Source organism: Zootoca vivipara, chromosome Z1, assembly GCF_965207765.1.
Source record: "Zootoca vivipara chromosome Z1, rZooViv2.hap1.1, whole genome shotgun sequence".
In the NCBI taxonomy this organism is placed as follows: Eukaryota; Metazoa; Chordata; class Lepidosauria; order Squamata; family Lacertidae; genus Zootoca; species Zootoca vivipara.
In genome coordinates, this window is record NC_142583.1 from 66469740 (window position 1) to 66541828 (window position 72089).

The 72089-nt window shown below is 45.5% G+C and overlaps 1 protein-coding gene across 1 annotated transcript; it reads left to right on the plus strand.

Moving 5' to 3' along the window:
* The first annotated feature begins 9945 nt into the window (after positions 1-9945).
* On the plus strand, positions 9946-55821 carry NPFFR2 (neuropeptide FF receptor 2). Its single transcript, XM_035103082.3, has 4 exons — positions 9946-10226; positions 44758-45102; positions 46235-46334; positions 49288-55821. The coding sequence occupies exons 2-4, from the start codon at positions 44775-44777 to the stop codon at positions 50132-50134; spliced, it is 1275 nt and encodes a 424-aa protein (XP_034958973.2). The 5' UTR covers positions 9946-10226; positions 44758-44774; the 3' UTR covers positions 50135-55821.
* Positions 55822-72089: the final 16268 nt, after the last annotated feature.

Genomic DNA, 72089 nt, shown 5'->3' on the forward strand with positions numbered 1-72089 from the left:
TAGAAGTACCCAAAGCTATGCAAATACCAAGGGTTTCGTTAGCACAAAATGGATAACGGACAAGCATATTCATAGCAAAATGAGAATGTCGCGAGATATCCTGTGCAACATATATGGCATCGTATTTGTTTAAGAAACCAGTCTTCTTTACTGTTGGCACAAATCAGGCGAATCAGCAACACATCCCCGCCAATTGATGCTGTGGTCCAAACATTTGTGGACCTCTCTTGTTCACTCCATGCGAGGAGGTGCTGCTTTTGGGGAGGGCTGGCTCTGCTTACACGCCCCCCCCCCCAGCTGTGCATAACAAATTATTCTACTCACCTACAGGATATACAATAGATCAACTGATGGCAAAGTGCACCCTAATGCGAGCAATTTATTTTTCTGTTTGTAGAAAGCTGCAGCCTAGATATGTACCTGATAATTAATTTGTGATGGAAATGAAAGCCCCAGCTGTTCAAGATACAGAATACAAATGCCAGTGGCTTGGAATAGTGCCGTGCTGAAATTTTCTTCCCTACCCACCCATTTAATTAATGATAAAAGAAACCGCTTTTAAGAAATATCAAAGGTCTGTGTCGCACTTACCTGACTTTCAAGATAGCTAAGGGATTTTGTGAGTGGTTTCCTCCCCCCCCCTGTCATTCTGCAGATCAACTTTCTGGTGGCTTGCATTCTGATAGATCATAGAATCATAGAGTTGGAAGAGACCACAAGGGCCATCCAGTCCAACCCCCTGCCAAGCAGGAAACACCACCAAAGCATTCTTGACATATGGCTCTCAAGCCTCTGCTTAAAGACCTCCAAAGAAGGAGACTCCACCACACTTCTTGGCAGCAAATTTCACTGTTGAACAGCTCTTACTGTCAGGAAGTTCTTCCTAATGTTTAGGTGGAATCTTCTTTCTTGTAGTTTGAATCCATTGCTCCGTGTCCGCTTCTCTGGAGCAGCAGAAAACAACCTTTTACCCTCCTCTATATGACATCCTTTTATATATTTGAACATGGCTATCATATCACCCCTTAACCTTCTCTTCTCCAGGCTAAACATACCCAGCTCCCTAAGCCATTCCTCATAAGGCATCGTTTCCAGGGCTTTGACCATTTTGGTTGCCCTCTTCTGGACACGTTCCAGATAGATCGATAGATCGATAATCTTTATTATCATTGTCCCATACAGAACAACGAAATTGAAAAAACTCTACATCAGACATTCAAAACCAACAAACCTGCTATCCCATCCTGATTAGCCCCCCACATACTCTGGCACCCAATAATTAAATAAAATACACTCCCATTAGACTACCTTACACTGCATTTAAACCAAAATCACATTTGGATAGAAATTGTTTCTCAGACGGCTAGTCCAGGGCCGTCTTAAACATATCGGGCGGCCTGGCGCCGTGGTGCGAAGATCGCTCTGGCGCCCCACCCGCCCCGTTTCCCACCGCGGCTGTCTGGCGGGCACAGTGCATGGCGCCCCCCTGGCGGCCCGGCGGCCAGCCCCACCCAGCCTTGCCTTAGAGCCGGCCCTGGGCTAGTCCTAGCCTTCATAACCCTGTACCTTCTTCCAGAAGGCAGACGCTGAAAGAGATCATTTCCGGGGGTGCGCACTATCCTGCGCTATCTCTGCAGCTTTCTTATGGCACCTGGAAGCATAGATTTGATCCAAGGTGGAAAGAGTGCGCCCAATTATTCTCTCTGCAGTCTACGCTGCCTGAAAACCACACGATGTCCTCCGTTGGGATGTCCTGCAAGTGCAAGATGTTGGGGAGACTGTGTACCATGCTCCTGGTAGGTCCTTGTTGTTTTTTAAGTGAAGTCTTTTCGATTGGGAAAAAGTCAGTGCAGGAAGACCTTAAAAAAAGAAAGAAAAGATATCCCCTTTTTAGAAAAACAAATCAGCAAATGCACCCATCTCGGGAGCTTGGTAGCCAGCTTGCCAGGCTTCCTACGTTTCAATTCAGCAAGATGCACATCCATGGTATCAAAATGGCTGATGTCTTTCAGAGCATCTGTGTAGCACTACAAATCCTTCTGATGCTTTCAGTTACAGCTGCCAGAGGTGCATGTAGCATCTCTCCCCTCCCCCCCAATAACTTCTATTTGGTTTTACAAGTGTAGAGTTATAACAATACAAAATGCATATCCATATTTAAAGATTTCTCCAAATCTCTAGACTTCCCACCTTCCCCTCCATGGGTCCTATTATAAACATTTTCAACTGCATATTATTTCATCATCCAAATGTTATGTCTCTCCATCTTTTCCATGGTATCTTCTGTGGGAATGTTCAGGAATGTGGATGAGGAGATACTGTTTAATATATCCTATCCTAGCTTGTGTTAACAAGCTCCAAACTTAGCAGAGTTACATTCCCCTTTAACGCACAGCAGAAACGGTTGCTCAGGCTTGTTAAAGCCTCTAGAATAATATATATATATTCCTGGTATTTCCCCTTTATCCCTATTAAAAGAAAATACACGACACAATGCTCTTTAAAAGTAAAAATAGTTTACTCACGAGACATCCTGAGTTAACAGCACAATCTCAGAAAGGCAGGCTAGCTTAGATAAATGTATTTACAGGTAGAGTCCATGCCTTATGGGCCATGGATCCCTTTTGTTCTCTCTAGGCTGGAAGCCTTGAGGGAACATTCCTCACTAGAGATGTTGCTTCTCTGAAGTCGAAATCCAAAGAGAGAGAAATGGCTGCTGGCCAGTGAATTTACCTGGCAGCTTACCCATCTCATTTGCATGTAGAGGAAGTCCATCCCAGATCAATAACAGGAAACTGACCTGGTCAGGTGTTCCTCTATGTGGTCACTCTAGGAAATGTTGTGACTTGACTGCACCTGGTTTACATCCACACATCTTCTACATTACAAGTGTTATTGTAATCACCCTAATGTTTTCATCTGCTTACAGTGGTCTCTCAAGTAAGTTATAAATTTCCCCCATTCTTTATTGAAGTTTTGGTCTTCTTGGTTCCTGAGCTTTCTGGTCAGTTTTGCCATTTTGGGATAGTCCAACAGCTTAGTTTACCATTCTTCTCCGGTAGGGACTTTGTCTCCTTTCCATCTCTGGGCTAGTAACATCCATGCAGCTGTCGTTGCATACATGAAAAGCTCCTTTGGGATCTCGGTACCTACAATTCCTAATTAAAAAAGCTTCTGGTTTTTTAACAAAAGTTATTTTAAACATTTATTATTATTATTATTAATATTATTATTAATACCCCACTCATCTGGCTGGGTATCCCCAGCCACTCCCCTAGCATTGATTTCACAAGAGGGTATTTGGAATTCTGAATCCAGAAGGAGAGGGAAATTATTTATATATGGAGAACTTTGGAAGCATCTTTATGAGCTACTACTGTAATTCACTGTTGGCTTTTGCTTTCTTCTGTGCCCAGAGTAAAGGTTGACATTCAAAGACAAGTAATTATCAGCAAAGCACACGCAGCCATGTCAACTGTAGAGTCAGTAACTGCCGCAAGCTGCAGGATTCAGCTGTTCCATTCAACTAATCTTACCGCAGAGTTTCTTTCCTCATTTCCCAGCTGCTTCCCTAAGCCCTGAATGCAAGAGAGGGCTATCATTGTGCCAAATCATTATTTGAACGGAGGAATGGAATGTGAACCATTTCTTTGAGGCTTTGCATAATATAATAATAATCTAGCTATTCCATTGACAACCTCAACTTCTTTCATGCTGGAGTTAAAAACTGCCCAACAGATGGCCTGTCGCAAAGGTCGGCAAATTACTTCCATTTCAAGCAGATCCTTTGACTACAAAGCCCCTTCTTTTTTTACAGTGAAACAGCAAATTATTATATAAAGCCACTGATAGGATACATTCATGTCCATACAAGCCTGACTGAAGTGCAGGGATGTGCATGCCTTTGATATTTTCCAAAGACAAATCTGATCTTTTGAAAAAAGGGATAGCTCCCTTGGGGGACAACATTTGGGTGGCAGCCCTGTAAGGCAGATTTTTAACCTCTGTGCTATGACCCCTACCCACCCACCCCCATCTCCCGCTGCTCCTCAAAGGCTGTGTGTTCTGAATATTTAGGATAGCGTTGTGCCTAGTTCTCCCCTTCAGTTTGTGCAGAAGGGGCTTCCATTTTTGTGCATCATTCCCAGGGGACTTCAGAATTCCTGCAAGGGTAGTGGGGTACTGAGCACCCAGGAAGGCTGCAGAGTGCAGACCGCTGTGAGTTAATGTGAAAAAACGAATGGGGGGGGGGGAAAGACACTCACAAACACCCCATGGCCACCCCAAAGGTAAACTAAGTACAACAAAACTCCGACACCCCACCTATAAGAATTTCACTGAAAATTACTTTCCCAATTGATCATTTTCAAATGCAATTTCTTTTCTTGTTAACTGATGGGGAGTTGTAAAATAAATATGGGAGAAAATGTGTGGCACAGCAATTATTTAGGATACCGTGTTTATTACTGTTGTTTTTGTCCATGGAGTTTTCTTCGTAGGGATACTGGAGTGGCTTGCCGGTTCCTGCTCCAGGTGGATCACGTTTAGTCAAAACTCTCCACTATGACCTGTCCGTCTTGGGTAGCCCTGCATGGCATAGCTCCTTAGCTGCAAAGTATCCCGTTTTTCGTGGGAAACCTCCGGTTTTTAATCCGTTTCCTGCTGTTCTCCCGAATGGAGAAAAATCCCGGAAATCCCCCGGATTTCCTACCTGCCAGGGAGCCTCCATTTTGGGTGCTGCTCTGCCCATGTGTAGGCACCGGAAATAGGGCAGAGCAGCACTGGAAGTCACTTCTACGCATGCCCACTGGCCATCTTGCTGGTGGTCGCATGGTGGCAGCCATCTTGGTGGTGGCTGCATGGCAGCATCCGCCATGTGGCCACCACCAAGATGGCCGCCGGGCATGCGTAGAAGCGACTTCCGGTGCCGCTCTGCCCTATTTCCGGTGCCCACGCATGGGCAGAGCGGCCCCAGAAGTTGCTCTGGTGCCACGCTGCTGCTGATCCTGCATTTTTCAGCGGGAGACTTGGCAGGTATGCATAGCTCATACGGTAGCTTCTCTGAGTTATTCAAGCCCCTTCGCCACGACAAGGCATGACAGTTTATTAACTGCTTTTAACTCTCTCTCTCTCTCTGCTTTGACAATCTGTTTTAAAAGATCTTGTCCTGACCTGCGCTGTGCTGTTTTAAGACTTTTTCTTATTTCATATTTTGTGTAGCGTTTTTTATTATTTCAAGCTGATTTGCTCCATAAGGTGCCTTGCTGGTTTTCAAAGCCAAATGCCTCAGATGATTGGCAACTTTTCAACTGCCCTCTTTTCAACTCGCCTTTTTAAAACTTCATTGAGCACAAAGACAATTGATTCTGAGACTTGGTGTGTGCCTACAGCAGTGTTTGTCTGTCTGTCTGTCTGTCTGTCTGTCTGTCTGTCTGCGCCTGGTAAATTTTGGTTTAAGGCAAAGATTGCTGTATGATTAATTTGAGTTCACATGCAGTCCCTCAATCCCTGGATGCCCCGGGGGGGGGGGGGGAGGATCATTGTCAGTGTGCTAGAAGACAAAGTACAGGGAATTGATTGCATTGGTATGGATAAGTGCTGATTAAACACAAAGCACAGGGTAGAGGAGAGAGAGAACTTTAAACTCCCCAAATGGCAGCACTGGAAATTCATTGAAGGCTATAGAATGGGAGGATGTGAATGAGACAAGCATTCATAATCAAGTTACAGGTAGGTAGCCGTGTTGGTCTGACGTAGTCGAAACAAAAAATAATTATGATAAAATCATTCCAGTAGCACCTTAGAGACCAACTAAGTTTGTCATAGGTATGAGCTTTCGTGCGCATGCACACTTCTTCAGATACGAAGGTGCTACTGGAAGGAATTCATAATAATAATAATAATAATAATAATAATAATAATAATAATAATTTATTATTTATACCCCGCCCATCTGGCTGGGTTTCCCCAGCCACTCTGGGCGGCTTCCAACAGAAAAATAAAACACAATAATCTATTAAACATTAAAAGCCTCCCTGAACAGGGCTGCCTTCAGATGTCTTCTAAAAGTCTGGTAGTTGTTTTCCTCTTTGACATCTGTTGGGAGGGCGTTCCACAGGGCAGGCGCCACCACCGAGAAGGCCACAATCAAGTTATGGAGCATTAAGGCAGGCATCCCCAAACTTCAGCCCTCCAGATGTTTTGGCCTACAACTCCCATGATCCCTAGCTAACAGGACCAGTGGTCAGGGATGATGGGAATTGTAATCCAAAACATCACCTTTAAATGAGCCTTTATAGGAAAGGCAAGTAAGAGACAGCATGGCGGAAGTGGGAGGAAATCTGCATGGCATGGAGGAAGTGGTTAGAGAAAAGTTTGTCTCCCTCTCCCGTAACTCCAGAACTCGTGGACATCCAATGAGGCCGAATGATGGAAGAATCAGGACAGGCAAAAAAGGGACTTCTCCACACAGTGCACAGTTAAACTATGGCACTCGCTCCCAAAGTGAAGGCCACCAAGCAGGGTGGCTTTAAAAGACCTTGCCATGATAGCTAGGCTCTGCCTCCACAGTCAGAGGCAGCAATGCTTCTGAATACCAGTTGCTGGAAACCAGAGGAAGGGAGAGGGCTTCTGTGCTGGGGGCCTTCTTGAAGGTTTCCCATGGGAATCTGGTTGAGAACAGAATGCTGGACTAGATGGGCCATTGGCCTGATCCAGTAGGCTCTTCATATTTTCTGATGAAAGCCATTTGGTCCTCTTTTTCTGGTGCAAACTTGCTTACATTAATAGCTGAGCTCTCCCAGAGTTGAATTTAGCAAAGCAATTTCCCTTCTGGCTGCACAATATTTATTTATGCATAGCATTTATGAATCGCTTCCCGCAATGTATCTGAAAGCGATGAACAGCACAACGACTTGTATAATTAAAAACAGCTGCATATAAAACAATTTTAAATGACAGCAAAGTTATATAAAGAAAAGCAGTTTAAAACAACGACACATACATAAAAGCAATTCAGATCGGGGACAGAAAGCAACCAGGATAAAGGTTTTAGAAGGATTGCTAAACTGAGGCAGTATGAATTGTTTTGGACCCTGTCACACCCTCAACGAGGGATGTAATGGGCTCTGACTCCCTCTTACACCATGTGAGAGCCTCCATATTGCCCCCCCCTCCAGCAACAATCCTCTAAATCAGGGGTCAGCAACCTTTTTCAGCAGGGGGCCGTCAGACCATGTGGTGGGCTGGACTATATTTTGAAGGGGGGAAAATGAACGAATTCCTATGCCCCACAAATAACCCAGAGATGCATTTTAAATAAAAGGACACATTCTACTCATGTAAAAACACACTGATTCCTGGACCGTCTGCAGGCCGGATTGAGAAGGTAAATGGACTGCATCCGGCCCCCGGGCCTAAGGTTGCCTACCTCTGCTCTAAATCTACTCTCCTCTTCTTTACCACCCACTTACCTGGTGGGAATAAGGGACCCAAGTGGCGCTGTGGGCTAAACCACTGAGCCTAGGGCTTGCTGATCAGAAGGTCGGCGGTTCAAATCCCTGCAACGGGGTGAGCTCCCGTTGCTTGCTCCCAGTTCCTGCCAACCTAGCAGTTCGAAAGCACATCAAAATGCAAGTAGATAATAGATAAATAGGTATCGCTACAGCGGGAAGGTAAACGGCGTTTCCATGTGCTGCTCTGGTTTGCCAGAAGCGGCTTAGTCATGCTGGCCACATGACCTGGAAGCTATACGCCGGCTCCCTCGGCCAATAATGCGAGATGAGCGCGCAACCCTTGAGTCGGAAAGCAGCCTCCTTGGGGAAAAGTACATTTCTCAGGCCACTGCAGCACCAGACAGGTAAGTGGTTGGGCTTGGAGTATCACTGAGACAGAAGGATGGTGTTTGGAAGTAGGCAGCAAGACGCAAGGGTCCTCTGGGCAGAGCGAGTGGTGGGGAAAAGAAATAATGTATGACTTGCTGGAGGCCTTCTAGTGTAACCTTCTAGTGAGAACCAGTGTGGTGTAGTGCTTAGCGTGCTGGGCTAGGATGTAGGAGACCCTGGTTCAAATACCTACTTGGACATGAAGCTCACTGGGTAGTCCTGGGCCAGTCACTGCCTCTCAGCCTAACCTACCTCACAGGGTTGTTGTGCGGTGTAAATGAGGAGGGCAAGACACACGTATGCCACCTTGCACACCTTGGAGTAAAAGGTGGGATCTAAATGCAACAAAAACAAACATCCAGATCAGTGCAGGATAGCCAAAGCTACAGCACTTCCCAACAAATGATTGCCCAGCCTTTGTTTGCAGACCTTCGGTGAGGGGGTCTTCTCTGGCTCACATAAATATGATCCAGAGAAGAATAATAAGGCTCAGGTTTTAAACTATGGCTCAGAGGGGCCGGTTGCTTTTGCCAGAGGTCTGAACTGACTGTTTCCAGAGAAGGCTTTAGAAATCTTGTCAATGACTGCATTGGATAAATCGGAGGGTTAAGAGGTTGCCCAGCCCTGATATATATTGATGGTGTTGGTGAGAAATGTAGGAATTCAACAAGTGAAGGTTCCCATTGTATGAAAAATCAGCACCTGGTAAAGCAACGTCTCTATGTCTGCAGAGACACAAGATTAATCTTGGATCCAGAAAATACAGTACACAATCCTCTGTGTTTCTTAAGGCTGCAGCCATAAACACACATTGAAAAGAGTCTGCCTTTCCATGGGATTTACTTCTGAGTCAAATGGTTAGGATGGGCGTGTAATAGTGTGATGTTATGCATGGTTAAAAGGTAAAGGTAAAGGGACCCCTGACCATTAGGTCCAGTCGTGACCGACTCTGGGGTTGCGCGCTCATCTCGCATTATTGGCCAAGGGAGCCGGCGTATAGCTTCCAGGTCATGTGGCCAGCATGACAAAGCCGCTTCTGGCAAACCAGAGCAACACATGGAAACGCCGTTTACCTTCCCGCTGTAGCGGTTCCTATTTATCTACTTGCACTTTGAGGTGCTTTCGAACTGCTAGGTTGGCAGGAGCTGGGACCAAGCAACGGGAGCTCACCCCGTCACAGGGAATCGAACCGCCGACCTTCTGATCAGCAAGCCCTAGGCTCAGTGGTTTAACCACAGCGCCACCTGGGTCCCTAATGCATGGTTACTCCGAAGCAAATCCCACTAAGTTCCATAGGGCTCACCCCTTATTCGCAGTGTATAGAATTCAACAACCAGCAACCCACCTATCCTACTGAATTTTGCAGGGCCTACTTCTGAGTAAACACAGGCAGGGTTGCATGCACCAACCCAATCTTGTGTGATGTTAACCCATTATGCTTAGCTATGCATAGGGCCGGGTTTTAACAAAGCTATGCATATCTACTCATAAGAAATCACTTTTTACTCCTAGGTAACTGGGTACAGGATTGCAGCCTAAGTCGACAGAGCCTAGGCAACTGAAGGAACACCGGCAGGCAGGCTGCTTACGCTTCCTTTGATCCAACTGAATTAAACCCAGTGAGATTTACGTCCGAGTAAGCATGTACACTGTACAGGATTGGGTTGCGCTCGGCAGCGCGAATCCTGCGCGATCCACAACTGATCACACAGGTGTCAAACGTTTTCTCTCTTTCCTCATAGCCAAGCGGCTGGTTAGTCTTTTCAAGTTGGTTCGAGGGTCTCTCGCTTTTGGATCAAGAACGCGCGCCACTCCATCCCCCTCCGACGCAATGCAAGCGAGGCGCGTATTTGGAGACGCGGCAGCGGACCCGGGCGCTCAGATCAAGATGCCTCCGCCTCTCTTCTCCTTCGCCTTTCCCCGATGATCAGGGTAATAGGAGGGCGGGGGCAGTGCTTCTCCTCTCCTCCTCCTGGCGTGCCTCTTCGGCTGGGGGAGGATCCGGACTCCACCCAGACCCGCCCCCCTCACAGGATGCTAAAAAATGCCACCGAAAGTGGGCAGAACGCAGAGCGCACAGCCGTCGCGCCGCCGCCTCCTGGTCGCTTGCAGCAGGAGGAGCCGCGGGGAGCACAGAGAGAGACGCGCCTTCGACTAAACCGCGCTCCTTTGGCCAGGGGCAAGGAGGCCACGAGAGGCTCCGAGGTCCGGACATGGGACACGTGGAACATGAACCGCCGGAGGGCGGCGGATCTTGGTGGAACTGCGCGTCCGCGAGGGGGAACTTGGAGGACTTCTGCCTACATGGCGTCCCGCTTCCGTGGGGAGCTTTGCCTTAACCCGGTGAGTGGGTCTAAAGAAGGGTGGTAAGTTGAGCGGTTCTCCTTTTCCGGGGTGGTGCTGGGAGAACAAACCGTTTGGAGTTGTCGGTCTATTGGATTGGGAATTCGGGGTTCTGGGCTGGGTGGAGGGAGAAGATCAGGAACCAGCTCAGACCATATTTTCTCATGCCGTTCTTGAGTTCTAAAAACGGAGAGGTCCCGGAGCTGAAAATTCCCTATAACGCTTATCTAAACGTTTCCCCTTGTCCCAGCTCCCGCATCATAGAATTGCAGAGTTGGACGGGACCACGGGGGTCCTGTTGTCCAACTCCCTGCAATGCAAGAATCTATTGCCCAGCTTGTGGCTTGTGCTGTACCGACTGAGCTATCCCAGACGTCTGTTGTGAATGGCTGTGGCTAGCGGGAAGGGAATTCTGTGCATGCACCAAAGCATTACTGTTGCTGTTTTTTTTTATTTCCAGAGACTCTGTGCTGAGAGGTCGGGCACTGAGGATGGGGTTGTTCTATTTCATTTCAAGCATTCACACTATCCCAAACACTCTACACCTCTTAAGCGCTTACAAAATAAAAAATAAAAAATCTCAATGGGGATAGTCAAAACATGATAAAACAACAATGAAATTAGATAAAATAACAGCCTTTCCCCCTAACATACTAGATAAACCCTGGCTTGCTTTGACAGCCTTACCTTCTGTTTACTCGGCAGTAAGCCACACCTAGTACTCTAGGAGTTACCAACTTTCAGATCAAGATTGATGAGATTATCATTCCCCTATGTTTTGAGGGCATACGGGGAATCCCCTTTTGAAGTACAGGGAGGATACAATGGCTGTACAGCGGTCAATAAATTTGTGTGCTCAAAAGAACACAGAGGAAATAAACCTGACTCTGTGGAGGGAGGTCTTACAGGAGGCAAGAAGGTGTCAGATGCTGATTGAGGTTTTGAACCAGGGCTGGCTCTAAGGCAAGCCCGGGTGGCGCAGGGCGCTGGGCCGCCAGGGGGGCACCACACGGCTGCGCCTGCTGCAGCGGTGCTGCGCCCGCCTGCCCGCCACAGTGAGAAACAGGTTGGGGCGCGGGAGCAATCATCGCACCACGGCACCCGATATGCTTAAGACGGCCCTGTTTTGAACACTTCCAATACAGCCTCGGGCAGTGGTTCCCAATTAGCTAACTACAGCAGATGCCATGTTTTGCAAAAGCCAAGCCATGGGCCCCTCTGTTGAAAATTCTGGTAGCTATATGATCGTTTTTGTTTTGTGAATGGTGCTGCGGACCCCTAGGGGTCTGTGGACCACCAGTTGGGAACTGCTGGGCTAGAGGATGAAGGAGAGCCTTTGCAAGGCTAGGATTCATGAGCTGGTGAAACCTCATAGTTCAGGGGTGGCCAACTCCCGAGAGACTGCGATCTACTCACAGAGTTAAAAAACTGGCAGTGATCTACCCCCTTTTTTGGGGTTCAGGTCAAAGTTGTTGAGTTTTTTCATGGACATGCCTGTCATACTAGTTCACCGGGTTTAACCTGCTGTGTTCAATGGGACAAAACTGCTTCTGACAAAAAAGGGCTCCTGCTTAAGTAGCATGAGGACCAGGAGGTGGACTTCCATACTCTGTATGGATGAGCACTTTTCTCCAACGACCCCATTTTACTTGGATGAAAGTCCCACAGGTGTTTGATAGGACCTATGTGCATCTTTGGGAACATTTGGTCCCCCAGATGATGCTGAACTACATCTCCCATCATTCCTGCCCATTGGGCATGCCAGGTAGGGCTGATGGGAGTTGCAGTTCAGCAACACCTGGAGGGCCAAAGCCTTCCCATTCCTGTGTTGCAGGTGCAAGAGCCTTTCTTGGGGAAGGAGGTACTGAATAACCACATTTGCATTGATCGTAGGCTGATGAATTCCTTGATGCATCTGAAAATCCCCTTAACTCTGTCCCTAAATCTCCCAACCATTGTCAGTTACTACTACATATGATTATGGAATCATCATTTTATGAGGTTCTTTAAAAAGCAATGTAAGAATGAAGGTGGTCCCAAGGAGCCTACAAACTGAATTTCAGGGGTGGAGAAAACTAAAAGGCTGAGGAGGAAGGGAAAGGCAGGGGTGAGAAGAAGTGAGCCTGAAAAACAGAATGAATCAGAATCGATGTACACAGGCAACTCACACCATAAGGGTGTGAAATAGCATTTCCTTTCAAAGATGCCTCTCTTTCAGTAACGGGACCTGTTTTTCTGGGGACATTTGCTGTTCAAAAGATCTCACTTGATTTTGTTTTGTACTGAAAACATGTCCACTGAAGGTGGTTGGAAATCAAGAAAAATCTGTTTTAGGTGAAGCAAAAAACCTCCACTGGCTGAACCTCAGTTAGCTGCGTAGTGTGTGAGCTTCTGAGAGACTGTTTTGGGTAAAGAGATGTGGTGTTCGCAAGTTTGTGCTGCAATATTCTAGGGAGAAAACTGGCGTAGACAATACATGCCTAAGATTGAAGAAGGGATGTATCTCAGTGGTAGAGAAGCTTCATTCCTGCATTTAATTCTGGCATCTCCAGGCAGGATTGGGAATATTTCCTTCCTGAAACCTTGGTGAGATGCTGCCTGTCATTGTTGACAATACTGAGCTAGAGCTGTAGCTCATTGGTAGAACATCTGCAGAAGGTTCCACATTCAATTCCTGGTGTCTCCAGGTAGGACTGGGACAGGACCCTGTCTGAAATCCTGGAGAGCCACTGCCAGCCAGTATAGACAGTATTGAGATAGATGGACTGATGGTCTCATTTGGCGTAGAATCATAGAACTGTAGACATGGCAAGGACACTGAGGGTCATCTCGTCCAACCCCTGCAATGAAGGAATCTCAACTAGATCATCCATGATAGATGGCCATCCAACCTCTGCTTAAAACCCTCCAGGAAGAAGAGTCAGCCACTCTCATGGAAGTCCGTTCCACTGTCGCACAGCTCTTACTCTCAGAAAGTTCTTCCTAATGTTGGGATCTCCTTTCTTGTAACTTGAAGCCATTGGTTCGAGTTCTAGCCTCTAGAGCAGGAGAAAACAAGCTTGCTCCATTTCCCTTGCAACTATCTTCACTCAGTCTCCTCTTATCCAGGCTAAACACATCAATTCCCTCAACTGTTCCTTAGAAGGCTTGTTTTCCAGACCCTTGGTTGCCCTCCTCTGCACACATTCCACCTTGTCAATATCCTTCTTAAATTGCGGTGCCCAAAGCTGGGCACATTATTTCAGGTAAAATTGAGTGGGACTATTGGCGCTGTGGGTTAAACCACAGAGTCTAGGGCTTGCTGATCAGAAGGTCGGCAGTTCGAATCCCTGCAACGGGGTGCGCTCCCGTTGCTCGGTCCCAGCTCCTGCCCACCTAGCAGTTTGGAAGCACATCAAAGTGCAAGTAGATAAATAGGGACCGCTCTGGCGGGAAGGTAAACAGCATTTCCGTGCACTGCTCTGGTTCGCCAGAAGCAGCTTTGTCATGCAGGCCACATGACCCGGAAGCTGTCTGCGGACAAACACCGGCTCCCTTGGCCTATAGAGTGAGATGAGCGCCACAACCCCAGAGTCGGACATGACTGGACCTGATGGTCAGGGGCCCCTTTACCTTTATTACTTTCCTTGGGACACTGTACTGTACTTCTGTTGATGCAGCCTAGAATAGCATTAGCTTTTTTTGTTGCTGCATCACACTGTTGACTCATGTTACTCTTGTTGTTGTTGTTTAGTCATGTCCGACTCTTCGTGACCCCACTCTTCATGTTACTCTTGTTGTTGTTTAGTCATGTCTGACTCTTCGTGACCCCATGGACCAGAGCACGCCAGGCACTCCTGTCTTCCACTGCCTCCTGCAGTTTGGTCAGACTCATGTTGGTAGCTTCGAGAACACTGTCCAACCATCTCGTCCTCTGTCGTCCCCTTCTCCTAGTGCCCTCAATCTTTCCCAACATCAGGGTCTTTTCCAGGGAGTCTTCTCTTCTCATGAGGTGGCCAAAGTATTGGAGCCTCAGCTTCAGGATCTGTCCTTCCAGTGAGCACATGTTACTCTAGTGACCTGCTAAGATCCCGAGATCCTTATCACATCTACTACTGGCAAGCCAGGTGGTCCCCCCCCCCGCTCCCAATCTTATATTTGTGCAGCTGGTTTTTCCAACCTAAGTGCAGAACTTTACATTTGTCCCTATTGAAATTATTTGTTGTTAGGTTGGGCCCGGTTCTCCAATCTGTTAAGGTCCTCTTGAATCCCAATTCAGTGTTCCTATGTTCCATTCCCTGCTGCTTTCTCTTCTATCCAGAAAACAACTTGTGTTGCATTCCAGCACCCAATGCACTAAGCTAGATCTCTCAACCTGTGGTCTGAAAGATCTGTCATTCATTTTAGACAGTGCTACTAAACTAGATGGGCCACTGATTTGACTTGGTGCAGTGGAGCTTCCTATGTAAAATGACAGGCAATCAGATCCCTAAGCCTGTCTCTTAGAAAAGGAGTTTGTGCACTTTTCCATTAGGATAGAGTTAATGTTTTCAATGCAAATAAGATATTTCCTTCATTTATAATCAGAGTTGCTCTGTACATGCTTGAGAGATTTAGCTGGGTTTTCATTTGTCTAAGCAGTCTAGCCTGAAAAGTGCATATGTTTTCGGAGAGAGTGTTTTAGAATGGCAGTTAGTAAGCTGTGAGCTGGAGAGAGAGAGAGAGAGAGAGAGAGAGAGAGAGAGAGAGAGAGAGAGAGAGAGAGAGAGAGAGAGAGAGAGAGAGAGAGAAAACAACATTTGAGAGCAATGGGTTGGTTTGTAGATATGTGTAAATAAAGTATGTATCACAAAGACACCACGATGTCTGCCATGCCTCATTTTTCTAAAAGGAAACACACACCCTACGTAAGAGCCTGGAACCCCTGGAACTTCATGCTGCATGTAACAGTATTGTATTGTATTCTGTATGGTTCCTTTGTGGGAAAGCTCCCTATAAGTAGAAAATCCACACAGCAGGAAGCAGGCTGATTTGGCCACTTCCATCTTTCAACTTGGAGTTTGCCTTCTTTTGCACCCTTTGTGCAAGAACTTTTAAGCTTCATTCTTTGAGCTTGCAGTTCCAGACAACATGCCTCTTTCTTTCCTTACTGCATTTGTTTCATGTTTTCGTTGTGCTGCACCTCTGTGTTTTGTTACTTTATACATAAGAGGGGGGGGGGGGAGAATGCTTTTATTTTTCTTTTATTGGAAGGAAACACAAATGTTTTACTTCTTGGGTGACACTTCTGGCTTTCTTTTCCTCGCCTGACACCTGAAGGGCAGGTAATACATTTTATCGCCATCAAGGGCACCATCTAGGAGGGCAAGGGCCCCCCAAATTTTCAAAGAGCAGGCTGGGCCCCCTCAAAATTCTGCAGCATCTGCCCACAACACATCAGCACATTGCATGCGTGAGTGACATCAGCACATTATGCAGCATGTGCACACATCATGCAGCACCATTGCAGTCGGTGTGCATGCCTGGATGGGCTCTTTTGGCGCTTTGCCCTCAAGTGCCAGCAGTGTGTGCCCAGGACGTAGAGCTGGGGAGAGGGTTTTTCTCCCTCTGTCACCATGGTAGAACTTGGGGGCATTCAATGAAGCTGGAGGCTTCCATACGGACAAAAGAAAGTCCTTCTTCACACAGCACATAGTTAAATCCATGGAATTTGTTCCTACAAGAAGTGGGATGGCTTCAAAAGGGAATTAGGCAAACCCATGGAGCATAAGGCTATACTGCATTGTATGCATAGAATTAGTGCTTTTTTCTGGGGGGACACATTTTGTGAATCTAAGTTTGGCCTCATCGAGGGGCAGTATTTCAAAATGAGTAGGAAAATGAGAGTACCCCTAAACATTTTTTTAAAGAAAAAAAGCACTGCATAGAATTATAGAGTTGGAAGGGGCCTTGAGGATCATCTAGTGCAACCCCCTTCAGTGCAGGAATATGCAGTTGTCCCATATGGGGGTCAATCCTGCAAACCTGGCATGATCAGACCCATGCTCTAGCCAGCTAAGCTAAGACCTGTTGGAGACAGTATGTCCCTGAATACCAGTTTGATTTTGGCATGGGAGACCAAAGATGAATTAACAAAAGAAGTAATGGTCAAATGGGCACAAGATTTGGGCAAATCAATTATGTATGAGAGTTGGGAAAAGTTATGGCAAAGGGATATAAAATCTGTTATAGGTTATGATTTAAAGGAAAACATCTACAAAATGCAATTTAGGTGGTATCTAACCCTGGTGTGACTGGCAAAGATATATAAAGGAAGTAACAACATATGCTGGAGGTGCAAAGAAGTTGGAACCTTTATTCACATTTGGTGGTCGTGTAAAAGAATAAGGAAATTTTGGGATGAGGTGTATAGAGAGTTTAAAAAGTTAACTAAATTATCATTTAAGAAGGAACCAGAGATTTTTCTCCTGAGCGTGCTGAGTGAAGAAATTAAAATGAAAGATAGGTGTGTGTTATTATATGCAACTATAGCCGCCAGGATCCTAATCACGCAGAATTGGAAAAGTGATAAAATTCCGAATATAGAAGATTGGCAGACGAAATTAACAGGATATAAGAATTTGGCTATAAAAAATGGGATTTCAAAAGGATTGGGTAAGGAAAAAGCGGGGGAAAATTGGGAATCTTTCGAAATATATTTAAAGATTAAGGTAGGATAAGCAAATCTTATGGCAGATTTATGAAGGGCAAGGAAATTAAAGAAAAAAAGCAGAATTAAGTATGCATCAGATGAAAGAAATACAATCAACATATAGGAAAGATTGGAAGTCATCAGGGGAGGGGGAGGGAAATTTAGTTTTAAATGAAATGATGGTAAAAGGAAGTTTAGCAGTTGGTAAGGGCATGAAGGATTGTTTGAATGTAGGTATGTTCTTTTTTGTTATGAGTTCATTTGTGAATATGATAATGATTATTATTTATATTATAATATGTTTCATCGTATGATATTGGTATGATATTATTTTGATATTATTTTCCTTTTTCTTTTTCTTCTTCTTTTGGTATGTAACACTTGTGCTAGTGTGTCTGCGAGTGTAATTTAACATGAACTTAAAGTTTATTTTTAAAAGAAGAAGAAGAAAAAGAAGAAGATGCCTTTGTTTAATGATTCTCCCCAGAGAACTCTGGTGTTTAGGAGAGACTTGTTTCATGACTGTGAGCTGAGGAAAAATCATAGAATCATAGAGTTGGAAGAGACCACAAGGGCCATCCAGTCCAACCCCCTGCCAAGCAGGAAACACCATCAAAGCATTATTGACATATGCCTGTCAAGCCTCTGGTTAAAGACCTCCAAAGAAGGAGACTCCACCACAGTCCTTGGTAGCAAATTCCACTGTCGAACAGCTCTTACTGTCAGGAAGTTCTTCCTAATGTTTAGGTGGAATCTTATTTCTTGTAGTTTGAATCCATTGCTCCGTGTCCGCTTCTCTGGAGCAGCAGAAAACAACCTTTCTCCCTCCTCTATATGACATCCTTTTATATATTTGAACATGGCTATCATATCACCCCTTAACCTTCTCTTCTCCAGGCTAAACATACCCAGCTCCCTAAGCCGTTCCTCATAAGGCATTGTTTCCAGGCCTTTGACCATTTTGGTTGCCCTCTTCTGGACACGTTCCAGCTTGTCAGTATCCTTCTTGAACTGTGGTGCCCAGAACTGGACACAGTACTCCAAGACAATGAGGTGAGTCTGGGATTTCTTGGTAGCAGTGCTCAGTGTTAGAAACTCAGATGTTCTCGAACGAAATCTGTTCCGGAAGCCCATTTGGCTTCCGAAATGTTTGAAAACCAAGGTGCGGCTTCCAATTGGTTGCAAGACCTACTTGCACTCGGTGGAAGCCACGTTGCACATTCGGGTTCCAAAAAACATTTAAAAATGGAAGCATTTACTTCCAGGTTTCCGGAGTTCGAGAACCGAAATGTATGACAACAGAGGCATTCGGGAACCAAAGTTTCACTGTATAATAAACTAATCTCTAAATAGCACCATAAATTTAGGCTACAGTTGCCACAGCAGCATGTTTAAGCACATCCCCCCCCCCCTGAGATTTATTATTATGACTTCTGTTCATTTCTATATCACTTTATATTTTAAAGAAAAAAATCTCAAAGCGGTTTTACAGCACATTAAAACACCAAATAAAACAATCCAGAATAAAATAAATTAAATCGTCAAGGAAAATACTTCAGATTCTTCTGTAAGTGGCATTTTGCTTTCCCCATATTTATTTAGCTACTTAATTTATAAAGCTGCGCCGTAGCAGAAGGACTCGAAGAAGCCAGGGTGGAGTAGTGGTTAGAGTGTTGGACTAGGACCTGGGAGATCAGGGTTCAAGTCCCCACTCAGTCATGAAGCTCACTGGGTGACCTTGGGCCTATCACAGTCTCTTAAGCTACCCCACAGAGTCATAGTAGGGATTAACTGAGGAATTGGGGAACGGAGTAACATGCAATAAATAAAATCTTTTCCTTACCTGTTTTGGAAAGTTGGAGGGGCCAGTCCAGGGGCGTAGGAAGATAGGGATGGTGGGGGTGGGCCGCCCCGAGCAGTGGGCTCCAAGGGGCGCCATTGTGGGCACCCGTCCCGCCCCCAAAACGTACGCTGTGCCCCCGGAACGCGTGTCACGCCCCTCTGGGAGGCGCCCCCGACCCCGGAACGGGTGCCAGCTCTGCCCCCGGTGCCAGAGCATGAAGCTCCACCACTGGGCCAGTCAGATGGAGTTGTCAGTCACCAACCTGTCATTCAGAGATCTCAACATGGTCGCAATTGGAGTCACAAAACATGCTTGGTGGTTACCTAATTTTAAACACTGGCAGTGCCTAGACTGAGGAACTTGCTGCCCCCTAGGAGATCCATCAGCTTGCACATGCAGGAGATAATTCAGGATGGCTTTCTTTAAGCAATATCTCCCTCTTTTGTGGTCATGTTTCTGGTTTCTTGACCTACGGCTGTTGAGCTTGTGTGTAGCTATAGTTGCTGCTGGATCTGACTTGACCTATCAAGTGGTTTTTCTCCAAGATATCTATTGCTTTAATATTGTTCTCCGGTTTGAAATATGGCTTGTAAGCTGTTCCGGGTGCCCTACTTGGGGCAGAAGAAGCCCAATATAAATTATCATGATGTGTTTTGGAGGGCTCTCTCTCTCTAGCTAGTGCCATCAGAGTGACAGGAGCCTATAAAATAATCAGCAGCTTGTGGAAATGTTGTAGCCCTGGGCTAAGTGGCCCATCTCTACCCCACTCTTCAATAATCACAGCCTGTTGATGGTACTCACCCTGGCAGCACCACGTAAGAGTGCATTACAGTCTTCTCGCCACATGCTTACAAATATATGATTGTTAGCTGCTACTATGTCCGATTTGGAGATCTAGTGCCGAAGCCTGTCTTGCCAGACGGAGGGCGCATTTTGGCTCGTGTTTATGTTTGGGATGTGTGAATTAAAATGCAAACCTCGCCAAATTTCACTACCTTACCGAGGGCCATGATTCAGATGCCATTATATGTGACATTAGTAGAAGCTGTGTCAAACTTTCTTTCTTTCCTGTTTACAAAAATGTTAATAACAGAGTGAATTTTAATTGGAAATGCAGCATGTGAAGAAGAGAGGTTTTGCCCTTCCCTCACCAGCTGTGATACCAACTAAATTCATTTCCTGCACGGCTGCTAACCTTTGAGTGAGTGGATGAATCTCTTATTTATGGCAAAGGAGGGAAACTCCTGCCTTTTCAGTCTCTGGCTTTGGGGGGCTCTCTGTTCTCTTCCTTGCTTAGGTGTTTGTGCTAAAAGCTGCTGGTGTGCTTCCCCACGGTCTCATAGAATCATAGAGTCGGAAGAGACCACAAGGGCCATCCAGTCCAACCCCCTGCCAAGCAGGAAACACCATCAAAGCATTCTTGACATATGGCTGCCAAGCCTCTGTTTAAAGACCTCCAAAGAAGGAGACTCCACCACACTTATTGGCAGCAAATTCCACTGTCGAACAGCTCTTACTGTCAGGAAGTTCTTCCTAATGTTTAGGTAAAGGTAAAGGGACCCCTGACCATTAGGTCCAGTCGTGACCGACTCTGGGGTTGTGCGCTCATCTCGCATTATTGGCCGAGGGAGCCGGCATACAGCTTCCAGGTCATGTGGCCAGCATGACTAAGCCACTTCTGGCGAACCAGAGCAGCACACGGAAACGCCGTTTACCTTCTCGCCAGAGCGGTCACAGGGATTCGAACCGCCGACCTTCTGATCGGCAAGCCCTACGCTCAGTGGTTTAACCACAGCACCACCTGGAATCTTCTAAATCTTCTCCATCTTTTCCCTTATGTGAAGCTAACAGAGGATGCTTAAATGGTCTTTCATCTTCCCCTACACTTTGGCTGACTCTGCTTACCTCCTCCCCATTCTTCCCCATTGTTGGATTCTTTGGTAAGGAAAGCGCTGGCTCAGGAAGGGCAGGGCTGCTCCTATCATGAAGCAGAGCGAGCCAGCTGCCTCAGGTGGCAAATTCCGATGGGTGGAGAGCACACAGAGATGTGTGCCACAGTCTGCTTTGCACACCCTTAGCCAGCGTTTCCCAAACTTCGGTCTCCAGGTGTTTTGGGGCTATGATTCCCGTCGTCCCCAATCACTGGTCCTGCTATCTAGGGATGATGGGAGTTGGAGCCCCAAGTTTGAGAAACCCCGCCCTAAGCTAATGTGCAGCCTATTTTCCATATCTCAGTGAGGAAGGGCCTTCTGGAGGGTCCCTCACTGTTGAATCTCCAACACTAGGCTCAGCCCCTGGCATCTCCAGGTAGTACAGGTGACGCAGTGGTTCTGTGGTTTAAACCACCGACCCTCTTGGGCTTGCTGATCAGAAAGTCGGCAGTTCAAATCCCCGCAACAGGGTGAGCAATGGAACCTAGCAGTTTGAAAGCACGTCAGTGCAAGTAGATAACTAGGTAGTGGGAAGGTAAGCGGTGTTTCTGTGCGCTCTGGTTTCTGTCATGGTGTTCCGTTGCACCAGAAGCGGTTTAGCCACGCTTGCCACATGACCCAGAAAGCTGTCTGTGGACAAATGCCGGCTCCCTCGGCCTGAAAGTGAGATGAGCGCTGCAACCCCATAGTCGCCTTTGGCTGGACTTAACCATCCAGGGGTCCTTTACCTTTTACCTTACAGGAGATGTTTGGTGACTGAAACCTTACAGAGACCCCGCCAGTCAGCCAGCATAGTCATGGCTAAAGGCAGCTTCTTATCATTCAATGAGCCTTCCTCTGTCTATCTTTTTCCCTGAGACGTCTTCATCCCAGGTGTTCCTTGGGCAGTGTGGGGCAGGTTTCGGGACAAAGGTGCAGCTGGTGTGGGACACTAAGATCTCCTGCATGGCACCTAGATGAGAAAAGGATGCTGGTCTAGATTGGCCGTCGGCCCGATCCTGCCTCCTCCTCTTATGTTTTTACTTTCTTATGGCAAAAACATGCAAAAGTGATGCAGGCTATAAATAGACTAATTTGTCCTTCCCCAGCCCGAAGAAGCCCAGATACACTGGGATTTGTAAAAAAAAATTCAAAACTTTGACTCCCACCCCTCCTTCACCAAAAAATATATATGTTGTTTTGTGCTTTTCACCTGAAAATCTGCAGTGACCGTTCTACCCATGTGTGTTTCATGGCTTCGTTCTGGCTGTCACACCAATGCCATAATTACATTTCAATTTAGCTGTCAGAGTATTCTGATAACAGTTACTGATAATGCCATTTTTAAAAAGGGTTGTTATCTGAAAACAGCAAAGTGGAAAGCAAATCAACAGATTGGAATATAGTGCTTGGCCTAGTTTCATATCATTAAATCAACATGAAAAAAATAGAGGTGTGTTTTTCTTTGACAAAATTAGATTACCTTGTCTCTCTTAATTTTAATTAAATCTTAACATGGGTTTAATTAATTCCAACTTGTTCCAACGTAGTGCTGATAACTTCCTTAGCCCTAAATTTCATTTTAGAAGCAAAAGTAATGAATGTCAGCCAACTAATATTTTCCATATCATTAGTTTTTGAGTCCTTTTGCAAATGAAAGGATGTAATGGAATACCGTATCCTATAATTTTCTTGTCCAGTTGTAATGCTAACATATAATCCTGACTCTTTTCACAATACCACAAGAACATACACTCACTCTTAGCTTCCCCCTAGTTTGGGCACATGCTTTTCTGTGAGGCTGATGATGTTGGTTTTTTTTTTTTTTTGGAAATAGCCGCATAAAAACCCTGAAAAAAGTACCTTCCACCAGAGTGGCACCAATAGAGAATGCTGGTTCCTATTTAAAAATGCCCATTATATAGTTGTTTCTGTTCCCAGGTATTTCCACGTGAAAATTATGTTCATTTCAATGAAGCACCTTCTGTCTGGTTTTTATCATTTATGTACCATTTATTAGATTTAAACCTCACACCTTCGTCCAAATGAACCAAGTACAGCACTGTGCCCAAAGGATTGCAGGGTAGAGCCAGAGTCACACCATACATAACAGTCATGGGTTCCCCCAAAGAATTATGGGAGCTGTAGTTTGTTAAGGGTGCTGAGAGTTGTTAGGAGACCCCCTATTCCCACTGCAGAGCTATAGTTCCCAGAGTGGTTTAATCAGTGCTTTTTTCTGGGGGTACTCAAGGGTATGCAGTATGGAACTTTTTTAAAAAAAAAGAAGAAAAACACTGGTTAAAACTGTGGCACTTACTGTAGCAACTTCATGACGCCTCTTTTTCTAAAATAAAAGCACTGGGTTTAATGCTCAGTCCCTCTACACTGGGAGCTCTGGGAATTGTAGCTTTGTAAGGGGAACAGGGTTCTCCTAATAACTCTCAACTCCCTTAACAAACTACAGTTCTCAGAATTTGGGCAGGAGGAATCCATGACTATTTAAAGTAGTATCATAGTGCAAGATACTTTGATAGTTTGAATGTACAGTGTGAATGTGGTCTAGGATGCTAATATTGCTATTAATCCAAGTGCCCTCATCCTCCAATTTCTGAAAAGTTTTCTTCGGCTACAAAAGATTCCTCCATTTTCTTCTGCCTCGTTCTCATGGCACTTGAGTATTTTGTTGGGTGTGGGGCTTTGAGCTTGCTACACCATTGCAAGGGTTAAATTATTTTTAAAATGCATGTACTTTTTTCTTTAGAGCAAACCTTTCCTCCTGTAATTTGCAGCCTCCCTAGCTGCCTGCAAAAGCTCAGCGGCAACTCCTGGATTTCGATTGCAACATAGGCACCTAGGAAGGCTGCAGAGCTCAGGGCACTTTGCAAGATTATTTGTAGAATCAAGGAAAGGACACTTGCAAATACATCTCGGCTACCTCAAAAGTAATGTTAGTGAGACAGAAGCCTGTGTAGCCTGCTCATGAAAATATCACCAACATTTTATTTCCCCTTTCACAATTTTTAATGCAATTTATTTTCTCATCAAGGAAGTGGGAGAAATGTTCAGCCCGCTGCCATCACTAATAGCTAGAAGATGTTTTGCTTTGGGTCGATGGCTGTAGTCTACTAGCCAGTGGGCAGAGGATGGGAGCTGAGACATTTTGTGAGGCCAGAGAGAAATCGTTTGGGTTGTAGCCAGTGAAAGAGATGTCTGTCTGTGAGGCTGCAAGCATATGCTGTTTTGCCTTTTGGAAATTGTGCTAGGCTTAAAAACACAGCATCAATCTGTCTAGCTGCTTGTCTGTGAACAACCTGTGCGCTTACAAATAAACGCATACAGCAGAAATACTAAAAGTTGGATATTTCTTTGGGCTTCAGGAACTTGTTTACAGAAAATAATACAAAAGCTGGCTAGTTTTGACCCAAATCTTCTTCGGGCTTGATTTTTCACCGTGAAAGGAATTATGTCGGTGGGCAACTCTTGTGAAAAACTGAATTTCTTTTCTGTTCTGCTTTTGGTGGCCTAGAACTGTTTGCAACTGCTCTTTCTCCCACTGCATCGCACTCTGCTGCAGTTTCAGGGACTGACCCTCCAAACAGCCTCTTGTTCCATTTCCTTTGAGCTGCCCCGTTCAAGGATTCTGGAAGTCTGTGGCCTCACAACACAATGTCAGTTGGAGTTTGCTGTTATTAGATGCTGCCGTCACCAATGTTCAAATAAATCCCACTATAGATGCACCAGGCCGGACCAAGCTCCCTATGCCCCTCCTCTGCCCCTGATTGGAAAGGTGGGAGAGTGATGGTGCCCCATCCCGTCCACCTCACTGGCCACTACAGCCGTACCTCAAAAGTCAAATGGAATCCGTTCCAGAAGTCTGTTCGACTTCCAAAACGTTCAGAAACCAAGGTGCGGCTTCCGATTGGCTGCAGGAAGCTTCTGCAGCCAATTGTAAGCCGCGTCGGACATTCGGGTTCCAAAGAACGTCCGCAAACTGGAACACACAATTCCGGGTTTGTGGCGTTTGGAAGCCAAGACTCGTAAGGCGTTCGATTTCAGAGGTACGACTGTACTGAGACATGTGGGCCCTGAGGGAAAGCAGAAGCCCCGGCCAGAGACCACAAAGCCATCAGTTGTGCAAGAGAATTATAGGGGCAACCTCTCTCCACCAGCGGAGCAGGTTTTCATGGTGCCCGGGGCACACACAGATGCTGTGCGTCAGGACACATGGCATGGAGGGCAAACGAAGCTGGAATGATCCCAGCCTCGTAAAGCAGTACAAGGCCCTGCACCTTGGAGAGGTCTGTGTGAGAAGTATACCATGCTTCCTTCAATCCCAGCCTCACAAGGGGTTGGGATCAAAGGACATATAATGGTTGCGTCCTTCTCATGTCATCCTCCCTGAGCCAGCCCTGTGCCACTGGGATCTGATCAGGGAAGGTGGTGTGAGCACCGTGCCACCCCAGAAAAATCTGCCGGGGACAATCGCCCAGGCAGTCCCCTTATGTTACATCCCTATGCTACATCCCTGCCTCTCTCCCACCTCCAGCTAGGGCTTTTTGAGATCCCTGCATCCTGAGGGAAAGGTGGGAGCCACTGAAGAGACCATGGGTTGGTCTGGCAGGGCCATTTGTTTGTGTTAGTATTTTGAAATTGTAAATGGCCTTGGATACCTTGGGAGCCAATAAATGCAATGCAATACAGTCAAGAGGCTTAGGGTCATATTGCATTTGGACCTGAGTTGTCACAAATTACTTGTCTGGTGCTGTTTTGTTCCCACTTTGTGGTCCCTGTGTCCTCTGCCAACGTGGGCTTTGAAGAAACTCGATCTCAGGACGCAACGGAGAAACGTGTTAAGAGGAAGGCACGATTGGCAAATCCACACCGTGATCAACTGGAAACCAATGTCCCCACTGTGGAAGGACGGGTGGATCCAGAATTGGCCTCCACAGTCACTGACGGACTCATTGTTAGAACCATGTTTATGGAAGATAATCTTACTCGCCTATGAGTGATCGCCAAAGAAGAGAAGAAGAATGATGATGAGGAGGAGGCTCTCTGGTATGGATTTGATGAAGGGATACCAGCTAAATGTGCCCAACTTAAATGTCCATGTGGTTGAGCAGAACAGATGAAGGGAAATTGCCAGGCGACAGATCTGGTAATGAGTTAGACTCAGACAAGGCAGTGCTGGGACCATATAACACTGGTCCTAAAGAACCTACATTGGCTCTCAGTATGTTTATGAGCACAATTCAAAGTGTTGGTGCTTACCTTTAAAGCCGTAAACAGTTTTGGCTCTGTAGACATGAAGGAGCATCGCCATCCCTATCATCCAGCCCAGACACTGATATCCAGCTCTGAGGGCCTTCTAGCGCTTCCCTCTCTGTGAGAAGTGAGGCTACAGGGACCAGGCAGAGGGCCTTCTTGATAGTCCTGCCCACCCTATGGAACACTCCCCCATCAGATGTCAAGGAGATGAGAACGTTTAGAAGACGTCTGAAGTGAACCCTGTATAGGGAAGTTTTAAATGTTTGATGTCTTACCGTTTTAATGTGTTTGGAAGTTACGCAGAGTGGCTGGGGCAACCCAGTCAGATGGGTGGCGTATAAATTATTATTCTTATTATTAGCCTGTATGAAAAATGACAAGCCATTCACGGCACATTATTTTCACTGACTTTCAGTGACCAAGAAGACACGAGGGCCCAGCCAGGGAGGCAAACGGTTTGGTCTGTTGTAGTTTACGTGCTCATTTGTTCTTCTGCATGGTCCCAGGCCCTTAGAAAGCCATTATGCATTCAGTGGGCAGGAAATCCTAGACCTTTTTTAACCCGGCCTGCAGCCTCCAGAGCTCAGCAGATATTTAAAGATCAAAGGGCAATCAGAAGATAAAGCCATCTGGAATCAAGACAGGTGGAGCAGCAGATGGGAATGAATGATAATAAAAAAATGTATTTAAAAACCCTTTCAGAGCTCCTGTTCTTTTGTGATGGCTTGCCACTAAGAACATAACTTGCTTGCAGGGTTGTGCGGTGAAAACTTTCATGGGAAAACAGGGCCAGAGGCACCATCTTGTGAGGGTGATATCGTGTGCGCGTGCATCTCACCTCCCTCCTTAAGCCAGGAATAGGATTCCCAGGCTTTGGGAAGGATGTGTCAGGGCTCCGATAGGATGCTGGGGCCCTCCTGCCTCCTTCCCTAAGCTGGGTGCGCTTTGGGAAGGTGGTGGGAGAGCTCTTGGACCCATCGGACCATTGCAATTCCCTCCCTAAGCCCAGGAAGCTTCTGCCTGGGCTTAGGGAGAGAAGGAGGTGAGATGCTCACATGTGCAATGTAAGCTCCTGGCTACCGGTCACTTGTGACCAGGTGAAGATGCCCAGGCCCCAGGATGGTGCCTGATATCTCCACCATCTGGAGGTGCAAGCCTGGGGATCCTTGGATCTTGACTGTTTTCGCACACTAGCAACACATCCTGTAGAATTCCAGCCATGAGATTTTATCTGCACAATCAGAATGAATTGCAGGAACCAAAAAGTCATATTGAAAAATACGACTTTTGAGCTGTTTGGTCCTAAAATAGCAACTAGACATTCCATTTCGGCACCTGTGACTCTGGTTCAAGAAGCAATTTGGCACCTAGCTTATGTATCTGAGTTTCTAACACTGGTGACCTGTATCAGGTAGCAGGTTCACAATATAAGACAAAACATAGGGTTGTAACCCGAATAGTGCCAAGTTTATTTGTGTGCGTGCACGTGCGCGCGCGCAAGACTTTACCCTTGTGCAAGGGAGCTTTCTGCTCCTCATCCTCTCACACATTAATTCTGTGTCCTGGGCAGCTGTCTATCAGCTCCATCTGGTATGCAGACTGAGACCCTACCTGCCCGCAGACTCTCGCCAGAGTGGTGCATGTTCTGGTTATCTCCTGCTTGGTTTACTGCAATGCGCTCTACTTGGAGCTACCATTGAAGGTGACCCGGAAACTGCAGCTAATCCAGAATGCAGCAGCTAGACTGGTGACTTGGGAGTGACCACCGAGACCCACATTGGCTCCCAGTACGTTTCTGGGCACAATTCAAAGTGCTAATTAAAGCCCTAAACTGCCTCAGTCCTGAAGGAGCGTCTCCACCCCCATCATTCAGCCCGGACACTGAGGTCCAGCTCTGACGGCCTTCTGGCGGTTCCCTCCCTGCAAGAAGTGAGGTTATAGGGAACCAGGCAGAGGGCCTTCTCGGTGGTGGCACCCTCCCATCAGATGTCAAGGAAATGAACAACTATCTGACTTTTAGGAGACATCTGAAAGCAGCCCTGTTTAGGGAAATTTTTAATGTTTGATGTTTTATCGCTTCATTCTTATTAATATTATGTTGGGAGCCGCCCAGAGTGGCTGGGGAAACCCAGCCAGATGGGAGGGGTATGTATAAACAAACAAACGAACAAATATCCCCTAAATCTGTTCTGGGGGGTTCTCCCAACTGTGTGAAACAGACTTGAGGAAAGTGTGAATTATGTCTGTGAGGGGAAAGAAAGGGGAGGAAGTTCCATTGCACAAATCTAAATCCTTGCTCTAATGGGGCATCCTTATGCTAATGGATACTGCCTATAGCATACTTCAGTTGCCTCTTATTTATTTTCTCTAATTAGCCAGGCAGCCATTCCCAAACTGAATATTTCTTGGTTACACCTTCAATGAAAGGAACTGCACTGATTATATATTTCCCTTTAAATTTTTTTAGAACCAATTTTCTGCTGGCTTCTCTGTCAGGCTATTGACACTACTTGGACGCCTTTTAAAAAAAAATCAAAGTGAATTATCTGTTGGCTGCTTCAGCCCTGTTAATTAGCTGGACTTTCATGGAGACTAACTACAAATAACATTGACAAATGTTTTCAACGATAAGCGAAGAAGGAACAGTGGCCTTGAATTTTGCCGTAAAATGAGTTGAATCACTATTGAAACGTGGGAAGATACGATGCACAAAAGTCACCTTTTTTAATTAGGAAAATCAGCACAAGGCTCATCATTGATCGTCTTCTTGAAGCCCTTAGAGCTCTGCCACCCCAACCCCGAAGCAAGCTGCAGTTCTCTCTGTTGGAGATGTATGTCTGTGTTGTAATTAGTAGATGTCATATAAGGCTAGTTGGGGGAGAATGGCAGTGCAAGAAGGGAAGGGAGAAAGCTCTGCTGCCTAAGGTAGGTGTCTACAGGATGTGCTTAAAATTGAACGTTGCCTGCTTTGCTGTATCCTCTGCAGCAGAAAACAATATTTTATGGTTTATCTTGTGGTATAAGGTAGACTCAGTCAGCTAACTCCTTACGTAGCTTAGCAAAGCTCATGGTGCTGTGTAAATCAGGAGGGGTCCTGGATCTTATTTGTAGAATCTAGAAAAGGAAATAATCTGTAGATTGCCAGGGATGGCTACCAAGCCAGATAGCTTTAAAAGAAGGCTAGGCAAATTCGCGAGGAGTCTGGCTATGCTCCACAATGGGAAACGGCAAATGCTTCTGAACACCAATTGCTTGAAAGCACAGGAGGGGAGAGGGTTATTGTGCTTCTATCCTGTTGGTGGGTTTCCCCTGCTTGCACCCCTGAAACATATCCCTGAAGTGTGCTCAATCAGGGCCGTCTCAACCATGTCGGGCGCCCTGGTGCGGGCGCAGCGAGCAGCACGGCTTCCATGTGGCTTTGCCGCGCGGTGACCCCCTGCCAGCCCGGTGCCCTGGCGCCCCGCGCCACCCAGCCTACCCCTAGAGCCGGCCCTGTGCTCAACTCCTGTAGAGAAGCCGGTGAGCATTTTAGCTCAGTTCTTGTAAAAATAGACTTTGGGCGATGTGACTGGTTGTAGGCTTGGTACTGTGGGTACCTCAGAGCAGCCCCACCGGATGAGCTCAATAAGCTTATCCTAAACTGGGGGGGGGGAGCAGTTTGCCATTAATATATACAAGCTACAGAATTTTGCTGTTCTCAACATGGAATCTGCTGATGATAGATAGATAGATAGATGATAGATAGATAGATAGATAGATGGATAGATAGATACTTTATTGGCATTGTACATAGTACAACGAAATTGCATGCCATACCATAAAAACAAAAACACAATTACAGTCACACATAAACACATATCGCAACTCCCCAAGATCATATTGTTTAGTTATAGCATTTAAGATGATTATAGCTCTTGGATAAAAAACTGTTTTTTAATCTATTTGTTCTTGATGTAATTGTTCTGTATCTCTTGCCCAAAGGCAACAGTGCAAAAAGACTATGTCCAGGATGAGATGAATCCTGCAAAATATTATTCGCTTTTTTAAAGCAACAGCAACTGTATGGGTGCCTGTTGCCATGAAACACAAATTGGTGACAATGCTTGGATCTCGGAGCATCCTGCATGTTGGCCTGTCTCTTCCTCTGAACATTAGAGAAGGAGTCGGGTTTCCCAGCTGAGCTGCTTCTTGCCCCTTCCAGCCTTTCCAAAGCTCTTATGGTTTTTGATGGCTTAATGCCACTTTTCTATCAACCCCTGAAAATAAGACAAGCTTCTGTTATAAAACAAAAACAAGTCAAATCCACCAGCAACGTTGGTTGAGTCATCTCAACCTACAGGACACAGGTTGATGGCAGCCCTCTTCTTCAGGTGTTAAAAACAGGAGGGTAGGGGTCTGGGGTCATGAGGAGTCGAGGAATTGTTACTATTTTTGTGGCAGGGTCCTAGCAGGGTCTTCAGCATCCTAGATATGCCCCATCAGCATGAAAGGGGAGATTTTAAGCCACTGAGAATAAGTTTTCTCACTGTTTGAGCTAATCAGAATAAAGGAGATTAGTCAACCACTGAGGGTCATTCTGGCGAAGGCGTCCAGAAAGAATGCCAAGGAAGAGCTGTTCTCTATGCTCAAATGCTAACGATTTGGGAACAATGTAAAAGCAAACTGATTCTGTTTCAAGAGAATGGTGTGCAAGTACTGTTACATTTGATGGGACCTCTAGGAAAACACAACTTACTGTAACTCACTCCAAAATAAGATGTTGGAGCACTCCGAATCATCTGCCTGTGTAAATGCACAGAAAACAGTGGGTGTAGCTGAAAAGGGAACAGGGGGAGCTCTGCATTGATGGCTGCAAGGTATACCTAATTATTATTACTACTGTATAATTATAAGATTGTTGTAGTAGAAGGTTGTGTGAGTGTGGCTGTGGGACTCTGCACTTCTGAATTTGCCACTACACTACTGGTTCCAAGTCAGAGTGTGAAGAGGGCAGTGAGGCACACAGGAAATGGAACTGAGGAAACAGAACAAAAAAGAAGAAATACACTGATTTTGTTTTCCTTACTTCGTATCAGAGAAACATTCAGCCAGATAGAGGAAATATGGGGTGGTGGGGTGGTGGTGGATACCACACAACTTCAGAGCCAACCCACTCACTACCCCAGCAAACATCATGCCAACCAGCTTGGTTGCTAAGCATCACCTCCCCACACCTACTTGGTTTGTTGGCGTTTTGATAACCAGATTAACTCTTAAGTAACAAACTGAATGATCTTTGCTGTTACAATTCCTATAAAAGTGATTTCCTCCTTGTTGCTGCTTTGGCTCCTGGAAGAAGAAGGTTGTAGCATTCAAAATTCTGGGAATGACACCAAATAATGACTTTCCAGAGAACTAGAAAATTTGGATTAATTAAGAAAACTGAAGACCCGTGCCAGCTTGAAAAGAAATTGGCAGTCAAAAAAATGTCTGGTAGATGAGGCTGTCATTTGTTCACAAACCGTTAGGAGTTGTACATGGACAGTTTTACTTGGATGTATTCAGTAAAATGATAAATGCGTAATAATGTAGCACTAGAGATCCAGGTTGAATGCTTTCAAGCTGTTTTCATCTTAATGTATAGTATTGGGTGTGTGTGTGTGTGTCTTAGGATAAGTGTTTTTCTTTCATGTACAGTAATCACGGGTGCAACCATGGGGTGAACTGGGGGTGAGAAATGTTGATGGGGGGGATACTGGCTTCATATTGGTAACTTAACTTCATTGGGATAGAAAAGACCCTGCTGTTTCCTTCATTGCAAATTTTGCCATCCCCAGAAAGAGACTGAGAAGTGTTGAGCAAAGTTCAAGTTAAGTGCAACAGCGATCCTTTTACACTTCAGTTTCTTTTATTCATACGAATTTTATGACTCTCTCCCTCTCATTCTGTTTCCTTGGTGTGCTAATTATAGCTCACATTTCCTACTTCACAGAAATGATATAAATGTCCAATTTGTTTCTCTTACTCTTGACTACTTCCTTTTCACCAAAGAAGAAAGCAAAAGTGTTCTGAGAACCAATTAAGAGCCCTGCAATCTCCAGTAGTCCTAACAATTCTGGGGAACTGGTTAAGAAAAAAAAGAGAGATATTGTGTTGTAACAAGCTGATACAGGGACACACTCCCTGCTTTCCTTTTTCTGTAAATTCATTTCCCTCTGCACTTGTACTAAGGCAATTGGTAAGGTCATTGGAAGAAATGATAGACTTTGCCACGAGAAAACAACTCAGTTCACACTTCTCATAGAAATATCTGTGATGCCCATTTGTACTATACATTTAAAATATCCTGGGAATTGTAGGATTTATTAAGTGTTCATATTCTTTTATTATATAATTTATTAATGGTGTCCAGAATTGTTAGGAGGTCCTTATCCACCTCACAGAGCTACAAATCCCAGAATGGTTTAACCATCAGAGAATCAGAGAATTGTGGAGATTGGCTCCAACAAGTTTTTATATCTGTCCCAAACTGTATATAGAGATTTCCGAAATATATGATTTTTTTTAAAAAAAAACCCTGTGTACTTTCACGTTATTGTAGCCTAGGTATGCATGCCACCCATATCTGTTGTCCCATCCTTCTGTGTCCAGGATATCCGTATTTTTTCAGAGTCATCCATTCTTTTAGCCAACACAGAAGTGAGGGCTCATAATAAAGCTTTAGATCTGGCAAGGTTGCCAGATTGAGTCTTGGAGATATTTGAAGATGGCTATCATATCTCCTCTAAGTCTCCTCTTTTCTAGGCCAAACATACTCGGCTCCTTCAACCATTCCTCATAAGGCTTAGTTTCCAAATCCTTGATCATCTTGGTCGCCCTCCTCTGCACACATTCCAGCTTGTCAAGCAGGGCCATCTTAACCATATCTGGCGCCCTGGTGCCAAGATCCCTCCGGCTCTCCCCGTGAGTGAGGCGGGTAGGAGGGGCGCACGGGGAGCTGAGAGGCGCGGAGGAGGCAGCCCCAGGCTCGCGCTCCCTGCGTGCCTCCGGAGAGCGGCCTGAAGCCGCTCAACAGCAGAGGCGCACTGAGGCAGACACCAGCGTTCGGCGCCCCTTCCGCGCCCCTGATGGCCAGGCGCCCTGGCGCCTTGCGCCACCCAGCCCGGGCCTAGGGACGGCCCTGTTGTCAATATCCTTCTTAAATTGTGGTGCCCAGAACTGGACACAGTATTCCAGGTGTGGTCTGACCAGGGCAGAATAGAGCAGAACTATGACTTTCCTTGGTGGCACCGTTAGCAGTTTCTCCCACTCACATCTGCCTCACTCTGAGGAACACCTCAGGGGATCCTTTCTTAGAGCAAGGCATTCTGGGGCAGTGCCTGCACTGCTACTGCTGTAGTAGCTAGAGAGCTAGATAGCAAAAAGTTTAAAGTTACTTCGCTAAGTTTCAACAGCCTTTCTAGCCCCCACTCTTATTGCAACCTCATGCAGTATTCCTCATGAAAGAGAAGGGAGACTGGGAAAAGGGGTGGCTGGCTGGCTGAGAGCTGGACACTTGGACAGCCAGTGTTAGTGGCAGGAAGGTGGAAGGAAGCACTCCCCTGGGGCTGTCTGCAAGCCTCTCCTTGCCTCATTATAGCACCTGTTTTGACCAATCTTATGCTCTTTGAGCCAAGCTGCTCGACAACATGATGTACCAGCAAAAGAAACAAATTGCACAAAGGCAGCCTTTGTGCATGTTAATACATGTAGACTGCTGCATACAAATGTGAAAGTCCTTGGTTTGGAAGAATAATAGGGGGTGAATCACATTTTTTGTTTTCCTAGTTTTTCTTTATTAATTTAAAAACACACATCCCCTCCACTATTATTATTATTATTATTATTATTATTATTATTATTATTATGCAACAGCATCAGGCCAAATTGCTGCACCAGCTCCAGGCTGAAGTAGCGATATTCTGCCTACCTTCCTACTTGGCCATGAGTGGCAGGACCATGGATGCAATGGAAGCCCTGGCACTATAAACAAATTGCTCGGGGCTTTGTAAATGAATGCAAAAATCTAAAATTTGGCTCAATAGCAGATGTGCAGTCAGTGCAGATGTTTCAACCATGTTGGCATAGGTTATTTGCTATCTGCCCCATCTGTCGCATTCTGCACCAGCTGGAACTTCTAATCACCCGAGGCCTTCAGAATGTGTCAACTGTGGATTACGAAGGGTTACGAGTGCCCTGGACAACTTTTTCTATCATGAGGAAACACTGTTCTTCCCAGTAACTATCCGACCCGCCTTTGATAAGTAAAAACACAACAGGCACAACTGTCAGAAGTGTGTCCGCTTGTGGGGCGAAGGGATCGAGTAGCTCTGCTTGGTACAAGAAGGCTTCAAAAGTTCTGGTTGCTGCAATCGCCATGGTGATTCTGCCAACCTGCTTTGCTGAGTGTGATGAGCGACGAGCCTCCCTCACTATGTTGGAGTTGCAGAGGTGAGGTGGGGAATTGTCCTGTTAGTTGCACCACAATCCTCACCCCCTTCCATAGTTCTGAGCTGGGAGTTGTTTTGTTTGCTCAGAGGTGGGACAGCAAGCAGTCACCAGAGCCTAGAAGGTGTCAAAACCTCACCAGCCTTTCCCATAAGGGTGGCCAGCTGGGTTCTTCAGCTTCTTAATGTCTCCTGCAACGATTTTGCAAAGTTCTTTAGAGATAAAGTCACTCAGATTCGGAAGGAGGTAGACAGCACCGTGGGAGCAGGGCCGGGGCGGAAGAGTGCTGGAGCTCTGTCTGGTCAAGTTGCATGGAATCAATTTGGTCCTGTATACCTGAAGGAGCGTCTCCACCCCCACCGTTCTGCCCGGACACTGAGATCCAGCGCCGAGGGCCTTCTGGCGGTTCCCTCATTGCGAGAAGTGAGGTTACAGGCAACCAGACAGAGGGCCTTCTCAGTAGCAGCACCCGCCCTGTGGAATGCCCTTCCATCAGATGTCAAGGAAATAAGCAGTTATCCTAATTTTAAAAGACATCTGAAGGCAACCCTGTTTAGGGAAGCTTTAAATATTTAATGTGTATTGTTTTAATATTCAATTGGGAGCCGCCCAGAGTGGCTGGGGTATAAATAATAAGTTGTTGTTGTTGTTGTTGTTGTTGTTGTTGTTGTTCAATATCTAGTTCACAGCATTGCCTTCATAGAGTGCTGTATTTACATCCCCTATGACTTTTCAAAGTCAGCATGGAGCTGCTGAATACCAAATTGGAGCCGGCCCCAAGGGATTTCCTTGCGAGAGTAGGTTTTAAATGACATTTCTGGTATTTCCTGTTCTCTGGAAAGGCTAGTGTGGTGGCAACTGAGGGATTCTCATACTATGGTCCTCGATGTTGTAAAATGCCAAGCCCATCTAAGATAGCTTTTTTGTATACCGCAGGGGGCAGTATATAAATCTAAATAATCTAAATAATAATCTTAATAATAATAATAATAATAATAATAATAATAATAATAATAATAATAGCAGCAGCAATCTGGACACAAGACACCTAATATGCCTTGCCTTGTGGTTGCTCAAACCTTGTGAATCACAATTGCTGGCTTAGCCTAGAAATCCCAGCCAAAAATGGGAGATCACTGACTGTAGGAGTACAGACCCTTATTTTCATCCATTGAAACAAATGTGGAGGCTACGCAATTCTGCAAGGAAAAAGACATGAGAGCTTCATGTTACGTTGCCAGGCATTAAGTACAAGAGAGATATGCTGTTTAGTCGCAACCCGCTATACTTTCATGATTGTAAACACCGTTTGATATGCAGGAACACTTCTTTAGGATATAAATGGCCTGCAAAACAGGAAACCTGATTTACATTCACTTATCGAAACGGGTGTTTATTTAATGTGATTCAAATTACCTTAATTCAAATGAGCCAACCCCTGAGCCCTTGCACCTAGTTGGTGTGAAACCATGTTGATTTGCATCCCTTTTCCTTCTTCTCCTCTTCTCTTGGCAGCGAATGATGGAATTCAACAGACGTCCTCATCTGCATTTTATCCACATCAACAAGGTTATAGATATTCATGGCAAGGTTCCATTTTCCATCTCCTTCGCAACATGTGCTTTTGCGCTCTGCAACCCTGCCAGTTATGAGTCTTGTTTTCAGCCAATATTTATTTATTTATTTATTTAACCTATTAACTCCAGCAAGCATGGTCAATGGTTAGGGATGGTGAAAGTTGCTGTCTAATAACATTTAGCAGTATTCATTTCTGTGCAGGAAACTCCCAATTTATGCGGGAGCTACGTTCCAAGGCACCATGTGTTTAAGCGAAATCATGTATAGTTGAAAAAACAATTGATAACGCCTGCAAGCACCCTGATCTGCCCCTGGCCCAAACCTGGCCCACCCTTTTTTGTGATGTTTTGGGGGTCATTTCTGGGTTCAGAGTGAATAAAATACAACCTATTAAACATTAAAAGCCTCCCTAAACAGGGCTGCCTTCAGATGTCTTCTAAAAATCTGGTAGTTGTTTTTCTCTTTGACATCTGATGGGAGGGCGTTCCGCAGGGCGGGTGCCACTACCAAGAAGGCCCTCTGCCTGGTTCCCTGCAACTTGGCTTCTCGCAGTGAGGGAACTGCCAGAAGGCCCTCGGTGCTGGACCTCAGTGTCCGGGCAGAGCGATGGGGGTGGAGACGCTCCTTCAGGTATACTGGACCGAGGCCATTTAGGGCTTTAAAGGTCAACACCAACACTTTGAATTGTGCTCAGAAACATACTGGGAGCCAATGTAGATCTTTCAAGACTGGTGTTATGTGGTCTTGACGGCTGCTCCCAGTCACCAGTCTAGCTGCTGCATTCTGGATTAGTTGTAGTTTCTGGGTCACCTTCATAGGTAGCCCCACGTAGAGCGCATCACAGTAGTCCAAGCGAGAGATAACTAGAGCATGCACCACTCTGGAGAGACAGTCTGCGGACAGGTAGGGTCTCAGCCTGCATACCAGATGGAGCTGACAGACAGCTGCCCTGGACACAGAATTGACCTGCGCCTCCATGGACAGCTGTGAGTCCAGAATGACTCCCAGGCTGTGCACCTGGTCCTTCAGGGGCACAGTTACCTCATTCAGGACCAGGGAATCCTCCACACCTGCCCACCTCCTGTCCCCCAGAAACAGAACTTCTGTCTTGTCAGGATTCAATCTGTTAGCCCCCATCCATCCTCCAACCGCCTCCAGGCACTCACACAGGACCTTCACCGCCTTCACTGGTTCTGATTTAAAAGAGAGGTAGAGCTGGGTGTCATCTGCATACTGAACACCCAGCCCAAACCACCTAATGATCTCTCCCAGTGGCTGCATGTAGATGTTAAAAAGCATGGGGGAGAGGACAGAACCCTGAGGCACCCCCCCAACCACTTTCTGAACATGGCCCAGGAGGAAGGAGCGGAACCACTGTATGACAGTGCCCCCAGCTCCCAACCCCTCTAGACGGTGGGCCGTCTTGAAGATGTGCCTAAAACGGTCGTTGCCTGTAGTGATCTCGCAGCACCTTGGAGAATCTGGGTTCCTGGTCTTCTCCTGAGCTAATTAATTTATTTTAATATTGGTACATAGTTTTATGGTCCACATGCTCTCTCTGCTTTACTATTATTATTATTTTAATCTTGCCACATAGTGAGGAAATGGCATTCTCAGGAAAAACAGCAATTTGGCTCCAAAGAGAATTGTGCCTCTTCTTTCTTTCCTTTCCCCTTCTAACCTCTACTTAGGTTACAAAATGGTTCCACTATGTGTTTTTGACACCATATAATCAATCAGCACAGAAGCACACCAAGACATCGTCTTCAGATTATCCCAATAGTATGCTTTTTGTATTTCTCCCTCTTTTCTTTTCAACTCCCTTTTTGACCTCTGTTGACGAAAGCGAGAATGCATGTTTATCTTTCCGATTCTCTCTTTCAGGGTAGCAAACCCACACAGCACAATAATTGCACTTTGGAACAAAGCATTTAGCAACTAGGGATGGACAAATCGATCAACTTCAGGTTCTCTCCATTTTTCATATTTCCAAACTTAAGTTCCATTCACCGCATCAGTTTGTTTCTTTGCTTGGTTTTTTTTAAAAAAGTTTATTATTATAATCTTTATTTATTGTATACCACCCTTCATCCGAAGATCTCAGGGTGCTTTACAGCATAAAAATGTAAGAGAAAAACACAAAATGCATAATAAACACAAGAAAACAATAACCCCCCTCCCACAGCACACTTAAAAGGGCATCAGATGTCAATCAGCCAAAGGCCTATTTGAAGACGAATGTTTTCGCCTGGCATCTAAAGGTGCATAATGAAGGCACCAGACGGGTCTCCCTGGGGAGAGCATTCCACAAATGTGGAGCCACTGCAGAAAAGGCGGTCTCATGTTGCCACCCTCTGGACCTCTTGCGGAGGATGAACATGAAAAAGGGCCTCTGAAGATGATTGCAGGATCTGGGTTGGTTCATATGGGAAGAAGCAGTTTTTGAGGTATTACAGTCCTGAGCCATTTAGGGATTTATAAGTTAAACCCAGGTGGCGCTGTGGTTAAACCACTGAGCCTAGGACTTGCTGATCAGAAGGTCGGCGGTTCGAATCCCTGTGACGGGGTGAGCTACCATTGCTTGGTCCCTGCTGCTGCCAATCTACCATAGCAGTTCGAAAGCATGTCAAAATGCAAGTAGATAAATAGGAACCGCTACAGCGGGAAGGTAAACGGCGTTTCCATGTGCTGCTCTGGTTTGCCAGAAGCGGCTTTGTCATGCTGGCCACATGACCTGGAAGCTGTACGTCGGCTCCCTCGGCCAATAATGTGAGATGAGCGCGCAACCCCAGAGTCGGTCACGACTGGACCTAATGGTCAGGGGTCCCTTTACCTTTACCTTTAAGTTAAAACCAGCACTTTGAATTGGGCTCAGAAACTGGCAGGCCAAGATCAGTGTAATATGCTCAAACCGCTTTGTCTCAGTGAGCAACCTGGCCTCTGAATTTCTGCACTAGCGGAAGTTTCCAAACCGTCTTCAGAGGCAGCCCTACAAATAACAGGTTGTAATCTAACCTAGAGGTTACCAGAGCATAGACAGCAAAAGTCCCTGTTCAGATAGGAGCAAACCTGGGCCACTAGTCAAAGCTGATGGAAGGCACTCGGTGCCACTGAGGCCACCAGAAACTCAAGGATCCAGGAGTACCCGCACGTACTTGCTCCTTCATGGGGAATATCTGTATTGATCTGCAGTTTGTTGGCTCTCTCCCAGTCCATTACTGAGGCAAAACATCAGTCCAGCACCTCCACTGCCTCACCTGCAGATGTAAAGGAGAAGTAGAGTTGTGTGTCATCAGCATATTGCTGACAACACCACTCCAAAACTCTGGATGGCTCTGCTCAGCAGTGTCATGTAGATATAAAATCAAACCCTGAGGGGGCCAAAGAACACGTCCCAAGCATTCACCTCCAGAAACAACCACCTAAGTAGGACCAGAACCACTTCAAAGCAGTGTCACCCACCCCTAACTTGGGGAGCCACTCTATAATAATAATAATTATTATTTATTTATACCCCGCCCATCTGGCTGGGTTTCCCCAGCCACTCTGGGCAGCTTCCAACAGAAAAACAAAACAAAACAATCGATTAAACATTAAAAGCCTCCCTAAACAGGGCTGCCTTCAGATGTTCTCTAAAAGTCTGGTAGTTATTTTTCTTTTTGACATCTGGTGGGAGGGCGTTCCACAGGGTGGGCGCCACTACCAAGGAGGCCCTCTGCCTGGTTCCTTGTAACTTGGCTTCTCACAGCGAGGGAACCGCCAGAAGGCCCTCGGCACTGGACCTCAGTGTCCGGGCAGAGTGATGGGGGTGGAGACGCTCCTTCAGGTATACTGGACCGAGGCTGTTTAGGTCTTTAAAGGTCTGCACCAACACTTTGAATTGTGGTCGGAAACGTACTGGGAGCCACTCTAGAAGGATACCATAGTCAATGATATCAAAAACTGCTGAGAGGTTGAGGAGAATTAACAAGGATAGTTAATTCCTCTCCTGACAGAAGTCTTCCAACAGGGTGCCCAAAGCAGTTTCTGTGACAAAACTGGGCCTAAACCCTGATTTAAATGGATCTAGAAAATCAGTTTCCTCCAACAGCACCTGGATCTGGTCAGAGAACCTTGCCCGAGATAGTCTGTTCAGGTGTTCCATTGCTAGAATGTTAATCCCTGTTCTCTGTATGTGTGTCCATTTACATGAGAATGGAAACACTGCCATGAGAGAGAGAAAATATACTTATTGCAGGGGGTGGGAGGTGGTATTATGGATAATTATGGAGAGAATTGGCAGCTGGGCAAACTCACATAGTCACACAAATAATCTAGCCTCAGCCTTTGTATAATTTGTACAGCAAGGTTTCAGCTGGCAGTTTTCCATTTTAGACTGTTTCAAGATGCTGAATGGGTTCATTAATCACTGTAAGCATAACAGCGAATCACTAAACAAATCACACTAACGGCTCTCCACATACACACAAACATATCCATGATTTTTGAACTGGCAAAATACAGCATATTGGGCAAATTCATCGTGGATGGCTGACTGATATTACACTGATTGTGCAGACAAGCCTTTGCATCTGTTTAATTCTTAATTAACTAGACACTCCAATGATGATTAGCTGATGGCCACTGACTCAGATGGCTTTAAAAGAGGATTAGGCATTCAGTCGATTGCAGTGGGGTTTGTTTGTATGTGTGACACAGGGCCGGCGCATTCATATAGGCGAGCTTGGCAGCTGCCTGTGACAGGTGGGTGGAGGGAATTATTGGGTCAGATTAGCCATTGTCTTGTTGTGCTGTATGTACAATATAGGAGAGCCATACCAGGGTGAAGGAGTCCTTCTTTGCTTGTCTCCATGCTAGTTTAAGTTTGTTGATTAACTTTTCTAGTAGGGCGGTATCCCATACATTTTGGTACCAGTGGTATATGTTTGCTCCTGATAGGTCTTGTCATGTACATGTGTCGTGTTGTCCTGGAGGATATTTAATAGGGTTAGTTCTGGAGTTGCTTCTATTTCCTGTTTTGTTATTTTGGAGATTTCCTGCAACACTGATACCCAAAAGGAATGAACTTTGGGGCATTTCCACCACATTTAGAGGTATGTGCCTATGGAGGGGCAGCCTCTTCAGCATTTAGCTGAGGTTCCTGGATGTATCAGTGTCAGCTTCCATGGTGTTAGGTACTATCTATAGATAAGTTTCAGACTGAACTCTCTTCTTTTGGTTGAGATAGATTTAAATGGTAGTTTGAAACACATTTCTGACCATTGGACAGAATTTATTTTGTATCCTATGTCATGCTCCCATTAATCGTTAATCATGGTGTGTGTGTGTGGGGGGGGGGTTGTACTGTCTTGAAGTAGTATTTTATATAATGTAGATACCACTCCTTTGCTCTGTCCCTCTGTTGTTAGGAGGAGTTTTTCAAAGTTAATCAATGTTGCTGGGTTGTCGAAGAAGGCTTGTACAGTAGTTGGTGGTGGATCAGCCAGGGTATTGGAGTGTCCCGTGGTTTGTCTTGCATTTCCCATGTTATACTATACGTACTTTTTCTTGTTTGTTTGTTTTGTAACACAGGTAAATCTTTAATAATAAACAATTGATTTTTTTCGATTTTTTTTATAGCACAATCCTTACTTTATTGGACCTTTCCCCTTACAATGGACAACTTTGGCAGTATATTAAATGCAAATACAGTAGGTGATGACCAATGTTAGTCATACTTGTAGTAGAATCTCTGACACTCAAGTATTTCAATTTCAAATAGCGGTCTACGCCTGTCAGGGTTGTAGTGACTACTCTTGAGTAATGGCCGTACACATGCTTGTCTTTCAGACGTTTTTATTGGTGCACATTATTTACAGTGTAACGGATTGCTCATTTCATGTCTACCCGCTTGAGTCAGATTCCTGCACTACTTCCTTCCGTGTTCGGGACCAGCATAAAAGCCTCAGAACTGAGAAGCGCCTCCCTTTCCTCTTCCTTCTCAATTCCGGCGTCGGGGGGGGGGGGGAACGGGTCTTCTGTCTGACCTATTCCTGTCCACTCTTTCCACCTCCCTCTCTTCCTGCCTATGGAGTAGGGGCTCTTTGATGTTGCCAGAGCCCTGGCACTCCCTCTCCATTTCCTGGCTCACCCCTTCAGACCCCTTGCTCTCATGACTGCTTGGAGACGGGCTGCTTCTGATGAGGGGGGAGGGTTCTCTATAATCCCTCCCTCTTACAACGCCGCTATGGCTAGGATACCCAACACTGAATATGCCTTATTTTAATTCGCTATATACTGGCAACTCAGCAGTATAATAAAGGGCACATGCCCTCTGGCAAATTCAGCATTTGAATTGCAATAAATACTTGTACAGGCTAAAATGTATGATGGTTTAGGTCAAGACTACAAAGGCAGCTCCACCTCTATTAAACCTAAAGGAAGCTGTTCCTAGTATCGTTTTACTAGTGAACTTGCAGAGGAATGTTTCAATAAATTTCAGATGTGAAAGCTCCCGCCTGATACGCCAATTTCAAGCCTCAGGCAACAAGACCCCAATGGATATAATCCCATTACTTGGAAGTCATAAGTAAAATCAAACCTGACATGGCTGTTTTGAAGGTAAGCCCAAAATGCTGAGACGTTTGTCAAATCCAGTCCTTCCCCTTTGCAATAATAAAGCAATGCTTGTTTCCTCGAGCACTTGTTTTACCACAGTTTTTAAAAAGAGGAATAAAAGGTAAAGGGACCCTGACTGTTAGGTCCAGTCATGAACGACTCTGGGGTTGCGTGCTCATCTCGCTCTATAGGCCAAGGGAGATGGTGTATGTCCACAGACAGCTTCCGGGTCATGTGGCCAGCATGAGTAAGGCACTTCTGGTGAACCAGAGCAGTGCACGGAAACACCATTTACCTTCCTGCCAGAGCGGTACCTATTTATCTACTTATATAATAATAATAATAATAATAATAATAATAATAATTTATTATTTGTACCCCGCCCATCTGGCTGAGTCTCCCCAGCCACTCTGGGCGGCTCCCAATCGAATATTAAAGCAATACAAAATTACATATTAAAAACGTGCTTTCAAACTGCTACCTTCCCACTGCAGAGGTACCTAGTTATCTACTTGAACTGCCGTGTTTTCGAACTGCTAGGTTGGCAGGAGCTGGGACCGAACAATGGGAACTCACCCCGTCGTGGGGATTCTAACCACTGACCTTCTTATCGGCAACCTTTCTCCCTCCTCTATATAAAAGGATGTCATATAGAGGAGGGAGAAAGGTTGTTTTCTGCTGCTCCAGAGAAGCGGACACGGAGCAATGGATTCAAACTACAAGAAAGAAGATTCCACCTAAAAATTAGGAAGAACTTCCTGACAGTAAGAGCTGTTCGGCAGTGGAATTTGTTACCAAGGAGTGTGGTGGAGTCTCCTTCTTTGGAGGTCTTTAAGCAGAGGCTTGAGAGGCATATGTCAAGAATGCTTTGATGGTGTTTCCTGCTTGGCAGGGGGTTGGACTGGATGGCCCTTGTGGTCTCTTCCAACTCTATGATTCTATGAAGCCCTAAGCTCTGTGGTTTAGACCACAGCGCCACCCGTGTCCCATGAAAAAGAGGATTAGGCAAATTCAAAGAGGATACCATTATCAATGGCTATTGGCCAAAATCGAGGCTATGCTGCACCTCCAAGAACCTCCATGGGGTTCCCATAGGCATCTGGTTGTCACTGTGAGAACAGAAATCTGGACTAGATGGGCTATTGGCTTGACCCAACAGGGTTCATCTTATCTTCTGGTGTTCTTATATTTTACTAGTGGAATTCAGCCCGTTTAAAAACGGGCGCTAAAACGCTGCTGTCGTGCAGCGCCGGCATGGGACGGAGCTTCGGAGGTCTCCGAAGCCCCGTCTCATGTGGGAGGTGCGCGGCGAGGCGGCGGGGGGGAGAGAAGCACTTCTCCCGCCCCCCCCGCCACGCACCTCCCGCATGAGACGGGGCTTCGGAGACCTTCTCCGAAACTCCGTCCCATGCCGGCGCTGCTTGCCGAGGCGGGGGGGGAGGAGCGCTTCTCTCCCCCCCCCGCCGCCTCGCCGGGCACCTCCCGCATGAGACGGGGCTTCGGAGAAGGTCTCCGAAGCCCCGTCCCATGTCGGCGCTGCGTCGTGAGGCGGCGGGGGGGAGCGCTTCTCCTCCCCCCCCCCGCCACCTCGCCGCGCACGCCAAGCCAGTCCCCGAGCCGAAGTGCGGCGCGGCGGGTGCTTTTCGCTGTTTGCCTCCCCCTTCGCTCCAGGAAGGCAAACGGCGAAAAGCCCCCGCCGCGCCGCACTTCAGCTCGGGGACTGGCTTGGCGGCGGCGGGAAAAAGGGGAGGAATTCCTCCCCTTCTTCCCGCCGCCGCCAAGCCAAAGCCGGCTTCCCTCAGCGCCCGCTGCCGCTTCGGCTTCCTCGGGGAAGCAAGCAGGCGGGCTGTCTGCCTGCTTGTGTTCGCCGAGGAAGCGCCGTCCCATGCCGGCGGTGCGCGGCAAGGCTGCCGGGGGAGCGCTTCTTTCCCCCGCCGCCTCCAGCATGAGACTGGGCTTCGGAGCGGCGGTTGGCGGAGCGGCGGTTGGCTGTTGTCTCTCCGTCCAATCCCTGTGTCCCTGGGGCCCATGCGCAGTGACCCAGGGACACACGGGACAACTGGACGCAGGGACAACTTGGGCATTATTATATAGGATAGTATACCTTCTTTTCATACTAGTTACAAGACACATTTTAGAGTTCCAAGATGCATTCCCTTTCCTCACTGACTCCATTTTTCAATTGTTTGATTTCTGCAGTCAAGCGCAGTTTTAACATGGACAAGAACCTGGACGCCAATCCTTCAGTCAGCGGTCCTCCCGTGAGAAATTGCAGTGGACATATAAGCAGCTGCAACATGGAGACCAACATTTCCTATGTGGGTTTCTACCTCCATCAGCCGCTCGTGGCGGCAGTCTTCATCATCTCCTACCTTCTCATCTTCCTCCTGTGCATGATTGGCAATGGAGTGGTGTGTTTTATCGTGCTGAGGAGCAAACATATGCGGACCGTCACCAACCTCTTCATCCTGAACCTTGCTGTCAGTGACCTGCTGGTGGGGATCTTTTGCATGCCCACTACCTTAGTGGATAACATCATATCAGGTAAATCTTGTTTCTAGCTTGTATCCAATGACGTCATGGAAGGGGGACCACCCCTGATCATTGGCCATGCTAGCTAGGGCTGATGGGGATGGGGAGTCCAGCAATATCTGTAGGGCCATAGATTCCCATCCATGGACAACATCATACTCAGATCCATCCCTGACCATTGGCCATTCTTGCCGGGGATGATGGGAGTTGGAGTCCAGCAACACCTGGAGGTCCATAACTTTCCCACCATGAACAATGTCATACACATAGCAGACCATGACCAGCATTCCAAACCCTAGGTCACGGTGAGGAATTGTGTTGCCCTCCAGGTTTGGCTGGATTCCCATTCCCATCATCATTGACCACTTGCCATGCCAGCTAGGGCTGATGGGAATTGGAGTCCATCAACATCTGGAAGGCCACAGATTCCCCATCCCTGAACTAAGTCGTACCTAAAACAGACTCTTGTAAACAGTGGCACAAGCTAGTCATCACTTAATGTATGGTAGATCCATTGAACCTAATGGACTTGACACAGGCTGCATTTAGACAGCACTTTATTTCATTTTCCTGATATTTCCTTACCTGATAATTTCCATTTTTTATGTGCTCTTTCACACAGCATAAAAGGCACCTCTGGAAAACGAGTGGAAATTTAGCATTCATTTTTTTGTATTATTTTACTTCCATGAAAAAACCCATTTGCAGCCCCATTAACCTGGAAAATCATGTGAGTTCTGCAGTGTAATTTCACATGCTGAAAATTCCCGCCCCCCAGTAGTATTCCAGCATAGAGTTCTTTCCCACCATTTAAAATCTAATGCAACATGGTGGTATATCAATCAAAAAGCCATGCTTATGTAATCCAGCAGGTCTTGCAGTGTAAAAAGAATGTTAGAATCCAGGATAGAAGCACTAGGACTTCAACTAGGAGAACTAATGCAATAATCCACAAGTTGTGTTCATTAATTTCTGTGGTTCATAGTAAAAATTTGTTGAATACCACCCATTGATTTTAGTGGGAACTGAAAAAACCTCCCACACTCAACTTCATACGCAGACAAGGACAATTTAGTCCCAATGTGTCCTTTCTTTTTGATAAGCAGTTCCAATATCTGATAACCATTTTCTTTCAAAACTCCAGGATGGCCCTTTGGGAATATTGCCTGCAAGATGAACGGAATGGTCCAGGGAATATCTGTCTCGGCTTCTGTCTTCACTTTAGTGGCAATTGCAGTTGACAGGTATGTCTCTGTAACAGCCTGATACGGAACACATAAAATGTCAGTCATACCAATTGTCCAAGGTTGCTGTCTTTGCAAGCCTCTTCACTTCTTGTGGAGTAATGCCATTGTGCAGTAGCGTCAGGAAGAAATCTGGTGGGACAAGACAGCACAATTATGCAGTGGTGAACTTGTTGCTCTGTGAAGAAGCTTTTCAGAACATGTGGGGGTTTGTAGCCTTCTTTCGACTGATGTGAGAGACTTCCTCCGCAAACCTGTTGTGATTCAAGCTTTACGGGAAAAGAGGCAGAGAGAGAGAGAGAGAGAGAGAGAGAGAGAGAGAGAGAGAGAGAGAGAGAGAGAGAGAGAGAGAGAGAGAGAGAGAGGTGGGGATTCCAGGTCTATCAGAGTAAATGTTTTGTGAAGGAGCTTTTCAGAACATGTGGAAGTTTGTGGCCTTCTTTCGACTAATGTGAGAGCTTCCTCTGCAAACCTATTGTGATTCAAGCTTTATGGGAAAAGAGGCACAGAGAAAGAGAGAAGAGGTGGAGCAGAGTAAGTGCACAGTTTAGCAGGACACAGAGTTTATGGCTAAGGAGCCTTAACATCATGATGGAGCTCATGAGGCCTTAGGCCCCATCTGTGACATTTCTACATCAGAACATAGGAAGTTGCCTTATACTGAATCAGACCATTGTTCCATGCTGATTGGCATTGGCTCCTGGGGGTTTCAGGCAGATGACATTCCCAGGCCTACCTGGAGATGCTAGGGGTTAAACTGGGACCTTCTGTAGGCAAGCCTGATGCGCCATCACAGATCTTCCTCTAATCACATACAGTGGTACCTCGGTTTACAAACACAATTGGTTCCGGAAGTCTGTACTTAACCTGAAGCGTACTTAACCTGATGCAAACTTTCCCATTGAAAGTAATGGAAAGTGGATTAATCTGTTCCAGACGGGTCGGCGGAGTACTCAACCTGAAGCGTACTTAACCCAAAGTATAAGTGTAATTGGTTCCGGAATTCTGTACTTAACCTGAAGCGAACTTTCCCATTGAAAGTAATGGAAAGTGGATTAATGCATTCCAGACAGGTCTTAAACTGAAAATTCTCAAACCGAGGCGTACTTAAACTGAGGTATGACTGTACCAGCATGGAAAAACATGTCTCCAAGAGCAAGGCTGCAAGGAGGAGTGAGAGAGAAATTTGATAAATAAATTAAATAAACCAGCCATGGTAGCTTGTCCAATCAAAACAGAAAGTTCTGGGCTATATGGGCCAATGGTCTGTGTCTGTGTCTCATAGTTGATGAAGTGCTAAACCCAGGCTAGCCAATGTGATGTCCTTCAGAGGTCGTGAGACTTCAACTCCCACATAGTTTCTGGCAATTGGCCATGTTGGCTGAGAAGGGTGGGTGCTGTAGTCCAACAACCTCTGAAGAGCACCATATTGGCTACCAATGCACAGAACCATAGTTTAGCGTAATGTTAAGAAGAAGTGTGGTTTCTTCACACCCCTCTCTTCCTCTGGTTTTTATATTTGTTGAGAGCAGAGCCCACTCCAATTTCCCTCACACCAACCTGACTGAATAATTTTCAGTACTGGCCACAATAACTGTAAGGGTGTTATTGCGGCTACTCTTGAGTAAGGATGCCCAAGTCCGTACTTGTCTTTAAAGGTTTTATTGTGCATAGTATTTACAGTGCAGAGATAGCAGAAAACATGAGCTCCTAGTCACTCGCAGAATCCGGGAGTGGACATTTCCTGTTGTGTGACCAGCATAAGAGCTTGGGCACCCTGAAATGCCTCCTCCCGACCTTACGTTTAGTGGCACACCTCAATTCGGGTGCCAGAAGGGGCTGCCTGTTCCCCTCCACCTCTTGGTCAAGGTTCTCCAACATCACTGAGCCTTGCCTCTTCCATACCGCTAACTTCCTCATTCCCCCCACCTGACCCACTGCTGCTGCTCTCACTGGGTGAAGAGCTGGTCAACAGGATGGGGGGAGGTTCCCTGTAGGAAGGCCGCCTGAAAATAACCTTTATTATTAATATTTCCCAAGTTCCGTTAACTTCATAGCATCTTTTATTCTTCTTTTTTCAAAATAAAAATCTGCCATTTTAGTGATCATTGTTTTATGATCATAGGCAAATGGCCCTGGAAATGCTAATAGGCAGAATACAAATGACCCAAAATAAATAAATAGGAAAAACTCATACAATCAAGCACCCACTCAAGGGTGGATTCCTAGGACTGGATTCAACTAATTGGTCCTGCTAGTGGAAGCCCCACTTCCTGCTTTCCCTTCTCTCCTTCCCCGGTACCCCATTCCCTTCAATTGGCGGTGGTCAGCAGAACTCACAGAACAGTGCATGGGGGAAGGAGGAGAGGAGCAATAATGCACCATCAGAACTTTTGTGACAGGGTGGCATTGAATTCCTTCACTAATGTTTGGGATTCCACACAAACACACACGGCCTGAACCTCACTTTCAACCAATAGATCTTCCTTTGGAAAATAGCTAGAATGCTTCAGTGAATTCTTCTTTCTGCAGCCCTACAAAGTACCCAGTGGATGAGATAATACTGTTCTTACTGGCTGCGTACAATACAGAGTCTTCAACATCCTGGAACACTCTGGTAGGTGGAGAGGACCTGTACCGATCACTGTCCTGCTCCTTCTTTTTGCTGCCAGAATAAGGGGAAGACTCTAATTCACTGCTAAAGCATCTGTTTCGCATACAGAAGGTCCTTGATTCAATTCCTGGCATCTCCAGGTAAGGCTGAGAATGTCCCTTATCTGTCCGAAATCCCAGAGAGACACTGTCACTCAGTGTAGACAGTACCGAACTAGGTGCATCAATATATGGCAACTTCCTATTTTCCACCAAGGAGACACATTCAGAATATGAGACATGCAGAATGGAAACCTTGTCTGTTTATGAACTTAGAGGTGCTTTTATCTCTTCCTCACAGGTTCCGCTCCATTGTTTACCCTTTCAAGCAGAAGCTCACCATCTGGACAGCAGTTGTCATCATAGTTGTCATCTGGGTCCTGGCCATTGCCATCATGTGCCCGTCCGCCGTGATGTTGAAGGTGGAAGAATCCCGGCATTTCCGAGTGATGCTCGGTTATGGCAACAGAACCAGCCCCATATACTGGTGCCGAGAGGACTGGCCGAACCAGGACATGAGGAAGATCTATACAACCGTGCTCTTTGCCAACATCTACCTGGCCCCTCTGTCCCTCATTGTCATCATGTATGCCCGGATTGGGATCACACTCTTCAACACCTCGTTGCCTGCCTCTGGGAAGAAGGGCCAGGAGCGCCACTCTGTCTGCAGGAAGAAGCTGAAGGTAATCAAGATGCTCATCATCGTGGCGTTGCTTTTCATCCTCTCCTGGCTGCCCTTGTGGACCTTGGCGATGCTCTCCGACTACGCTGACTTAAACGAGGAACAGCTGCAAGTCATCAACATCTACGTCTACCCATTCGCTCACTGGCTGGCCTTCTTCAACAGTAGCGTCAACCCCATCATCTATGGCTTTTTCAACGAGAACTTCCGGCGAGGCTTCCAGGCAGTTTTCCGGCTTCAGCTCTGCTCTGGGGACGGGATGCCCAGGGAAACCTACTCCCAGCGGGGACAGAGCAATGCCATTTTGCCAGCAGCTGTTCCGCAAGAGCCAGAGCACAGCCTTACATCGGCAATGATGGGGAAATCAACTCAGAAAGGGAACTGGATGGACAAGACACAGGTTTTGATGATGGAGAACCTCGAGCAGGTTTCCAACAACAATGGTGTTAAGCAGGACCTGCTATAAACTACCTCAGCCATTTGGTTTTGCCAAAAGAGCCATGATATTCAAGCCCTATCTGGCAAAAACAACTGCAGCTGTTTTAGGACTTTCTTGATTTTACAGTGTATATATGTTTTTGTAATTACATCTGATGGTTTGGGGGTCAGGGGAGAAAGTGGTTTCCTATGCCAGTACAAACCAGGAATGTTTATCTCATAAGCTAGAAGTGATATTTGGACCATCTCACTGGAGTCGTCTCAAAGTCCTGACTCCAAGGGACCTCTGGATCCTAGCAGGATACAGCCTGTTGCAAAACTTAAGACATACTGTCAGTTAGAAGGCCAACACCCTTCAGACTGGGAAATATTTCCAGTTGAAAAGACAATCCTGGGTAACTCAAAACAAGAGAAAACTCCTAGACAAGCCCTAACGCTCCATGGCCTTAACATAAACATTTACCCCTTTTATTAATTATTTTAGAATATATTTTAGGTCACTTCTTTAGAAGGTATCACCACTCTGAGAATTCCCTTGCTGAAGTGTCCCTCAGCTCAGGGGTGTCCCTTAGTCCCCAGCCCTCTGAATGTTGTCAAGACGACAAATCCCAGCATTTCTGACCATTTTTCTGGCTGGGACTGATGGGAGTTGAACAACATCTGGAGGGTAACAGGTTCCCCAGTCTTGCCTTAACTGGATTTTAGCATAGGCACTGGGATCATGCTCCTGACAAAGATGGAAGCAAGAACACTTTTTACTGAATAACATTAAAGCTCGCTCTCTCTCTCTCTCTCTCTCTCTCTCTCTCTCTCTCTCTCTCTCTCTCTCTCACACACACACACACACACACACACTTGCACATGGATGCTTGTATTCATATTTGAGTTGCTATCCTGAACGTTCAGGTTGGCGTAGTGTGGGTAGTGTTGGCGTAGTTCAGTGGCGTAGTGTGGGTTGCCAGTGCCCAGGGCCATGTGGGAGGCTGGGTGGCTGGAAAGGAAACTGTGTACACATGCACATTCAACTGCCCAGTGGCGTCTGCATCACCCAGGAGATTGCACCTGTAGAGATAAGAAAAGAGGAGTCATTCTGTTGTCTGGAATAGTCACTTCCTGGCTTGCATGGAGAAGCTGTTTTCAGTGGAGCTCACCGATAGAAGCACACAACTGTATTGAGGCAGTACCGGGTGTTGAAATTTTGCACCGGGGGGGCTCCCCCCCCCCACGCTGTGCCACCGGTTAGCATCTGTTATTAGGAGCAAATGGGTCATTAAAATTAAGCAATCTGCCATTTGTTTAACTGTGGCTACCAGCTTACCTCTGTGTAGCTATCACAGTAACTCATTGCAGTACAGTGGTACCTCGGTTTATGAACACAATTGGTTCTGGAAGTCTGTTCATAAACTGAAGCATTCATAAACTGAAGCGAACTATCCCATTGAAAGTAATGGAAAGTGGATTAATCTGTTCCAGACAGTCCGCGGAGTACTTAAATTGAAGCGTTCATAAACTGAAGCGAACTTTCCCATTGAAAGAAATGGAAAGTGGATTAATCTGTTCCAGATGGGTCCACGGAGTACTCAACCTGAAGCGTACTTAACCCAAAGCATGGGTGTAATTGGTTCCGGAAGTCTGTTCATAAACTGAAGCGAACTTTCCCATTGAAAGTAATGGAAAGTGAATTAATCCGTTCCCGATGGGTTCGCGGCGTTCGTAAACTGAAAATTCGTAAACCGAGGTGTTCATAAACCGAGGTTCCACTGTACATCAAATATGCCGGTTTCAGAACAAAGGGGGGAAAATAAAAAAAAAACCACCTTGACATTTGAGAAGATCCATCACAGTTCTAGGTATTTATGCTCCCTCTCTTCCATATGAGTGATCTAAACCTCCAGAAAGGAAGATTGATTGATCAATGTATTACCCCAAACATCTCTGTTCTAAGCTCATGATGGTCTGATTGAGAAGGCACTAACAGTGCAATCTTGCATGTGTCTACTCACAAATAAGGGACCCAGGTGCCGCTGTGGTTAAACCACTGAGCCTAGGGCTTGCTGATCAGAAGGTCGGCAGTTCGAATCCCTGTGACGGGGTGAGCTCCCGTTGCTTGGTCCCAGCTCCTGCCAACCTAGCAGTTCGAAAGCATGTCAAAATGCAAGTAGATAAATAGGAACCGCTACAGCGGGAAGGTAAACGGCGTTTCCATGTGCTGCTCTGGTTTGCCAGAAGTGGCTTTGTCATGCTGGCCACATGACCTGGAAGCTATACGCCGGCTCCCTAGGCCAATAATGCGAGATGAGTGCACAACCCCAGAGTCGGTCACGACTGGACCTAATGGTCAGGGGTCCCTTTACCTTTACCTTACTCACAAATAACCCCCACTAAGTTCTCTGGTCAGTGGCCATATAGTAGGGATATGGAATGTGGTGCCCTCCAGATGTTGCTAGACTCCAACTCCTATCAGTCCCAGCCAGCATGGGCAATGGTCAGGGATGCTGGGAGTTTGGGTCCAACAACTTTCAGAGGGCCAAAGCTTCAGTATCCCTGGGTATAGGTGTGCAGCCTCAGACCATGTTAAGAACAGCATGTACAAGAAAAAGGCAGGTCCCTTGGGTGTGTGGTGTCTCAATTGCTTAAGGCAGCCTTCCTTACCCTGGTGACAGCTGTTTTATTCTTCAACTCCCCGAGTCAGCAAAGTTTATGGTCAAGAATGATGGAAGGGTACCAGACTGGGGAAAGCTGGCTTAAGACAAGTGCCAGTACATTTTACTACTTCTCTAAATTGGGTACCACAAGCTTCTATGCTTCGGAATTGCAGTTCTCACCTCCGTGGTGCCCCATATCTTGAGCATCCTTTATAGGTATTTGAAGCAGCATTTCAATAAATACTGAAAGCATCCTGTGCCTCTGATGTTTACCTTGCTTGCATGCAATTAATATCTACCTATCCCGTTTTGTAAAGGTGATGTATTCCAAACTACAGGTGGTGCACGTCCTCCCTGTTCCTTTCTGATATTTGGGAAATGTTTTCCCTAAGCTGTGGCTGGAAAAACAAAACAGTTTTAAATGTTTATAAAATCACAAAATTTGAAAATAATAATGAATATGCTGCTTTCAATTGAGTGTATTTGAAGGATTTTAATCTGCAGGTATTTATTTGCCACGGTTGTATTATGGTTTCTCAGAGTCCCCCTGGCGATGCATCTGTGGAAGCCTCAAACTAGCTAAAGTCAGTTGTGACTAAAGCTACTTTCTTTGCGAACTTACATGGGAGTATGCCCCATTTAACATAACGGGTGATATATAAGTAATTGATGTATGGAGGTATCACTCAACTCAACAAAGTGAAAGGGTTTTTGATCCAGTGAGAGGCATTTGCTCATTGAAGAGGAAGAGGGCTTTTTGGGGGGGCAATTCCCCCCTTTCCCAACAGCCTTTGTTCTGGGCCATTGGGATCCCTGTTCTGGCATCTGTCTTGGGAGACAAAGGAGGCGTGTGTTTTTGGGGGTGAGGTCAAGCTGTTGGAAGTTTGCAGTGCCTGCTGTGGCTGTAGAGACTGATGCTGGAGAGACATGTTTTGTTGCAGCTGGGGCAGATGAAGGTGTCCAGTTGTGCTGCTGCAGATGCACCAAGGCGTTTCTTCTCTGTTCGTTCCTCCTATTCCTCCTCTGGTCACTGCTATGGATACACAACTCACCTGCCTGTCTCCAGGTGCTGCAACCATCTGCAAGGGTTTCCTACATGGCAGCATTGATGTTGCCAGCCTTCATGTCACATGTGCAGAAATCTTTATAAGACAGAGTTGGTCTGCCAACTGATTTAGTGCTGGACAGTGACTTGACCATTGAGAAATCCTACAAAACAAATTTCCTGGAGCTGCTGGGGGCTCTCAGAAGCAGGAGAAATTGGCCAACAAAAAACCCCTTTTCCATGAAGAAAGCCCTCCCACTGGATGAAAAGCCCTTGCTTTGCTGCAAGGGCATCAATAGGTTATTGCCTAGTGTAACATATTTCTGAGTTAACATGCATAACAAGGACCACCAGTATGGCTCCCTCTGGAAATTCCCATCATCCCTGGCCTTTGACCACCCTGGTTGAGTGTTGCCAATCTCTGGTGTATGTCAGAAAAGAAACTCCATTCGAAAATTAGCAAAGGGGAGAGACGAAATCAGGGAAATTCTGGTTTGGCTTTTTATTGCTTTCCTTCATTCTACAAATTATCTCCCTGGTAAGTTGGCATTTTGCAGGCAGCCTTCTTAGGTGCCCACATTTCCTTCCAGCACCAACACTTGATGCCAGGTCTGTGATATTTTGTTCGGAGCTGCCTTCAGCATGCAGCTCTCCAGGGTCTCCCCCCCTGTCCTGTTTCCACAGATACTTCAACATGAAAGTCTTCTACATCCAAAGCATATACTCTGCCACAGGGGTGCAGACCCTTTGATGTTCCACATGCCGGAGGGCTTCTTATGCGAGGCAGCTCCTCTCTCACACACGCACGCTCAGCCACTGGGCACATTAACACTTCTTGGCCCCATCTACCTTGTCACCATGGGGCACTTGTGTTCGTAGAATGTGGGCATGCTCTAACCCCGATCCTGTTGAAGTTATTCGTTACTAAGTCCCATGGATCTCAACAGAACAACTTAGTTATGACATCAGGGGAAAACAGTGGAAGAGGGGTGATGCCTTCATGCCCTGTTTGTGGACATCCTGGCCACTAATGAAGCATGGACCAAACAGGATTCTTACGTTCATATCCCTGCCAAAGAATTTTCAGTGCTGCGGCAAAACTACAGTCCTCACAGTGCTTTGTGGAAATCAGAACTTTTTCCAAACTGGTTTCAATCTGATTTAAAAAGGGGAGGGGGCAGAGACATCCTCTCTAATTGGCCTTATTTTCAGTCTTGCGTTACAATCCTTTGCCATTAACCACCAACTGCTCTTGAAAAGTATGCTTTGAATATTGGCTCCAGACCACCCTGTCTATCTCTGGAGGTCTTAAATTGAACATGCCTCCATTGCCAGTAGCCCTAGAGATAAAGGTAAAGGGACCCCTGACCATTGGGTCCAGTCGCGGACGACTCTGGGGTTGCAGCACTCATCTCACTTTACTGGCCGAGAGAGCCGGCATACAGCTTCCGGGTCATGTGGCCAGCATGACTTAAGCCGCTTCTGGCGAACCAGAGCAGTGCACAGAAACACTGTTTACCTTCCCGCTGGAGCGGTAGCTATTTATCTACTTGCACTTTGACGTGCTTTTGAACTGCTAGGTGGGCAGGAGCTGGGACCGAGCAATGGGAGCTCACCCTGTCACGGGGATTCGAACCGCCGATCTTCTGATCGGCAAGCCCTAGGCTCAGTGGTTTAGACCACAGCGCCACCTGCGTCCCGAGCCCTAGAAATAGACTTGCCTAATAAAAGCTGGTGTCGTTTTTGGCCAGTCACCAGCCATATAGGCAATTTGCGATTTGGGTGGCTCCTTCTCGGGTAACTTTGCATTCTCCTTCCTTCAGGCTTGGCTTTCTTTGAACCAGCATACAGTAAATATTTTCAAGACTTCCCTTTTCTTTGTATTGATTCTCCCCTCTCGAGCATCCCTTTGTTACTTTTGTGCTGTGCTGTCTCGCTTCCAAGTAAATCCGTTCCTCCGTTTAAGGACTTTATTTTTTTAAAAAAAGAATTGAGGATCTGAGAAATAAAAAGAAAAGAAGAGAACTTTTGTGCCACTTTTGTTTGAATGTTCAAAGACATTACCTTCCATCTACACAAACACAAGCATTAGCTTTCACAACATGATTTACAGCGTCTGGTCATAGTTTCCATTTAAAATGTGGTACACAGTGCTGGCAATGCCATTTCTAAAGGGGTATTCATACAGCTTTAAAGATTACGGAAAAGCAGTGCCACAATAATCGATGGATCAGAGCATCTTCCTGACATGGACAGTTTAAAGTAAGTGAAAAGATAGACCTTTATTGAAATACAAATGTGCAGAGGGACAGCCTCAAAAATAAGGAGACTGGAAAGAACCATATAGGCTCAAATGAAAATTGAATCATCCCAATCAGGCATCCCCAAACTTCGGCCCTCCAGATGTTTTGGACTACAATTTCCATCATCCTTGACCACTGGTCCTGTTAGCTAGGGATCATGGGAGTTGTAGGCCAAAACATCTGGAGGGCCGCAGTTTGGGGATGCCTGATCCAAATGATACAGTTTTATAAAATTACTGTTTTCTCCAGCATTCCTGATTTGTTTTCCTTTTGAAATTAAGTTTCCAGATTCATTTCCACATGGTACCTTCTTTTAGGTAGAATAATATTTGTTACTCGTACAGGAGGGAGTACCTTGGTTTTCGAACGTCATCGGTTCCAGAAGACCGTTTGACTTCCGAAACATTCAAAAACCGAGGTGCAAAGGGCAGTCTGCAAATTTAATTGAGGAAATTGACACACACTCAGCAGAAGCAGATTGACTTCCGAGGTGTGTTCGGAAACGGAAGCATTTACTTCCGGGTTTTCAGTGTTTGAAAACCGAAATGTTCAACTTCTGAGACATTTGAAAACCGAGGTACCACTGTAATTGTGCCCCAATAATAAACACATGTGCACAAGTATTTTGGTTTATGGGTTCAAATAGGCCACAACTTCATTGGTTACAGATGTGAGCAGTTTGGCTTAGGCATTGGGTGAAGCCAGGCTATATCCCAACTCCTGCCCGTCTGCAGAGAGTCCAACTAAGGCAGGCATCCCCAAACTGCGGCCCTCCAGATGTTTTGGCCTACAACTCCCATGATCCCTAGCTAAGAGGACCAGTGGTCAGGGATGATGGGAATTGTAGTCCAAAACATCTGGAGGGCCAAAGTTTGGGGATGCCTGAACTAAGGGGAAAACCAGCATTAGGGGAGCCCTATGACTTACATTCCCTTTCTCTGCCTCCCAAATTTTAGGGACCTTGCTGGAGACGGAGAGCAACATGTGAGCAGGGAGGGCAATGCAGGCAACAAAGAAATCGGCTCAGCGGAGTCCCTGGCCATTTGATTTGATTTGTAACCCTAGCTGCCAAGTACCCGGCAGAGAAATCTGGGATTGGCAGCTGGCGCCGGAAGTCGCGTCTACGCATGTCCGGAAGTGCGTAGACGCAATTTCCGGTGTCGGCGCTGGCCATTTTCGGTGCCAATAGATGGGCAAAGCGACACTGGAAGTTGCATCTACACACTTCCGGACATGCGTAGACGCGACTTCCGGCGCCGGCCATTTTCTGTGCCCATAGATGGGCAAAGCGGCACCAGAAAAATGGCCGCCGACAGGAACAAAAATAAGGGAAATTAACGGGAGAGGAGCTGGAACGGGAGACCTCCAGGAAACGGTAAAGAAAAACGGGGGTTTCCTGGGAAATACGGGGTACTTGGCAGCTATGTTTGTAACCCACTCCCTGTTGCCAACCCTCGGCATCTGACCAAGCTCTGGCCACAGCAGTTCCGTCCAGAAGGCAGGGGAGACGCCGGGCGGATTTTTGCACCCTGGCGCCACATATGCTTACGACAGCCCTGGTCATATGCTTCAATTCTGGGTGGTATTTAAAGTGATTTTATTAAAATTACAATTTAAGATGATATATGGGTTTTTACCCAGGGGTGCAACTTGCACATCGGTCAGAGTTTGCCTTTCCTTGACTGGTGTAATTAACAAAAACCAAGAAATTATTGTGCGTTGCGTGGGCCTTCCAACCAGCCTGAGAAAAAAGAAAAAAAAACCCTTCCAGAACCAATGCCACATTTCAGGCAAATGAAAGATCCTCCTGGTACCACACAGGCTACATGCACTGGAGGGAGAAACCCACCAAACAGGAGGATTTGGTGGCAGAGCTGCCAAAAGATGATAAACTTGATGTACAGATGGTATTTAACACCAGTAAAATTAGCAAAGATGTATCGTACATCTGATAACAAATGTTGGAAATGTAAAGAGAAGGAAGGAACCTTTTTCCACATGTGGTGGACTTGCCCCTAAGTAAAAGACTTCTGGGAAAGGATTTATAATGAAATGCAAAAAGGGTTGAAAGACACTTTTATTAAAAAACCAGAAGCCTTTTTACTAGGAATAATAGGGGAAGAAATCCCCAAAAGGGATATTACATTCTTTCTGTATGCCACAACAGAAGCAATATTATTTATTGCCAAGAACTGGAAGATAGAAGAAATACCAACAATAGATGAATGGCAAATGAAAATGATGGACTTTATGGAACTCACCGAACTGACTGGGAGACTCCGCAACCAAGAAGAAGAGATTGTGGAAGAAGATTGGAAGAAATTTAAAATAATATTTGAAAAAAATTGTAATTTTTGACATTTTATAATCCTTAAGGAAGTTGATATAGGCTATCGGAATAGAATTAGGAGATAGGTGGTGTGTGTTATTCTATGTATATAATTATGATTAAGTTTTTAATATAGTTAATATCTTGATTTAGATATATTTCGAATTTTAGAAACTGCTAAAGATGATTAGAAGTGGAATTCAGTTGGGGGGACTTGGGGAAGTCACCCAATGAGGTTAAGGAAAAGTAGGAAATTGTACCGGTAAGAATTATTGTGTGTGTTTGTTGTTGTTGTTGTTTTGTATGTTTGTTTGTGTTCTTATAAAATGAATAAAAATTAATTTTTTTAAAAAATGATAAACTTGACGAGAGAGTAGGGAAACAGATCTTTGGGATATTGAATGAAGGTTTTGGTGCAGGTCTCCCTTTGCAAGAACGCACTGAGCTGATCCTACTTGCTCAGGCAAGGGAAACAGGTGAGCAGGGCCGGCTCTACATAGCCCCCCGATGGTGCAGTGCACCATGGCGGGGGGCTGGTAAGCTGGGCGCCGGCCTGGCAAAGCCGCACGGAAACCAATTGCACCCTGCGAGGGCGGGGCGGGCGGAGATCGCTCCTCAGCACCAGGGCGCGCGATCTGCTCAAGACGGCCCTGCAGGTGAGATCCCAAGCTTCCCAGAAGAAGACTTAGAGGACAGTCTGATCTGGTTTACAAAATCTTCTTCTTATAATAGAATCCATTTCCATAAATTGAAGGATCCAAAACAAATTGCCAGGTGAATGACGAACTGAGACATATACCGTTCACTTCCTCTTCAAATATAGTTACCGGTAATAGATACCTCAATAGGTAAAGGTAAAGGGACCCCTGACCATTAGGTCCAGTCGTGACCGACTCTGGGGTTGCGCGCTCATCTCGCATTATTGGCTGAGGGAGCCGGCGTATAGCTTCCAGGTCATGTGGCCAGCATGACAAAGCCGCTTCTGGCAAACCAGAGCAGCACATGGAAACGCCGTTTACCTTCCCGCTGTAGTGGTTCCTATTTATCTACTTGCATTTTGACGTGCTTTCGAACTGCTAGGTTGGCAGGAGCTGGGACCGAGGAACGGGAGCTCACCCCGTCGCAGGGATTCAAACCGCCAACCTTCTGATCAGCAAGCCCTAGACTCTGTGGTTTAACCCACAGCGCCATCTGGGTCCCAGATACCTCAATAAGAGCTCATTATAGCCTTTTTCATGATTATTTTGCACTCAGACCCATTTTCACTGAAGAATGGCAGGATAAAATAATTTGGCAGCTATCATTTTACTGCCCCAATCACTTATAATAATGGCAGGTGCTACTGTTCTTATTTCTGGAACTTAGTCACTGCCAAATGTCGAATGTTAATCCTAGCCAGCATAGAGTTAATGAACAGCAGAAGTTTTCTTGTCAGCCTTCCAACAGCATTTGTCTCCTACAAATTAATGGCCAAAAACAAAAACAATCCCAGGCAGAGAATGAGGAAAACAAATATTCTGGACACTCTCCACCCTTTCTATTCTCTCAAGCTTTCAAGCTTATACAGGTTACAAATGATTTTTGAGAGAACATACATGCACTTAGCAAACACCTGGGGGAAAAGATTTTCCAGCTTTTATAAGGTCACAATGATCTTAAACCTTATTTAAACCTTGGTCCTTTTCCAGCAGGAAGCTAAACTTTTTCAACTTGCAACAGTCTTAACAGTCGTTCAACTTAACAGTCTTTCAACTTTCAACAGTCTTAACATGTTTACATATTTCTCAAATCCTTTAAATGAAATTTATCCAGTTTAAACATTTTTGAAAAATCGATAGCTCAGACTCAGTTGGTTAGAGTGTGGTGCTGATAATGCCAAGGTTTCAGGTTTGATCCATGTAAGGGACAGGTGCATATTCCTGCATTACAGGGGGTTGGACTAGATGATCCTCAGGGTCCCTTCCAATGCGATGATTCTATGCTTCTGTATGCAAGTTGGAATGGAATCAAAGAAATAAACAACTTTGCTGGGTGTGTGCCAGATTGATCAGGTGTAGAAAAACACAACCTGAACTCCCCCCCCCCCCCCGTAAAAATAGACAAGCTAGAGGCAAAAAATGCATTGCATAATTTGAGATTATTAATGATAAATAATATTCAGATCTTGCTCGGATCTCTGGCTTGGGGAATGGTTTTGAGTGTTCAGGAGGTGGGGTGGGGTATAGATATGGGATATGTAAATATCTCTTCTCAGACTCTTCTCATTTCTTCTTCAATTTCTCTAGAGAATTTTCTTTACTGGTCATGACACTAATTTTTGATGGGGGAATATGACCAGGATCAAACTTTGAACCCTGATTTTTCATAAATTCACAACACAAAACAAGACAATAAAACAAACAACATGCAAGCAGCAGATTAACTAAACATGACTTCATAAATAGAGCTACAGGTGTGAAGGAGGGGGTGTCAAAACCAGCTAAACTCACAGGTAAATGGTGCAGGACAGCTGCTGTTCCTTAAGGGGTGTAGTCAGTACTTTTTTTAAAAAAAGTTTAGGGGTACTCTCATTTTGACTCAAGAAAATCTCTATTTTATAGTTCAAATCAGGGAAAATAAATACAGTAAATGCAACGAAACTGACCAATCACCGTGCTAGATTCAACTCCTACTTCACACATTAAACACTCGCCTCCATCTGAGACTCAAGAAACACCATGATGGGAAATGAGGCCACCATCGGGGGTAGCAACAGAAGTGATGATTCACCGTGCCAGAGATTCACCGTTAGATTCACAAAATGTTTAGGGGTATGTGTACCCCTGCGTACACCTCCCCCTCCCCGAAAAAAGCACTGGCTGTAACTGATGAGCTCTGTACACATTTATTCTAGTTATCTCTCGCTTGGACCACTGCAATGCGTTCTTCGTGGGGCTACCTATGGAGGTGACCCGGAAACTACAATTAATCCGGAATGCGGCAGCTAGACTGGTGACTGGGAGCAGCCGCCGAGACCACATAACATCGGTCTTGAAAGACCTGCATTGGCTCCCAGTACGTTTCCGAGCACAATTCAAAGTGTTGGTGCTGACCTTTAAAGCCCTAAACGGCCTTGGTCCAGTATACCTGAAGGAGCGTCTCCACCTCCATTGCTCTGCCCGGACACTGAGGTCCAACGCCGAGGGCCTTCTGGCGGTTCCCTCACTGCGAGAAGCCAAGTTACAGGGAACCAGGCAGAGGGCCTTCTTGGTAGTGGCACCCGTCCTGTGGAACGCCCTCCCATCAGATGTCAAAGAGAAAAATAACTACCAGACTTTTAGAGGACATCTGAAGGCAGCCCTGTTTAGGGAGGCTTTTAATGTTTAATCGATTATTTTATTTTTCTGTTGGAAGCCACCCAGAGTGGCTGGGGAAACCCAGCCAGAAGGGCGGGGTATAAATATATTATTATTATTATTATTATTATTATTATTATTATTATTATTATTATTTGAAATGACCTGCCTTAATTCTTTTTGTATAGCAGAACAACCTATGAATTAATATATGATTAAATGCCTGCTTCTTCAGAGGAGTCAGCCTAGCAGGGGGGCACTCAGTTGGGTTTTCTGTCTGTTCCATCTCAAGTGCTATTGCTTTCCAATAACATGATCTTTCACATATCTTTGCACCTTAAAATAACACATGCAGAATTAATACTATCAAAGAAAGATCTTTCCTCTCTCTCTCTCTGTCTCTCTCCCCGCCTCCCCTAACTGAACAGGTAAGTAATGCTCAGAAGGATGCGTACAAAGAAATGGATTTTGCAAAGTTCCATTTTGGGCAGGCAGACATTGCTATGCATCCAATGGCAAGAAACCACACCTTTAACTCATTGCAAATTTCAGGCATTTCAACACATGAGATTTAAAGCATTTCTTGGGCCTAAATCACTTCACAGTGGGCACCATAAAATGCTACATTGCCCTGAGTGCTCTTTCAGATTAGATATGCATTCTGATTCACTCTTTATTCTATCTTAATTGGAGATTGTATATTTGCATAATAGTACTGGAGAGGATGAAGGATGGTTTAGGATTCATGCGTGAAAAAATGCCGTTGGTGCAAATCCTGATGGCTCCTTTTTATTTTTAAATTCTGTGGGTGTGATGGGTATTGCCGAACTCTTGTGGCATTTGCATATTTTTACATTAAGGCTTGAATATCCAAATTGAAGATATAACGCACTGCCTATGGGGACACAGACTGAGCATTTGAGGAAAAGGCAAATCAACTTTAAGATGGATTATGGCTTTAAAAAAGAAAAGAACGAAAGCCATTTTGCGTAATATGAAGTTCATGATTACCATAAGATTGCATTTGGGGTGCATTAATGTACAATATGATGCATTAGGCTGATAAACAGCACAGCTTCGAAATTGGCAAATATCCCCAAGTAAAGCTGATGCTTTCTGTAACTCTTTTCCGTACTTCAAGCACTCACTCTGGAGTGTATGTTGATGTAAGATACTGGACATTTTTATAAGGCTTTCGGTGCTCAAAGCATTTCACCAATGGTGCTGTTGTAACTATTAGCAAGGTAAGGACAGAAGAAGAACCTTATGGATCAGGCCAGTGGCCCATCAAGTCCAACATCCTGTACTCACAATGACCAGCCAGATGTCAGGCTTGTTGAATCTCTCCCTCCCCTCCCGAGGGTTTCAAGGAGACGAGAGAAAACAAGAAGGCTTTTAAGTATGATTCATTCAGTCACTGCGGTAACAAAGAATTCCAGTCTTTACACCATGATGGAGTTGCTCACTCTGGCTCCTCCTCCCTTCCCCTTCCCCAGCCCCTACAGAAGCCTCTTATTGAAGTCTGTCTATTGAAGAGTTTGCTGGCTGCTCTTTCCCCTCCCTTAATTCTCCCAATTCAGCGTAGCTTGGCTGCTCACCCATCCCTACCTCACTGTCTTCCTCATTGTTTGGCTGCAATTCAAATCTGTCTCTCTCCGCCCTGTCAGCTACAGGAGAAGGGGGGGGGGAGAAATCCCCACCATCCCTCTGCCTCTTCATTCCAGTCCCTGACACCAGAAGCCTATGGGAAATGCACAAGCAGGAGCTGAGCGCAACAGTGTTCTCCCCTCCTGTCGTTTCCAGCAGCTGGTATCACATGTCAGCATCATTGGGCATCTGTTGAGACCCATACTTCCAAACGGCATTGGCCGAGACCCATTGTCTTGCCAAATGCAAGGAGCTTTGAAGACACTCAATCTCAGGACGCAATACAGTCAAGAGGCTTAGGGTCATATTGCATTTGGACCCGAGTTGTCACAAATTGCTTGTCTGGTGCTGTTTTGTTCCCACTTTGTGGTCCCTGTGTCCTCTGCCAACATGGGCTTTGAAGAAACTCGATCTCAGGACGCAAGGGAGAAATGTGCTAAGAGGAAGGCACGCTTGGCAAATCCATACCCAATGATCAACTCCTGCCCAATGTCCACACTGTGGAAGGAAGTGTGGATCCAGAATTGGCCTCCACAGTCACTTACGGATTCATTGTTAAATCAGTGTTTATGGAAGACAATCTTACTCGGCTACGAGTGATCGCCAAAGAGAAAGAGAAGAGGTTCTTTTAGAATGAGATCAGAAGTAATACAAAACACAAGTGAGAGAGAAGATTAAAGATTTTATTCTAAACAGTAAGCAATATATACATACCAAACACGCACCTCAATCTGCCACTTGGAAGCCCTCAAAAAGCAGCAAAGTGACTCCCCAGGTAGCCTTAGGTTGCATGAGGGCCGTCAGTCTGTGCACAAGCTTCTCTCTCACCATGCCCCCAAACCATCTGATTCACAGCTAGTTAGCCTATGTGGCTTGCCAACTGACTACATGCAGATTATTCATTAGCCACCCTTTCCCAGTGTCTCACTTTCTCCAAACACCTCCAACATCAAAGAAGGTGCTCATCACTATCTCTTCCTTCCAACAGATTAGGACATTAAAGGCTGTTCTCAGCCATCAAAGACTGGAACAAAAGATAGGGGAAAGGATGGAACAGGGGGCAGGAAGGATAACCATGTCATATCACTAACTCCTTGAAATTAAAAATATATTCTGGATAGATCTGCCCATACACCCACACTGACAACCCCCAGAGTCCCCAGCTCCCCCCCCACTCTCCTTTGCTACTCCTGCTTGACCACCTGCCCTATCCCAGTGAGTGAGAAGAAACAGAGGCAGTAAGAAAGATCAACAGCCTCTACTCGGTTTGACCCCTTTCTCTGGGAAGTCATTGTCAAGGACTGGGGTGCAGGCAGCAATCTAGAGTGAGTCAGGAGGTATGAACTCAGAGTCAAGACCAGAAACATGCTGATTCTCAGGTAGACCTTGTTGCTTAAGCAATATTCTGCTGTGGCAGGAAGCCCTTTGATACTTTTGTGGTCCTCCCTGCCCTGGAGCAGCAAAAGGCCAGCCCAAGTGGAGAGAAGTCTAGACGTTTCTTCACTGAGTAGCCACAGTGACATGAGTTGCCAGGTGGGGCAGTGGTCGGTACTGTGACATCACCAAGTGGTTGCAACTGAGAAGAGCAAGTTCACATCCTATTGCCATCCTCTGTACCAGGAAAAACAACCAAAATGCCTCATTTCTCCCATGGGGCATCAAACTTTTCCTATTATGCCACCTGTGAAATTGGCTTAGCCCTAGTTAAGTTAAAAAGATCAAAATGCACTGAAATAGCATTTCTTCAAAAGCTTCTGCTAGGCCTGAGAGATATAAGTCACAGCTCAAGTGTTGGTCCTTTATGCTTCTGACTTGCATCCAGATGTTTGCTGCAGAACGGAGTTCTGTTCTCTAAGATAACAATAACAGCAGTGTTTCCTTCCACTTTCCCCGCAATCTAAAATGGCATCAGCAGAAGAGCTGCTGCACATGACAGTCGGGCAAAGCAAGCTGTAGATAAATGGGAAACTTTCAAGAGATGGAAGTGCTGCTAAGAATTTCTGAGCTCCCTTGAGGCCCAGGGAAGATAATGTGCAAATCTCAGACGGTGCCGGGATATGCTTAGCTTTCAAGTGAGAAGTGATGAACATGAGAGTCCTTATAAGTCGGTTGAGCCTGTTATAAGAATTTTAAGGTCTTAGTTATATAATAAAAAAGGTCAAGGGACCCCTGACCATTAGGTCCAGTTGTGACCAACTCTGGGGTTGCGCGCTCATCTCACATTATTGGCCGAGGGAGCCGGTGTATAGCTTCCAGGTCATGTGGCCAGCATGACAAAGCCGCTTCTGGCAAACCAGAGCAGCACATGGAAACGCCGTTTACCTTCCCGCTGTAGTGGTTCCTATTTATCTACTTGCATTTTGATGTGCTTTCGAACTGCTAGGTTGGCAGGAGCTGGGACCAAGCAACGGGAGCTCACCCCGTCACAGGGATTCGAACTGCCGACCTTCTGATCAGCAAGCCCTAGGCTCAGTGGTTTAGCCCACAGCGCCACCTGGGTCCAGTTATATAATAAATGTTCATAAATGTACAAGGCAAACACGTACATAAATATATAAACCAATGACTAAAAACAGAACAGAAAAAGTCCTGAAACCATTTTGACTCTCCCAAATTGACCTCAAATATTTCTCTGCAAGGAGGAAGGAAATGGGAAAAGCTTTCCAATTGTCTTTGGACTGTAGGGGCTTACACCTCCCTTTAAATACAGTCTGGCAAGGATCTGTTAAACTGAGCACACTATCAATATGCATAAGAGATTCAGGAACTATGTATTTACCATCTCAAAGGAATGGCCAGGCTACCCAGGAAAGGCATTATCAGGTATCCTGGCAGACACACACTCAAATTTTTGCTGGGGACCACCTCTTTCTGTGATGTATGTAGGATGTATGGAGGGGTGGTCTTGAGCTCCAGGGCAGGGAATTTCAAATTGTCTATATAAGGGCAGGCACACCTTGGTTCTGGGTCCTTCTCTTTTCTCCTGTGTGAGAGAGAACACCCTGTCGCAACAGCCAATAAAGATCAAGCTTATTAGCTGCTTTGCTTCTCAATATTCTCTGGCTGGCCTCTGTTGTTTTCTCCTACCGATGGAGAACCTACAAAGGACTTTATGGGGGCTCTTGTATAGCCCATAAGGGAATGAGGGCAGGTTTTGTTTATTACAAGCCTGAAGGCACAAAGCAGTTGGATAAAGTGAAGAGAAGGATCATCCCGTGCCTTGGCAAGTGCTACAACTCCATGGTTGCCTGAGGAAATTAAGAAACCTTTGGAAGAAAGAAAATAGATAATTTCTTCCCAGGATGCAAAAATGTGGCATGATGACTGGATGATGTGCTCCTGTTTTTGTTGCATGTGGCCTTAGATGTCGTTTCCTGATAATTCTAATCGTCTGCAAGAATGCCCGATGTTATCTACTCACTGATCTATCTTTTGCCGATGGCTCCCCTGCTAGTACAGTACTTGTGATTGCTTGCATGGCACTGCAACTCATTTATAGTTGGTCCTGCAGGGTCTCCAGAAATTCGCTCTCATCCCTCCCCAACTGCCCTGCTTCTCTGCAGGCTTCAGCCATGAACAGTAAAATAAAAATATACATCATATTGTTTCTGCCACATATTTTTATTAATTTTCACATAAAGCATATTACATAGTCAAACATTTAATCTCACTACATTTGTTGTATTTACAATTTATCTTTTACCTTGTCTCCTAGTCTTGATTCTCAAATTAGAAATTCAACTTAACATTAAAGACTTAAACTTAGAACTTAAAATTATAAATTCATCTGGTTGCACGGTATAACATTCCTTATAGTTTCAGTCCATTTTCGGTTTTCTTCATGTCCTTATTAAACCTTTATATTCTTACTTATATACTTATATCTTCTTACTTAGACCCCTTTTTGTTTATTTGTTTGTTTGTTTGTTTGCTTTACATTGTATTTGTATTTTCTATCTGTATATCCAATAAAGATTTCTAATTTGTTGTTGTGGATTCATTTCCTTCTGTGAGTAATTTCTGATTAAATATGTTATTTTAATTCTACTATCTTGTCTATGTATGTTACAAATTTTCCCCATTCTTTCATATACACCCCGCTGCCTTGCTGTCTTATTCTCAATGTTAGTTGTGCAATTTCCATGTACTCCACAATTTTCTTTCGCCAGTCTTCCACTGATGGAATTAGCTCTTGTTTTCAAACCTGAGCTAGAATTACCCTCGCTCCTGTAGTCGCATAAAGGAACCATTTCACGTCATCTTTCTCAACATCTTTTCCCACCATTCCCAACAGGAATGCATGTGGCTTCTTTTTTATTGTATATTTTAAGATTTTTTTAATCTCATTATATATTGCCTCCCAATATTTCTTGACTTTTTCACAGGACCACCACATGTGTATAAAGTTGCCTTCCTTAGACTTGCATTTCCAGCATTTCGTATCTCCTGACTTGTATATTTTGTGTAACTTAGTTGGTGTAAGGTACCACCTGTATATCATTTTATATATATTTTCTTTTAAGATTGTACATGCCATAAATTTAATTCCTACATTCCAAAGTTTAAACCACTCTGCATATTCAATATTGTGGCCAAGGTCCATCGCCCATTTGATCATAACGATCATCATATTGTTTTTGTAAGCAAAGCCCTAGTTTTGGTCTTATTTTCAGGGTGTGTCAATCCTCTATCATTTTCCTTTTTAAATACATAAACTGGCTCTCTGGATGATTGAACAGCTGGTGATTCTAAGCCATGGACTCTTTTTACAAAGAGAGCCACAGTTTGGTGCAATGGACAGCAAAGCAAGTGGAGCCCCAAACTCTTCATAGTTCTCCTCTTCACATAGCTGCCAAGTCTCCCGTTTTCCCCAGGAAATCCCTGTTTTTCCAGCTGTTCCTAGCTGAAAAAATGGATTTTTTTGTTTCCCCCCCAGTTTATTCTGGCACGGCGGCCATTTTGGAACTGGGCGGAGCATGCTCAGAAGCGACTTTTGATGCTGCTCTGCCCAGTTCCAAAATGGCTGCAGTGCGACTTCTGGCGTGGCAGCCATTTTGGAACTGGGCAAAGCAGCATCAAAAGTCACTTCTGAGCATGCTCCGCCCAGTTCCAAAATGGTGGCAGCGCTACTTCTGGTCTGCTATTTCCGGCCCGGTCCCTTATTTCTCTGACAGCAACTTGGCAGGTATGCCTCTTCCACAAAGTTTGCACATAATGTGTTTGCCTGCTACAAACTTCCCTTTCTTGGCAAAGGTTTGCAGCTTGATTTATCTCTTCTGTTCTACTGTTTGCTCAGAAAGTAATAAGTTTCCACTTGGTGGAGAGATTAAGCCATCTGGGTGAATTTGTGAAAAGCACGACTCTGCCATATGGTGAAGGAAAGGTACTGTGTCTTCATTCTTTACCCTCCCCCCATGGTTCAATATGCACAGCTTTGGGGAAGTAAATATCTCCAGTTTGCAAATGTCACCAGAGCTTAGTTTGAGATTATGGTTGTTGAGGGTACCCAAGTTGACTAAAGATGTGGCAAAGAAGAATGGAGGCTGCACCAGTTCATGAGTACTGTATATGGATCAAACCAGCAGATCGTTGGGCCTCCAAGTGCCCCTTTTCTCTGGGGTGTGGTGGATGACCATTGCTCCGAAAAGTGTGGTCAAAATTAAAGGGTTCAGGAACTCAGACCAGACGAAATTTCATAAAATCATACACAGGCTTTACTAAAAACAAAACTCTACAAGAGAGACAAACTCCAAATACACAGATTAAAATAGCTCAGAAGGTAAGAAAACAACAAATGCTAATTTATCCAGCTAATAAACATAAACGCTTACACTTCAATCTCAGTAGGCTGAGCAAAGGAACTAGATGCTGTCAAAAGCCCAAGTAAACCCTGACCTGACCTTGGCTGGTTGCCTGCCTGGAGTTCCCACCAATCCAGGTTTTATGGGAACTTAGATCATGGGCATTCACCTCTTCCACCCAATTCCCTACCTTCCTTGAATCCTTAACGGGAGACAGCTGTATGCAAGCTCATTATTTCTGATCGTCTAACCCACTCCCATAAACCAGTTTAAAAGGGGTGATATCACCACACAGGGAGAGTCCTGGATTTACAAAAGCCATCCCAGTTTCTGATTTGAACCCAGAATGTCCCACTTTTCCTTTGGACATACCTATTTTCTCTGAGAAATGTTGGAGGATATGGAGTTATGTGACCCCCGAGCCAAGGAGATAAGTAACTATACAACCTTTAGAAGACAGGTAGCCCTGTAGGCATTTTTTAATGTTGAATGTTTTATTATGTTTTTATATATGTTGGAAGCCACCCAAAGTGGGCTGGGGCAACTCAGCCAGATGGGTGGGGTGGTATTATTATTATTGTTGTTGTTGAATAGGACATCCCTATTTTTGTTGGAGAAATGTTGGAGGGCATGAGATCGCAAAGGTGCAAAAGCTCAGACTATACACACAACTGGACAGCAGCAACAAAATTATTAGTTCTTCTTCCTGTTCAGCAGGTTAGGTAAAGGGGACCCCTGACCATTAGGTCTAGTCGTGACCGACTCTGGGGTTGCGGCGTTCATCTCGCGGTATTGGCTGAGGGAGCCGGCGTACAGTTTCCTGGTCATGTGGCCAGCATGACAAAGCCACTTCTGGCGAACCAGAGCAGCACATGGAAACGCCGTTTACCTTCCTGCCGGAGCAGTACCTATTTATCTGCTTGCACTTTGACGTGCTTTCCAACTGCTACGTTGGCAGGAGCTGGGACCGAGCAACGGGAGCTCACCCCGTCACAGGGATTCGAACCGCCTACCTTCTGATCGGCTGTGGTTTAACCCACAGTGCCACCCGCATCCCTTGCTCAGCAGGTTATCAGGGGTCAAATATATTGCCCGTGATGGTCACTTCCTTCCACTGTAACTTCCATTTTGGCTCCCACCAATTCTCATATCCTCCTTCTCTCTGTCTGAGCTACCCTCCTCTGCAGGGTTAGGCAAAAGGCCCCATGTGACCTTCATGGCACATTTTTCCTGTCCTAGGCCTATGATGATGTTCCATTGTGTAACTCTGATGGGTCACCTGACACTTAGAGCTCCTGGTTCCATCCCTGCTATCCCTCAATAACATTGCCTCCTGACACTAAGTTACCTTGATATCAAAATTTGACATGGCTCTGTTGAACAAAGAAGATGATCTCCCATGGATCTCCCATGATGTAACTCTGTTTCTCCTGAAAATATTGGACCCAAGGAAGAGTCCAACCACTGAATTTGGGCCGACTTGCTCAGGGGCAATACCATTTCAGTTTTGTTCCATGTACCTATATATATTGGGTTGGATCCAAAGATTCCCGTGTTCCAATGGAATGAATCTTCTTGTGATAGAGGAAGATAATATTTTGGATTCAGGCCATTGTGTCTTTCCCAGATCATTTTTTCGCTCAGTAACAGAATTCCTGAGGTGTTAGTTTTGATGCTTCAGAACCGAGACCAGGCTATGGGGAGAAAACATACTTATTTTTATTCTAAAAGCCCACTTATGTGCACAGCCATAAATTTATCTGGCATGGAAGCTATTGTCAGTATGTAGCCTCTCACTCTGTAGATTGTGCAAGTTTTATTGTCCGTCTTACAAAAGTTTCCTTTTCGCTGTTCTCTTCAAGGACTCTCTAAAGTGCTCACAAATGTATCCGCTTCTTGTGAGTACTAAATTGCTAGTATAAAAAGGAAACTATTTCTGAATGTATCCTATAAATTACCGGAATAATAAATGAAAAGAAGGCACCTGTCAACACATCTGTTTTCTTAGTATCTAAAGTAACTGCTCAAAAAATAAGTCAGCTTTGCCAACAAAATTGTGTTCAAAATTATAACAACAACAATAAAAACTTTATTCTTTGTACCCCTCCCAAGTTATTTATCATAAGTTGGTTCATTTATATATTTCATTTTTAATTTCCAGAAATTGGATTCTGGAGGGGGGGGGACCCCACAGAGAATACTAGAATGTAATGGATTAGCACTGCAAGTTTTGAATGATAATTAGAAACACAACAGCTTCCGGGCTGGTATGTCCTGTTTCGCTGCCCTGCCACTGCTGCTGCCACTTGAGTTTCCCATCCTGCTGCTGGACACAGATTTTGAGCAAGATTTCACTTATTTCTGGCAATATTTCACCTGTGGCCTTATCCTGGCTAATGGCTTGGCTAGCCGTATCAGCTTCTTCTTCTCTTTTCTTCCATTTTTAATTTTCATTTTTATGTTAACATTGGGAAGAGAAAAATTATAGCACCCCTGCTTTCAGGTTTATTGCTTTGCATTTAACTTCTTGGTCTCAATGCCTTGATCATCATGCCACACAAGCTGAGTTCAATTACCTCTCTCCTCATCTCCACAGGAGATTTGTGGAGGGAAGGTAGCTAATGTCGCAATGCTCCCGGCTGCACCACCCTGCATACCTCCTATGTTTCATTATGGTTTGTACAATTGCAGTGGGAATGGAATGATTTATATGAAATCAGCTGTGTCCTGTTACAGGCTATCAGATGCAGCAGAAGAGGAAACAACAGAAAGACACAGTGCAAAGATTTAAGGTATCACCTTACCAATGGGAATAAAAGTGGAAAACCAAAATACTGGAGTGGGTAAGGATGCAGTAGATCTCAAGAAAACCCAGGCC

Bases quoted from the DNA above. Each gene is read 5' to 3' on its own strand.
- NPFFR2 (XM_035103082.3), top strand. From the start codon at position 44,775: ATGGACAAGAACCTGGACGCCAATCCTTCAGTCAGCGGTCCTCCCGTG. The intron at 45,103-46,234 runs GTAAATCTTGTT...TCAAAACTCCAG, and splicing joins AGTGGATAACATCATATCAG to GATGGCCCTTTGGGAATATT. The intron at 46,335-49,287 runs GTATGTCTCTGT...TCTTCCTCACAG, and splicing joins GTGGCAATTGCAGTTGACAG to GTTCCGCTCCATTGTTTACC.